The following is a 72089-nucleotide window of genomic DNA, read 5'->3' as shown; positions in this document are numbered from 1 at the left end:
TGCTTTTCTGGATGAAAGCCTGCCTTTTATGTTTTTAGAGTAGTTATATAATGTGGACACTAAATAAGGACTGGCCACAGGTTTTTTTTTTTTTTTTTTTTTTTAATCTTTGTAGATGGAACAACCAAAGGATCTTATATCATCTAAGTGAAAAGGAGAAAGTGCTTTGTGTTGTGTGTGTGTGTGTGTGTGTGTTTGTGTGTGTGTGTGAGAGAGAGAGAGAGAAAGAGAGGGAGAAAAAGGGAAAGAGAAAGAGAGAGAGAGACAGAGAGATTTTTTGTAGATGTTTTAATATTAAGAGACCAAGTGTTAGTCACTCAGTCATTCGTGTCTGACTCTTTGTGACCCCATGGACTGTAGCCCACCAGTCTCCTCTGTCAATGGAATTCTCCAGGCAAAAATACTGGAGTGGGTTGCCATTTCCTTCTCCAGAGGACCTTCCTGTCCCAGGGGTGGAACCCGGCTCTTCCACATTTCAGGCATACTCTTTACTGACTGAGCTACCAGGGAAGCCCTTTAAGTGACCAAAACAAGTCAAATACCTCCACACTGAGAAGTTGCTTCTTCTTTTAGTCAGTTTTGTTAATACAATTCTGGAGATTACTTTTCAGCTCAAATGAGTTTAAAACAGCAAGTTGTATGACAAAATCTGAATTGGTTAGAACCACATGTGTTACTAAGCTGACTTCCAAGCTAGTTGGTCTTGCCTTCTATTTCCTAACTTTCTATGCAGGGAGAATGCAAGTACTGATTAATGCTCTCTGAGATCCTGCATAAACCCCACAGAAAACAAGGAGGAAATGTAAAACAGGGATCAAAATATATTCAATGTCTTTTTATGTACCTTTTTATTTCCTTTCATCTCTGTTTCTTTAAAGTTTTCATTACATGAGTTAGTGTTTATTTTTTGTAGTGGATACAATTGTTTTTCATATGCAATCAAACACCTTGTAGAAAAGAAAAAATGTAGTTCAAGGTCAGTGAAGGATTTTACAGACTAATTAGAGAAACCATAAGGAAAACAAGAACCTAAAGGCATATGGCTGTTTTATCCTAGTTCAGAGGATGAAATTTCTTTTAGTTTCTCCATAAGTTTAGTGTTTGTTCTATTTATAATGTACTAAAATTGATTGGCAAGGCTGGTAGAGAAAGTAAGGTTAAACTCCTTTTTAATTTCCTTATGGGTTCATATTTACTAGAGAGTAAAATGTGTATATTTGTTGGACATAATAGAGAATATTCCATATCTCCAAAATGTGTTATATAAAACTGAGTCATTTTTCACATCCCCTGATATTGTTGGTAGTTGAACATATGAAGTTGAGGGAGCAAAGTCAGTCACATTGAAGTTTCTGAAGCAAATGTCAGTCTCACATTTTGAAGAGTTACTTCATGTATTTTAAACATGTGGTTTAATAAAAGAAATATAAAAAGATCTTGACAGTCTTTCTACATACATTTTGGGTCAAAGTATAGAAATTTCTGGGTGAGCTTTAAATACTCTTAATGACTTTTACCATTCTGTTGCCTTGTAGAAATATGAGCCTATTATTAAGACTCGGTCTGGTTTCCACTAAAGTCTGAAGGCTACCGTCTTTATCCAGAGGTTTTATTTTACAGGGTAAGAATTTAACCTGCCTCCTGCACCATCTCCATCATCTGCTCACCTCTACCTCTCTCCCCTGTGGCCACTACCACCACTGCACCCCACAGCACTCCTTAGAGTCTTCAAGTGCATTTAAGAGAACCATTTGCTTATAGATCAAAAGTCAGCAGTAGGGTACATTATTGAGGAAAGGAGTTTTCTGTAATTTATTTCTCTCTCTTGTTCTGTTTTCTGTAATTTGTCTGTCCTACATCTCTTACTACAGGGCCTCTATTTCTCAGTGGGAGCTCTATTGGCAATTTGGGGGACACAATGCTTTATTTAAGTGCAGAGTATTGCTTCTCAATTTTTGACATTTAGCAACCCTGGCTCGCACTCACTAAATGTTGTAGCACTTCCTAGCCATTGTGAAAAGCAAAATGTTTTCTCACATTTCCAAAACCTTATAGGAAGCTAGTACTAGCCCTTGTTGGGGACCATTGGTAGACTAAAGCTCCACAAGGATATTGGTAGGACATATGTAAGCATTAATGTTTACTCTGGGTAATATTATGACAGATGTGGAAGCATATAAAAGTCAAGACTTGCGAGCAAGACAATCAGTGAACAAACTGGGGCTCCCAGTTTCTTCACACTGTAATAATTCTCACACAAAATAAATATATAGGTTTTGAAATTGTCTGCAGTTGTTCTGGTTTTCCTAAGAACTATAATCTAGTGGGTAACAGAAGGAAATTCAGTTTCATTTTATGATCTCACTGTAATCAACAATGTCCATGACTTTCTATATAACCCAAACTCTTCTTAGATGCCTCAGGAAAAACACTTGGTCTTTTCGGATTTGCTGCATTGCCAGGAAGTGCTGGGGTATAAAGGGAAAAGACGGCTGAAGGCATCCACTTGGCAGCAGAGAAGATGAGCCCTCTAATCATCCTGTTGCTCTTTAGATACTTTCTGTTGGTCTCCTCTCTGATGGATTCCTGATGCACTGCAGCTCACCGTGTTTAGCTGTTTGAATAAACATGATCTTCCAGGTGAAGACCAGGGCTCACCTGAAAGTCTTTGAGCTTGACATCCCCACAAGAGATAGCTTTCTTTTCTCTGGGTCTATGGAGTTTTTTGTATTTTTTTTTTCAACTTTTTTTCCACATATAGGCAAAGACTTCTCTTTTATACATAGGCCATGGAAAGACAGAAGGACTGTTTCATTTTTACCTGTCTACCTGCCTTGCAATATTACCTTAGCTCTGATGCCAAGGCTGGATTGGAAATGTCAGTGTGCAAACTTGTAGAGGTTTATTCTCTCGCCTTGCAACTGCCTGGGTATTCTTGCCCACCTCTGTACTTTCCTTGGAGTTTCTAAATGTTACCCTCCTCCTCCATCTTATCCCAAATTCCTTGGTACTACAAGGGGTAGGAAATAGCTTCCTTAATTTTTCTTTCTATTGCTGTTCAGTTGCTCGGTTGTGTCTCTTTGCGACCCCATGGACTGCAGCATGCCAGGCTTCCCTGTCCTTCCTATCTCCTGGAGTTTTCTCAAACTCGTGTCCATTGAATCCATATGTAAATTGTGAAGTGTGCCAAGCATCTGTTTTAACAATACCAAGATTTCAAACATATATTTTACTGTACTATTTTTTTGAGCAAAAACAGATGAATATTAACAATTTTTTCTACTTCTGTTCCTCTTATTGATATCAGTAAACTAATTGGACAGATGGCTACATTTGGCTATTAGAGGAGAAACTTGTGTTAAGGAAATGTGTATATATGCATATATATATATATCAGTTCATTTAGCTCAGTTACTCAGTTGTGTACAACTCTTGGTGACCCCATGGACTGCAGCACGCCAGACTTTCCTGTCCATCACCAACTCCTGGAGTTTACTCAAACTCATGTCCATTGAGTCAGTGATGCCATCCAACCATCTCATTCTCTGTCCTCCCCATCTCCTCCTGCCTTCAATCTTTCCCAGCATCAGGGTCTTTTCTAATGAGTCAGTTCTTCGCAAAAGGTAGCCAGAGTATTGGAGTTTCATCTTCAGCATTGGTCCTTCCAATGAATATTCAGTACTGATTTTCCTTTAGGATTGACTGGTTTTATCTCCTTGCAGTTCAAGGGACTCTCAAGAGTCTTCTCCAACATTAAGTTCAAAAACATTAATTCATCAGCACAAAGCTTTCTTTATGGTCCAACTCTCACATCCATACTTGACTACTGGAAAAGCCATAGCTTTGACTAGATGGACGTTTGTTGGCAAAGTAATGTCTCTGCTTTTTAATATGCTGTCTAGGTTGATCATAGTTTTCCTTCCAAGGAGCAAGAGTCTTTTTATTTTCTGGCTGCAATCACCATCTGTGGTCATTTTGGAGCCCCAGAAAATAATGTCTCTCACTGTTTCCTAATTTATTTGCCATGAAGAGATGGGACTGGATGACATGATCTTACTTTTCTGAATGTTGAGTTTTAAGCCAACTTTTCCACTCTCCTCTTTCACTTTCATCAAGAGTCTCTTTATTTCTTCATTTTCTGCCATAAGGGTGGTATAATCTGCATATCTGAGGTTATTGATATATCTCCCAGCAATCTTGATTCCAGCTTGTGCTTCATTCAGCCCAACATTTTGCATGATGTACTCTGCATATAAATTAAATAATCTGGGTGACAATATGCAACCTTGATGTACTCCTTTCCCTATTTGGAACCAGTCTGTTGTTCCATGTCCAGTTCTAACTGTTGCTTCTTGACCTGCATACATATTTCTCAGGAGGCAGATAAGGTGGTCTGATATTCCCATCTCTTTCAGAATTTTCCATAGTTTGTTGTGATCCACACACTCAAAGGCTTTGGTGTACTCAATAAAGCAGAAGTAGATGTTTTTCTGGAACTCTCTGCTTTATTGATGATCCATTGGATGTTGGGAATTTGATCTCTGGCTCCTCTGCCTTTTCTAAATCCAGCTTGGACATCTGGAAGTTCATGGTTCACATACTGCTGAAGCCTGACTTAGAGAATTTTGAGCATTACTTTGCTAGCGTGAGAGATGAGTGCAATTGTGTGGTAATTTGAACATTCTTTGGCATTGCCTTTCTTAGGGATTGGAATGAAAGCTGACCTTTTCCAGTCCTGTGGCCACTGCTGACTTCTCCAAATTTACTGGCATACAGAGTGCAGCACTTTCACAGCATCATCTTTTAGGATTTGAAATAGCTTAACTGGAATTCTATCACCTCTACTAGCATTGTTTGTAGTGATGTTTCCTAGGCCCACTTGATTTCACATTCTATGATGTCTGGCTGTAGGTAAGTGATCACACCATCAAGGTTATCTGGTTCATGAAGATCTTTTTTGTATAGTTCTTCTGGGTATTCTTGCTACCTGTTCTTAATATCTTCCGCTTCTGTTAGGTCCATCCGTTTCTGCCCTTTATTGTGCCCCATCTTTGCATGAAATGTTCCCTTCGTATCTCTCATTTTCTTGAAGAGATCTCTAGTCATTCCCATTCTGTTGTTTTCCTCTATTTCTTTGCATTGATCACTGAGGAAGGCTTTGTTGTCTCTCCTTGCTATTCTTTGGAACTCTTCATTCAAATGGGTATATCTTTCCTTTTCTCCTTTGCCTTTCAGTTCTCTTTTCACAGCTGTTTGTAAGGCCTCCTCAGACAACCATTTTGCCTGTTTGCATTTCTTTTTCTTGGGGATGGTCTTGATCACTGCCTCCTGTACAGTGCCACAAACCTCCATCCATAGTTTATCAGGCGCTCTGTCTATCAGATCTAATCCCTTGAATGTATTTGTCACTTCCACTGTGTAATCATAAGAGATTTGATTTAGGTCATACCTGAATGGTCTGGTGGTTTTCCCTACTTTCTTCAGTTTCAATCTGAATTTGGTGATAAGGAGTTTATAATCTGAGCCACAGTCAGCTCTTGGTCTTGTTTTTGCTGACTCTATAGTGCTTCTCCATCTTTGGCTGCAAAGATTTTGTTATTGATCTCTGGTGATGTCCATGTGTAGAGTCGTCTCTTGTGTTGTTGGAAGAGGGTGTTTGTTATGACCAGTGTGTTCTCTTGGCAAAACTCTCTTAGCCTTTGACCTGCTTTGTTTTGTATTCCAAGGTCAAATTTGCCTGGTACTCCAGGTATCTCTTGACTTCCTACTTTTGTAATCCAGCCCCTATAATGAAATGTTTCTATATATACCTTTTATGTATGTATATATAGAAATGTATACAAAGAAAAGCATACTGCTTAATTTTTTTTATTAGCAACATATAACAGCCATGTGTGTTGATAATTATGAATCATTAAGTAGATCAAGTGTTATCTGTGGGTATTATGGATCATGGGAAAGTTTAATCTGATGTATTAGTGTGCTATGGAATCTGATGCATATATGTAAGAAAGTGAAAGTCGCTCAGTCGTGTACAACTTTTTGTGATCCCATGGACTATACAGTCCATGGAATTCTCTAGGCCAGCATACTGGAGTGAGTACCCTTTCCCTTCTCCAGGGGATCTTCCCAACCCAGGGATCGAACCGAGGTCCTGCACTGCAGGTATATTCTTTACCAGCTGAGCCACAAGGAAAGCCCTGTTGGTGTGAATGAAAAGGAGAGAGATGGCACAATTACCACGATTATACTGTACTTTTGTATATCTGAAAACATAATGTAATTTTAAACTGTCTGAAAAGTAACTATATGAAAGGGTATAAAGTCACGAAACTAACCATTATAGAGCTTTTCTAATTCTCTCTCCAAAATACCATAGGAAATACCTACAAACACATAAAAATAAGAAAGACAAGACATAAATCGAAGGAAGACCTTCTGCTCTTTGTAATAGTTATGTTACTGTTGTTAAAAAACACTCTTTTTTACTTACTCAGTGGTTTTGCTGTATGCTAGTGCTTACTAGTGCCTGGAGAATCTCAGGGACGGGGGAGCCTGGTGGGCTGCCGTCTATGGGGTCACACAGAGTCGGACACAATGGAAGCGACTTAGCAGCAGCAGCAGCAGGGCTTACTAGAGGAATATGGTGTCAGTGCCCAAAGGCTTATAAGATTTTTTTTTTTGAGAGAAAATTTAAAATTGGAAAAGAGATTTAGTTCTCCAAATAATTACTTTTCCCTTTGCAAATTGGAAAAAAGGCTATCTTCACTCAGTTTTAAGAACAGAAAGCTTCCCTAAAGATGATAAAATTATTAAGAAAAAATAGTCTCAGTTTTAGGGTTCCTAGGTGGCACTAGTGGTAAAGAACTTGCTCCCAATGCAGGAGACAAAAGAGATGCATGTTCAGTCCCTGGGTCAGGAAGATCCCCTGGAGGAAGAAATGGCAACCCACTCCAGTATTCTTACCTGGAGAATCCTGTGGACAGAGGAGCCTGGTGGGCTATGGTCTATAGGTTTTCAAAGAGTTGAACACGACTGAAGTGACTTAGCATGCAGTCTCAGTTTTTGAGATAAATATATTCTAATCTAGAAGACAGACAAAAGTATAAAAAAATAAAAATAGAGAATGATATTATTATCATAGAAATAGTAGCAAATTCTTGGGGAAATGCCAAGAGATGTACCAATATCTTTTGGGAGCTTATCGCTGAGATGGATCTTGAAAGATGAATAATATTTTGCAAGCCAGTGTTAATCTGGGATATCATCTACTCCATCTTAAGGCTGAATTTTAGTTTGCCATATATTTTAAATCATGTTAAAAAAAAACACAAATAAATAAATAAATTAATTAATTAATAAATAATTTAAAAAAAAAGTGTGTATAACCAAAGTCTAGAGCTATATTGTTTTTCACCTCTTTTGAGCATATTAATTGCTGATGTGACTTAGCAATAAAATGGAATAATTATAAATAAAATAGTTACATAATTAAAAAAAAAGAAAATGTTCATCTATTCCCTTAAAATATGTAAAAACGAAAGAATCATTTTAAATTTTATCAAAATTTTGGTATCTGATTACATAATTAAAGATTATTTCTTATTCTAGTGTCGCAATTCTGGGGTGAACCTCTGTGCAATTTACAAATAATATATTGCTTAATTCTTCTTGTCAGGCTTTTTCCTTTTAAAACACTATTGAGGTATATTTTACAATATGTAAAAGGTATCTATTTTAAGTGTAAATTTTGATCAATCTAAATAGACAGTGATCAATTTTATAAATCTTTTCTAAGAACCAGCTTTAGGTATCACTGATTTTTCTCTATTATTTTCGATATTCTATTACACGGATTTTAGCTTGGACGTTTATTATTTCCTTTCATTTACTTATTAAGTTTCAATTTTGCTCTTCACTTTCTAGCTTCTTAGATAATTTATTTTTGATCTTTCCTTGTAAAAAAACATTTAAAGCCATATATACTCCTCTAAATTCTATGTTAGCTGTATCTCACAGATTTTGATATTTTGTATTTTTATTACCATTCAGTTGATAGCATTTTATAATTTCCCTTATTATTTCCTTGTTAACCATGGTCTATTATCAAATTTATTGTTTAATTTACAAATAGTGGGAATTTTCCAAGTATCTTTTTTCCTCAATATTTATTTTAAAATATCCAGACAGTACAACTCACTCTTTTTGGTGTATGGTTCTATGAGTTTTGACAAATGCTTAAAGCCATGTAAGTATCACCATCAAGCTACAGAACAATTTTATCACCCTTACCAAATTTCATTATGCTTACCCTTTGTATATGATGTCTTTTTGAGAACTCAAGATGAATTTTGGCTTTGGTTCTCTGCTAGTTATTGTCTTTTTACTTTCCTCCAAGACTCAATTACTAAGATGAGAAAACACCTTGACTGCAATTTTGGTATCAGTTTAATACTCTAATGTCCAGCCTTATCTGGTTTACCCCTCATTCTTTCCCCTGTTATCTTCAGTCTGCCAACCATGTGATTTTTTTTTTTTAAGTTATTTTATGTTTCAGTTCCAAAATTTCAATTTGGTTCTTTTTTATACTTTTTATTTCTATGATGATACATTCTGTCTTTCCCTTTATTTCAAGACTGATCATTCTTATTTGTTGGAGTATGGATATAATAGCTGTTTTAAAGTGTTAAGTCTTTGAAAATTCAAACATCTATATATCTTGGAGTTGGTATAAGCTGATTGTCTTTTTCATTGACATACATTGGAATTTCTTGATTTTTTGTATATTGAGTAATTTTGGGTTGTATTCTATACACTTTGAATTTTGTTAAATGAATCTGGATCTTATTTAAATTTTACAGAGAATATAGTTTTAGTTTCTGTTCTTATTTTAACATGCATTTGACCCAGCTAAATTCAGGTTGCAAGTCTATCAGTTCAGTTCAGTTCAGTTGCTCAGTCATGTCCGACTCTTTGCGACCCCATGAATCGCAGCACGGCCAGGCCTCCCTGTCCATCACCAACTCCCAGAGTTTACTCAAACTCATGTCCATCTAGTTGGTGATGCCATCCAGCTATCTCGTCCTTTGTCGTCCCCTTCTCCAAGTCCATACCTTCCTTCTGTAAACTGTTTGTTTAGTGTCAATTTATTTATCAAAACCTTTCAGTAGTACTTGTGTATATTTCATATGTTTGCTATATAGTGGCTAGTCTTGAATCTGGGAAGTACTTTATCCCATAGTTATGTTCTTACAATTTTGATATGCTCCTTAGGGTCAGTTTCACCGAGGATAGCTCAAGGATAGTTTTCTTGAGGATATTTCCTTGAAAGTGAAAGTGAAAGTGAAGTCGCTCAGTTGTGTCCGACTCTTTGCGACCCCGTGGACTGTAGCCTACCAGGCTCCTCCATCCATGGGATTCTCCAGGCAAGAATACTGGAGTAGGTTGCCATTTCCTTCTCCAAGGGATTTTCCCAACCCTGGGATCGAACCCAGGGATTGAACCCAGGGATCAAACCTGGGTGTTCCACATTGGAGGCAGACACTTTAACCTCTGAGCCACCAGGGAAGCCATTAGAGTATCCTAAAGGATATTTCCTTGAGGATATCCTTTCACCAAGGATAGTTTCACCAGGAATTCATCTATAACTTTTCAAAGTCACTCTCTTGAGGTTTTTCTCCATCAAATATCCCCTTCATTTTTTGGCTCCTGGTACTCCTTTTTCTTTTCCTTTGCCTGGAAAGTCAGGGCTTTAATTTATATGCTTTGTCACACACTTCTTGAAGCTATATTTGCATCCAAGGCCATGCTGCTGCTGCTGCTAAGTTGCTTTAGTCGTGTCCAACTCTGTGCAACCCCATAGACAGCAGCCCACCAGGCTCCCCTGTCCCTGGGATTCTCCAGGCAAGAACACTGGAGTGGGTTGCCATTTCCTTCTCCAATGAATGAAAGTGAAAAGTGAAAGTGAAGTATCTCAGTTGTGTCCGACTCTTAGAGACCCCATGGACTGCAGCCCACCAGGCTCCTCTGTCCATGGGATTTTCCAGGCAAGAGTACTGGAGTGGGGTGCCATTGCCTTCTCCACCAAGGCCATGAGGAGAGAAGATATAAAGGGGAACAAACAATGGGATTTTTCAAAGGCTTTTGTGACTGAAATTCAACTGACCTAAGAGAAGGGTTTCCACTCTTTGTGGTGGTTTGTGCTTGCCCAGAAACTATGGCTATTACTCTTAGCATTGCCATGAGATTTCCTGATTGTTGGGCTACAAGAGAAAAGGAGAAACAAAAAATCCAGGGTTTTTTTTCTCTCACTCTTTCTTTCATTATTAGTATCCTTTAAAAATTTTTTTTCCTGTCTTTTGACAAGAAGTGTAGGGCTTCTCTTGAGAGTCTTTCTGTCTTAATCTGGTATGCATTTCTAGCTTTTTGCTGCCTTTGAGTTCAGCCTGAGAGATATTTGAGAAAGAAAAAACTAACTTCTGATTCTGTGGCACTTTGTGTTTTAGTTTCTTTTACTAGTCCACACATGCATGCGGAATCGCTTCTGTTGTGTCCCACTCTTTGTGACCCTATGGACTGTAGATTGCCAAGCTCCTCTGTCCAGGGAGTCTCCAGACAAGAATAATATAGTGGGTTGCCATGCCCTCCTCCAGGTTATCTTCCTGACCAAGGATTGAACCTGCATTGGCAGGGGGGTTCTTTACCACTAGCACCACCTGGGAACCCCTTTACTAGTCTACTTGCTATAATTTACTTTTCAGAATCTTAACATAGGTATTCTGTGAATTGTATTTTGAATTTTAGGTGTATTCAGGGTCATTGTAAGGGTAGAAATTAGTTTATTTTGACTGGAACTGGAGCCTGAAATCTTAAAAAAAAGATGTAGAAAGGCATTTATGAAGAGGAGAGGCAGTAAGCTCATAGATAAAAGATGAAAAGGAAGCTGGGACTGGTAAGAAAATAATGAAGAAAACAATCAGTAGAAAACCACTGATCAGAAGATATTATTCTTTCTATAAATAGGTTAAATTTGGTGTCTTCAAGGAACTAAGGTTGAAAGGACTCAAAAAGGAATTAAAGAACATTGAAAAACTTAAAGCACACTGTGTGGTAGCTGTAGCTTGTATCCTAGTTTGAATTCTCATTATCAGTGATAAGTGGGAGCACCATAAGGAAAAATGGATGTTTTGTGTGGGCAAGTAGAGAGGAGAACTTGTGAAACCAGAATATGTTTTTGGTTTTTTTTTTCCATTTATTTTTATTAGTTGGAGGCTAATTACTTTTCAATATCGTAGTCATTTTTGTCATACATTGACATGAATCAGCCATGGATTTACATGTATTCCCCATCCCAATCCCCCCTCCCACCTCCCTCTCCACCCGATCTCTCTGGGTCTTCCCAGTGCACCAGGCCCGAGCACTTGTCTCATGCATCCAACCTGGGCTGGTAATCTGTTTCACCCTAGATAATATACATGTTTCGATGCTGTTCTCTCGAAACATCCCACCCTCACCTTCTCCCACAGAGTCCAAAAGTCTGTTCTGTACATCTGTGTCTCTTTTTCTGTTTTGCATATAGGGTTATCGTTACCATCTTTCTAAATTCCATGTATATGTGTTAGTATACTGTATTGGTCTTTATTTTTCTGGGTTACTTCACTCTGTATAATGGGCTCCAGTTTCATCCATCTCATTAGAACTGATTCAAATGAATTCTTTTTAATGGCTGAGTAATTTTCCATGGTGTATATGTACCACAGCTTTCTTATCCATTCGTCTGCTGATGGACATCTAGGTTGCTTCCATGTCCTGGCTATTATAAACAGTGCTGCGATGAACATTGGGGTGCACGTGTCTCTTTCAGATCTGGTTTCCTCGGTGTGTATGCCCCGAAGTGGGATTGCTGGGTCATATGGCAGCTCTGTTTCTAGTTTTTTAAGAAATCTCCACACTGTTTTCCATAGTGGCTGTACTAGTTTGCATTCCCACCAACAGTGTAAGAGGGTTCCTTTTTCTCCACACCCTCTCCAGCATTTATTGCTTGTAGACTTTTGGATAGCAGCCATCCTGACTGGTGTGTAATGGTACCTCATTGTGGTTTTGATTTGCATTTCTCTGATAATGAGTGATGTTGAGCATCTTTTCATGTGTTTGTTAGCCATCTGTAGGTCTTCTTTGGAGAAATGTCTATTTAGTTCTTTAAATGACCCAATCAAAAAATTGGCCAAAGAACTAAGCAGAATATGTTTTTATTAAAGTAATTCCATCTTCATCTACTGTCTAGTAAGATCTATGAAAAGTTTGATTATAGGAAGGACATATCAAACTGAATTTTGAAGATAGACTTATTCTATTAATAATGTATTGAGAAATAATAAAAGTAGATTAGAAATGAATGCAGCAATTTAGCTACTGAGTAAATGATTTACAATACCAGAGAATGTTTGTTTAGTCATAGCAGAAGTTACAGTAAGGCATAGTAAATTACTTTAATTCAAATCAGCAAAAATCTTAAAGATATTTGGTTCAGTAAGTACAAATAGAGTTGATACATATTTTTAAAAAGAAATAACATGCAAAAAGAAATCTATAGCTTGATTAGTCTTGGCCATTATTTCTTAATCTTGGGCAGAAGAGAGTATTTATAATCATGCTGAAGAGATGAGACTAACCATCATAAAGACTTTTTTCTTTATAATATTACCAAAGTTAGAATGCAATCTATCAATTATTAATTGTAAACAAAATGAATTCTGATTTGAGTAATCATGGTGCTTCTGTTCTTGGTACTTTACATTTGACTCTAGGATCTTATTCCTATTTTTTATTTTAGACTTTTAAGTCTGAATTTTCCTATTCATTTTGTTTAATTTTTTCCTCTACTGTACTGATTTAGCTAAATCCATATGGTTTCTCTAGTGGCTCAGTGGTAAAGAATCTGACTGCAACGCAGGAATTGTAGATTAGACCCCTGGGTCAGGAATATCCCCTGGAGCAGGAAATGGCAATCCACTTCAGTATTCTTGCCTGGGAAATGCCATGGACAGAGGATCCTATCATGCTGCAGTCCATGTGGTCACAAAAGAGATGTACACAACTTGGCGACTAAAACAACAACAACAAATATAGCTTTAGACAGTCTTCTTTCTCTTTCCAGATGTTTCTTTCTTTTTTCCCTCAGACGTATTTCTTGGTTTTTCAATCCTCTTATTCTTATTGGAATCACTCACTGTAATTTTTACTTCTGCTCCCTACCCTTACCCCATTTTGTTGTTTCTGACAAACTATCTCCTGTTCTTAGAAATAAAAGAGCTTGTAGGGTCATATTAACTATAACATGTTTACTTTTGAATGAATGGCATAATGACATATTTTAAGATTTCAATGCAAAGTCATCTAGTAGTTGTGATGGAATTCATCTTTAGAGAGTTCTCTATGTCTTTGTTTCCATTATTTGTGGAATCTGATCATGTGTGATTTAGCTGTATGAATTTTATCTATATATTATTAAGTACTAAGATATAAACTTGAATTATCATGATATAGAAAAATAGAATGGGTTAATAATAAGATAGAAAGGAGATAAATTGACCAGGAGGTCTAAATGCTTGGCTCCCATCAGAATCAATGATCATTTACCACAGTTAATTCCTTTTTAATTGTTTCTTCTAACATGTTAGTTTGGCATTGCCTTTTATCTTCCACACACAGATTGGAAATGTCCAGCCATCACAATCCCAATAAACTTCAATTTTAATGTTCTTTACTGAGCAATAAAGTCCTAATATGGTATAGGATGAGTCAGCAATTAATAGGAGACAGATGGGGGCATTCCAATATGGCTCTGACTTGGATTTTATTTAGTGCCAAAATAATACTGAACACTGAAAACACATACACAAACATACACACAGAGTTGCTTTTTCCAAGGTTAATGACTTAATTTAGGAACCTAAAGGAAATATTCATACTTGAATGGTCTAGTGGTTTTCCCTGTTTTCTTCAATTTAAGTCTGAATTTGGCAATAAGGAGTTCATGAACTGAGCCACAGTCAGCTCCCTGTCTTGTTTTAGCTGACCATATAGAGTTTCTCCATTTTTGCCTGCAAAGAATATAATCAATCTGATTTCAGTGTTGACCATCTGGTGATGTCCATGTGTAGAGTCTTCTCTTGTGTTGTTGGAAGAGGGTGTTTGCTATGACCAGTGCATTCTCTTGGCAAAACTCTATTAGCCTTTGCCCTGCTTCATTCCATACCCCAAGGCCAAATTTTCCTGTTAACTCCAGGTGTTTCTTGACTTCCCCCTTTTGCATTCCAGTCCCCTATAATGAGAAGGACATCTTTTTTGGGTGTTAGTTCTAGAAGGTTTTGTAGGTCTTCATAAAATAAAATAAAATCCCTTACAATTATACAGTAGAAGTGAGAAGTAAATTTAAGGGACTAGATCTGATAGACAGAGTGCCTGATAAACTATGGATGGAGGTTCATGACATTGTATAGGAGACAGGGATCAAGACCATCCCCAAGAAAAAGAAATGCAAAAAAGCAAAATGGCTGTCTGAGGAGGCCTTACAAATAGCTGTGAAAACAAGAGAAGTGAAAGGCAAGTGAGAGAAGGAAAGATATACCCATTTAAATGCAGATTTCCAAAGATATACCCATTTGAATGCAGATTTCCAAAGAATAGCAAGGAGAGATAACAAAGCCTTCCTCAGTGATCAATGCAAAGAAATAGAGGAAAACAATAGGCTGGGAAAGACTAGAGATCTCTTCAAGAAAATGAGAGATACCAAGGGAACATTTCATGCACAATAAAGGACAGAAATGGCATGGACCTAATCAAAGCAAAAGATTTTAAGAAGAGGTGGCAAGAATACACAGAAGAACTGTACAAAAAAGGTCTTCACGACTCAGATAACCACAATGGTGTGATCACTCACATAGAGTCAGACATCCTGGAATGTGAAGATGGGCACAATAAAGGGCACATAAAGGACACAAGGGAACATTTCATGCACAATAAAGGACAGAAATGGCATGGACCTAATTGAAGCAAAAGATTTTAAGAACAGGTGGCAAGAATACACAGAAGAACTGTACAAAAAAGATCTTCATGACTCAGATAATCACAATGGTGTGTTCACCTAGAGCCAGACATCCTGGAATGTGAAGTCAAGTGGGCCTTAGGAAGGAAGCATCACTATGAACAAAGCTAGTGGAGGTGATGGAATTCCAGTTGAGCTATTTTAAATCCTAAAAGATGATGCTGTGATTGTGCTGCACTCCATATGCGAACAAATTTGGAAAACTCAGCAGTGGCCATAGGACTGGAAAAGGTCAGTTTTCATCCCAGTCCCAAAGAAAGGCAATGCCAAAGAATGCTCAAACTACCACACAATTGCATGCATCTCCCATACTAGCAAAGTAATGTTCAAAATTCTCCAAGCCAGGCTTCAACAGGATGTGAACCATAAACTTCCAGATGTTCACGCTGGTTTTTGAAAAGTCAGAGGAACAAAATTCAACTGCCAACATCTGCTGGGTCATCAAAAAGGCAGGAGAGTTCCAGAAAAAATATCTATTTCTGCTTTGTCAACTATGCCAAAGCCTTTGTGTGGATCATAATAAACTGTGGAAAATTCTGAAAGAGGTTGGAATACCAGACCACCTGACCTGCCTCTTGAGAAATCTATATTCAGTTAAGGAAGCAACAGTTAGAACTGGACATGGAACAACTGACTTTTCCAAATAAGAAAAGGAGTACGTCAAGGCTGTATATTGTCACCCTGCTTATTTAACTTATATGCAGAGTACATCATGAGAAATGCTGGGCTACATGAAGCACAAGCTGGAATCAAGATTGCTGGGAGAAATATCAATAACCTCAGATATGCAGATGGTACCACCCTTATGTCAGAAAGTGAAGAAGAACTAAAGAGACTCTTGATGAAAGTGAAAGAGGAGCATGAAATGTTGGCTTAAAGCTCAACATTCAGAAAACTAAGATCATGGCATCCGGTCCCATCACTTCATGGCAAATAGATGGGGAAATAGTGGAAACAGTGGCTGATTTTATATTTTTGGGCTCCGAAATCACTGCAGATGATGACTGCAGCCATGAAATTGAAAGATGCTTACTCCTTGGAAAGAAAGTTATGACCAACCTAGACAGCATATTAAAAAGCAGAGACTTTACTTTGCCAATGAAGATCTGTCTAGTCACGACAATGGTTTTTCCAGTAGTCATGTATGGATGTGAGAGTTGGACTATAAAGAAAGCTGAGCTCCAAAGAATTGATGCTTTTGAACTATTGTTGGAAAGACTCTTTGAGAGTCCCTTGAACTGCAAGTAGTCAAACCAGTCCATCCTAAAGGAAATCAGTCCTGAATATTCATTGGAAGGACTAATGTTGAAGCTGAAACTCCAATACTTTGGCCACCTGATGTGAAGAGCTGACTCATTTGAAAAGATCCTGATGAGATCATAAGAAACTACTACCAGCAGCTATATGCCAATAAAATGGACAACTTGGAAGAAGTGGACAAATTCGTAGAAAAGTATAATATTTCCAAAACTGAACCAGGAAGAAATAGAAGATATTAACAGACCCAATCACAAGCATGGAAATCGTAACTGTAATCAGAAATCTTCCAGCAAACAAAAGCCCAGGACCAGATGGCTTCACAGCTGAATTCTACCAAAATTTTAGAGAAGAGCTAACACCTATATTACTCAAACTCTTCCAGAAAATTGCAGAGGAAGGGAAACCTCCAAACTCATTCTCTGAGGCCACCATCAACCTAATTCCAAAACCAGACAAAGATGCCACACAAAAAAAGAAAACTACAGTCCAATATCACTGATGAACATAGATGCAGAAATCCTTAACAAAATTCTAGCAAACAGAATCCAACAACATATTAAAAAGATCATACATTATGACCAAGTGGGCTTTATCCCAGGAATGCAAGGATTCTTTAATATCCACAAATCAATCAATGTAATACACCACATTAACAAATTGAAAGATAAAAACCATAAGCTTATCTCAATAGATGCAGAAAAAGCCTTTGACAAAATTCAACATCCATTTATGATAAAAACTCTCCAGAAAGCAGGAATAGGAGGAACATACCTCAACATAATAAAAGCTATATATGACAAACCCACAGCAAACATTATCCTCAATGGTGAAAAGTTGAAAGCACTTCCCTTAAAGTCAGGAATAAGACAAGGGTGCCCATTCTCACTACTACTATTCAACATAGTTTTGGAAGTGTTGGCCACAGCAATCAGAGCAGAAAAAGAAGTAAAAGGAATCCAGATCGGAAAAGAAGAAGTGAAACTCTCAGTTTGCAGACGACATGATCCTCTACATAGAAAACCCTAAAGACTCTACCAGAAAATTACTAGAGGTAATCAATGAATACAGTAATGTTGCATGATATAAAATTAACACACAGAAATCCCTTGCATTCCTATACACTAACAATGAGAAAACAGAAAGAGAAATTAAGGAAACAATTCCATTCACCATTGCAACAAAAAGAATAAAATACTTAGGAATATATCTATCTAAAGAAACAAAAGACCTATACATAGAAAACTATAAAACACTGGTGAAAGAAATCAAAGAGGACACAAATAGATGGAGAAATATACCGTGTTCGTGGATTGGAAGAATCAGTATTGTGAAAATGACTATACTACCCAAAGCAATCTATAGATTCAATGCAATTCCTATCAAGCTACCAATGGTATTTTTCACAGAACTAGAACAAATAATTTCACAATTTGTATGGAAATACAAAAAACCTCGAATAGCCAAAGCAATCTTGAGAGAGAAGAATGGAACTGGAGGAATCAGCCTGCCTGACTTCAGACTCTACTATAAAGCCACAGTCATCAAGACAGTATGGTAATGGCACAAAGACAGAAATATAGATCAATGGAACAGAATAGAAAGCCCAGAGATAAATTCACCTACCTATGGACACCTTATCTTCGACAAAGGAGGCAAGGATATACAATGGAAAAAATACAACCTCTTTAACAAGTGGTGCTGGGAAAACTGGTCAACCACATGTAAAAGAATGAAACTAGTAATCATAATTTAATTTTACAGAGGACAATTTCTCTTGACTTCCACAATAAAATGATCATACACAATGCACCATGAAGGGTGATCCTCCCAGTTCTCCTTTCTTACTTTTCATAGGTGTTGATCTCTTTACATTTCATGCACAGAGTTTCCTTAACAGAACCTTCTGCATCTCATTATAAATATATCTTTGCAGTTAGAGTAAATATATTTTTGCAGTTAGAATATGGCCAATAGACTTTTTTTTTTCAGGTCATCATGAAGAAATGTTAAGCCTCTGAATCAGAGGCAGAATGAGTAACCCAGATCAGTTGTCCTAATATATTTCCTAATGTAAATTTTGCAAATCAATTAAGTCAAATAAATACATTCTCTAACATCAGGGTTATCAATCATTTTAGTTTTTGTAATTCATAATTTGCAGAGCATGACTAGATTTTAAGGAAGGATATTGATGTTATGAAGCAAATGATGGGTACCATAGTTTGCAGAGCATGACTAGATTTTAAAGAAGGATATTGATGTTATAAAGCAAATTGAAGGGATAATGATTTATTATCAGAAGTTTTAGATCATTAGTAAAAATTATTCAATAAATCTTAGGGCAAATGTAATGTTTTAGAGAAAGGTAATCATAAATAGAAGTTTATTATGAAAATGGGGATGTTTTTGAGGAGTAAAGTTGGCATTACTACAATATTTTTGCTAGTATGGGAGGCAACTCAGGATATATACTAGTTATGTGGAATTCCAACTTTATCAAGAAGTATTATATAAAACAATATTTTTATTGATTAATAAAAATGGGAAATACATCAAACTTCAGTTGACTAACTCTAATAAACACCCCTGATGCTTGGTACATGTCACCAATCTAATTTTAGCAAATTACTATTGAAAATGACTTTGAGGTTCAAGTCAAGAGGATTGAGTTTCACCAGCCTGCTCTGTGTCTTTTGCTTGCAAAGGTCCATTAAATTTTCCTTTACATGAAAAAATAAATATTTGCTGATATTTAAGTTCTCTTTGAGTATTGATATAAGTTTACATAGAAGCGGTATTGGGAGATCTTTTGTACTTCTTATAATACTTACTCATACTGTGGTTTTCTATGAGGGTAGTTCCTTTCCCTTGAAAATCTGTTGGGGCAACACTGATTAATCTAATTACTAGAGATCACACTAGCATTTAGTGGGTAGCTCTTGGGATGCCAGATAACTTTAACGCTTAAGAGCCCAAAATGATGAATTGTATTCCTTCCCTCACAACTTCTTCAAGTTGGAGAAGGAAATGGCAACCCACTCCAGTACTCTTGTCTGGAAATTCCCATGGATGGAGGAGCCTGGTAGGCTACCGTCCATGAGGTTGCAAAGAGTCGGACACAACTGAGTGATTTCACTTTCCTCACAATTTCAAAATGTTCCATATATAATTTTGATCTAAGAAAAAAAAACACTTTATAAATAAATGCAAAATAATTTTGCATAGTTTAAATATGTGATTTTCAGAAATTCTACTATTGTGAAAATTGGGGAAAGTTGTGTTTTATTTTGTTCTTTGCCTGAAATTAGTAATCATTTTAAAAAAAGCATGTCACTCTTTGAAGTGCTGCTCGAGATATTACATACACCTAATTCACTGTGCATCTGTAGCTTCCCACTGATTCTACTAATTTCATCATTTATATTGAAATACATAATACATAATATTTTAAAATATATTTTAAATATAAATATTTTTAAAATATTTTAAAATATATTAATTTATTTCATAATTAAATTTCTTTTGAAAAAATGTTATGTGTGTAGGTAGATTGTATTATCTATGAATTTCATTTTACGAGAGTAAAAATATCATATACCAAGGTGTATTGAGTCTGGTAGGCTGAAAATTCAGTCTTAAGGGTGAAAATTACATCCTTAAGAAATAGGAAAAGCTTGTAGCATTTTAGTGATGAGAGGAAATTTAGAATTCAGCCTGCATAGTGGATGAAGCAAGGGAATAAGATTTGAAGGCCTGAGTCCTAATTACAGTTATGACATTAGTCAGATTACTTTTGCAAATTATAGTATTCTTATATGCAAATTTTAAAAGTTGGGATGACTTGAAGTGGAGGCAATAGAATGTTTCTATATTGGTCTTAATCCAAGATACATAGCTAGCAAATACATGGAAATAGAACATTAATTAACATATAGAAAAAATCCTCCAATAATTGGAGCTGTGCAAAAATGAATTTACATACATTTAAGGTATTTCAAGCTTTGTCTGGTTACTCATTTGCTATGACTGGTATGCTTAGAGGAGGACAGATTCAGTAAGTGCTACTCAACCAGAGATGCATGTCAAAATCATCATTGAGGCTTTTATAAATCAGGTACCATGGACCTGGTGGCCTATAGACACTTCTAGAGTTTCATGTATGATTCTGGTACCCACTCCAGAAAGAAAATAAAGGCAATTTATGTGACCTTAGTTTCTTCATCAACAAAATATCAAAGGTCTGAAGTATATCATCTGTCAATGCCTTCCAGATCTAAGGGTCCATCATTTTAGGTATAGGCTCATTGACAGCAGGAAATTTACACTTTTCTCATTGTACTCATTCCAAGCTAGTACAGTACTTTCTGTATCTTAGGACCTTGCATGATAAAAGAATCAAAGTTTTTATTGGTTAGCCAGAGACTTCGATTTGAGTTCCAGCTGTGTTTCCATAGAATCCTGTGACTACAGACAAATTATTCACTTAATCTGTTTACTTGTAAGATAGCTTTACATCTGTGAGGGGGAATGGTTAAGGTACTGACTATATTATTTATATGCCAATATCAGAAGGTATGTCTTGGATTTTTTTTCTTTGTTTAGCCTCTTATTTTGTCAAAGGATATCTCTAGAGGAGATTTACTCAGGTATCAAATCTCCACTATTTATCTTCAGTTAGAAATCTTCTACTGAGTGGGAGAAGAGCATTTGAAATTCTGTGTGTGAATTATGTTTACTTAGAAAGGCTTTGCCTCTTTTCTTTTTCCTTGTTGTTTTCTCCTTGTCTCTCTATGATGCACTCAGGGGGCTTGCATTAAGCTTATGATGCCTGGCATGATTGATTGTGTTTCCAGTGGCTGGACACTTTGCTGGGAGCCGTGGTTACGTCTTGGAAAATCACACTAATCGAATTTGAAGACACCGATGTGCATTCTCAAGTAAGAGCCTGGCTCTTGAGGCTTTCATCTAGGTCAGGCCTTATAAATTAAGTGATGATTTTTTTTCCTTAAGTCAGTAAATAAAATTCATCAGTGGCCTCACATTGCCTTCACACTTCTGCAGCTCAGTCAACCTATGAGTCAAGCAGCATTTTTATTCGCTTTAAAGCTAATGTTTTGTGGTAGTTGGCAATCCATTTATTAAAGGAAGAAGGTGGGAACATGGGGTAATTTGAAAACAATTTCTGAGATCACCAAAACACTAGAGAAAAATGATCTTTAAATATATGTCTCAGAAATTGTTGGAGAACATATGTTTACTATAATTTCTTTTATACAGAAAGTAATGTAGAATTTTCCAAAGGCCTCAGATCAAAAGCAGTTTTAAAATGGGAAAATGTCTTTTTTAATTTTATTTATTTATTCATCCACTTATTCAAAAATATCAAATACCTACTCTGTGTCAGGCATAGGTGCTACATGGTGTAGTAGGAAGCTCATGGGCACTGTAAGGAGGCAAACCTGTATCTGAATTCTGTTTTCCACTTACTGGGTAAGTGATAACACATAAGGAAAATTACCTTTAAAACCTTAGAGTTTTTTTGTTTTTGTTTTGGCCATTTGGGTTGAAAAAAACAGCAGATACTGAGAATCAGCTTACAAGAATGGTAACACTAAAATGATAACACTAAGTATTATGAAATATTAACCAATGGCACCTGGGTCATAATAGATGTTTGTCTATGTTAGTTTCTTTTCACTAGTGAGAGAGGAAGCTGAAAAATGTAGATTGTTCTCAGACCATGGAGGATTTTGAATGCTATAGTACTGTGTGCTGTGTACTAATCCATGGCCTTACTAAGCACTTGTGGGTGCTTAATAATTAGTTTATAATGAATTAACAGAAAATACAAAGTCACTGAAGTTATGATAAATCTGTTGAAGATGCTGTGGGTAGCTTTTGCATTAGATGGGATGTTACTCTTGGTGATCTTTATGGGAAAAATATTTGCAGAACCAGAAGAGAGGGACAGACACCACTGAAGTATGAAGTATGGTTTATTGAGAAAGCAAAGAGTCATCAGGACTCCTAAGCTCTCATCCCATGGAGATGCTTGACTAGAGTATAGTTAGAAACTTAGTGGAAAGTGATGCAGGAGCGGGACCCTATACCCATCCTGATTTCCACTTCTATAGAGAATCTGGGGGAGGGAGCAGAGAGCATTTGATCCACATTGTATAAAGTTTTTTGGTAAATAAAGTTGAGCTTTGAACTTCGGGAATTCATACACTTTTTAACGTTAGTTTGCCTAACCAATATTAATACCTAGTCACCAGTATTAATGAAACTTGCAGAGGGAGAGTGCCTCTAGGCCACCTAAGAAAGTCAAAGGGATTATCTAGTAAATAGAAGTATTGTCTCTTGTTGGTGTTGATGTTGATACCATCATTTGTGCTTTCAAACTGTTGCAGGTCCTAGATGCTGCTATGACCCAAGTAGCTGTATGAAGAAGGAGCCTTGGGTTTGTTTCTCCCTAGTCATTTTGTTAACTATTGTGTGCAAAACATTAACTGTTATGAAGAGCTGTCATTCATGGGGATTTTTTAAATGTAATCTGAGTTTAGATTTAGTTTAGGAAGGAGATTCTTAGAAGTCAAAGTGAGGATGGACAAAAGCAAAGTGAATGTTCAGAAGAAATCTACAGGCCGGATGATAGTTTTAGGGATTCAGGTTATTAAAAATTGATCTCTATGTTAAGATAGAAATAAAGAACAGCCTATTGTTGGTTACCTTGAGGATGGATTGTCTAGAGCTGGGGTACCTACAAATATTTGGAATATGTAGTATCAAGATGGAGGAGAGAGGGTTAGGATTATACATCAGCTTTCTAAGTTTACCTTTTAGGATTAGCTTTCTTGGTTATGTTGTTCTTTCATTAGCTGCTGTAACAAGCTGGGAGAAGAAAATCTAAAACATGGATTGGAACCTCTGAAGTTTGGATTTATCCTTAGCTTGGAAACTACACTCTGAGTGGACGCCCAAGGAAATGAGTGATATTTCTAAATTTCCACATAATAGGTTCAGTATAATCTTGGACATAATTTATTCTCTTCCCTAACTAAAGCTAAGCAAAACCAGAATTTCTCTTTTCAGACACTTTTCTCTTAATTGTAAGCACTTACATGGAAAGTTAATTTGTGTGGGTTTAATTTATTTACATATATTTACATTTGACTCATTAAAATCTTCCTTCCAAGAGTTGTTTTGCAACTGTTTGAGCATTTCAAGTTCTTTTGAAAAATGAAAATATTCTTTTTGCCAACTGAGAATAAATTTAGAAGCCTTAAACTTTGGATTGTGGTGTGACTAACTTCTAAATTTGAGAAAATATTTTGTGCTGTCCACCACTACATAGCCAACAAATAAAAACAGAGCTCCAAAGTAAGCAATCAAATCCTTCTCTCATATGTGTACCTTCCTATTTGCACCCATACCAAATCTTTATGAAATCCATAGTTAAGGTAAAAGTGACATGCCCACATGAAAACTGGCAAGAAAAATGGAAGATGGATATAAATTTCAGCTCCATATTTGTGAATACTCAGTCACTTGTCCAAACATTTATTAAATACCTACTTTGTATAAGACATGATATTAAAACCCAGATTTGTTATGAACTGTGCTCCTTGTTCTCAGAAAACTTATCAACCAAAATTTCAAAGTGTTGCTTATTATGATGATGATATAAATTTATCACCCTTTAACCTTCCTGTATTGTTTTTTATCCCATCATGAGCTAATAGCATTTGTCATTTGATGAACCCTTACTTATCACTATGCTATATGCCTATGTCATATGTATCACTTCATTAAAAGTCATATCGCCACACCTGTGGTACATGGAATAATGCCCGTATGACCATTTAACAGAAGAAATAGACTTTGGGAACTTGAAGTTTTCAAGGCCTGTCTGACTAGAAGGCTAACTCATCATTGTCCTTTTTCAAGTAGTTGAAAGCATTAAGATATCCTTAGGAATAAGGACTAAGTGATAGAGGATTGTAGAGGACAATGTCTCATATCTTATCTAGAGAATAGTGGTCTTTTGTAAGAAAAACATGATAGAACAGCTCCAGTGAAACATATGGATTCTTTAGTTATAGAGCAGAGGCAGTGGGGCTATGAAACTAAATATTTAGAAGGAGGAATAATGGTTAATTGCTTTGTTTGGACTATTTTGATGAACAATCTAATGGCACTGAATGATTTCTGATTGTGTCCAAAGACATTTTATCTGACTAAACTATGTTAATTTTTAAAATTCTGACCACTTAATAATGGCCAGTTAAGAAATCCAAATAATTAAAATAACTTTGCTTTACCTAAACCTTCAAATAAACCACCTAATAGTCTCACTGAAAAGTGAACATTATGATCTAAAGGAAAAAAAAAATCAATCCTGTCAAATTCATTATCTACCCTTTTGCCTGAAACTGGATTGAATGAAAAAAGATACATTGTTGGATTCTGAATCAAGGATGATTTAGGCTTTAAAAGTTAGATCTCCAAACACAGAATTTGAAATATACCCTAGGGAATGAGAAGAAGCTGTCATCTTTCACTAGGATAAGAGAAATAGTGTTAGGAAACATTGTTTTTAAGAGACTCAAATAATTTTGGCTGCCCCAAAGGGTTTTAGTCTTTGTAGTTTCATCTGTTTCCTTCTAGTAATGGTATTTATTGAAATAAATGCATGATCCTAAGTCCTGGGAATACCTAAAATCTGTGGTTATGTTGATCTATCTTTGATTTCACTAGTTTCCCATTATATTTTAAATCTTAAAACATATGTATAATATGAAACATACTTATAATATGTTTAGTATTTTGAAAGTAAAAAATACTACACGTCAGTCTAAGCTTATGGCTGTTCCAAAGGAAATTACTCTAACATTATTGAATCAATCAAAAAAAGTTTCTTTTATAATAAAGCGATCAGATACCTATCTGGTTAACATGGGTTAGTATTTTGTCACTTCATCATTTCACTTTATTTTTTTAAGAAAGAGATGCTCAAGAAAACATTTAGTAAATACAAATTAAGTAAAACTTTTAAAATCTCTTGAGAAATTAATACTTCATTTACACTGGTTTAATTAACTGAACTATCTATTAGCACTAACAAAAAATAATATAATTTTGACATAGTTACAACAAAACAGTTTACTGCAACATATACTAGTATGGAAATGTTGCTTCCTGTATTGGTCAGAATAGGTATATCAATGCTGTGATAATAAGCAATCTTAGTGGCTTAAATAACAAAGGCTAATCTTTTGCTCACACCATCTGTTCACTCTCACACCACCTTCTCCTAAGTGGGACACTCTGTGTTATAATCATTCAGGACTCAGACAGCTGAAGTAGCCACTTATTTGAAAACTGTTTATCTTCATGCCAGAGGCAAAAAGAGAGCTTTAGAAGGTCTTACCCTTCTTATTAAATTCTTGACAATAAGACTGAATTATTGCCACTAGAATATACATTACTTATAACTCATTAGTGAAAACTCATTCTTCTCTGCTTCCCCTTACATACTGTTAAAAAAATTAAGAGGGGTATTATACTTACAGTCTGGAAGTGGTAAGAAATTAGTGGATGTAGAAAATTGTAACAGATGACTAATAATACTTCTACTTACTGCCAACTATTTGATTCACCTTCTTTCTTGCACATGAAATCAATTACTTCCTCTCCAAGAAAAATAACAAAAAAGCATTACTCGTTCCTTCAAGGTCAAAGCTGAGATCATTAGTTTATACATGCTTCTTTCTAAAAGAGGTTTGTATATGGCTTCTCTAGATCCAGGGTCCTATGAATTAGAAAGAAAATTTTATACCCTCAGAAAACTAATATTCAGCTAAAGAATCACAGTAAATATTTTCATTAGTAAAGAGAAAGATTTGGAGGTGCACAGCAATTTTACTGCTCTGCTGAATGTATAAAATCCCACTGATCAAAAATTTTTAAGATTTCTTGTCCTAGGAATGAAGAATGTTGCTTAATGAAATTTTTTAACCAGCTTCCTGGAGCTCTCAAATTACATGTTCTTTATGGCTGTTAGCTCCAGGCTCTGGGGTTTCCTATTTCTCATTATCCTCCTTGGCTGTATTTGAAAGAGCAATGGAGAATAAGCTCTTGTTGGTGACTGAGCAGGTTTCTTTGCCTGCTTCTTTCCTGTAGAAGTTTAAGGCCCTATGGGTCATTTTAGGTTTTAAGCAGTTGTAGTCCCTTTTAATCCAGATTGTAGGGGATTTTTTTCCCCCTCAGAATATCAGACTTAGAAATGTACTTGGTTTTTTATCTCTTTGAATCCAGTAAGAAACATGCACCAATAGCCAATCTATGGTTCTTTTGGTCATACCTATGTATTTTCTTTCTCAACTTAAATGTAGTTATCTTGAGCCTAAGAAACTTTGGGTGGGAGAATGTCATTTTTTAGCATCTTTCCAGGGGGCATTTTGTAGAACTGCTAGAATTTCTTCAATACCACATTAATTCAACCTGTTAATTCATTCAGAGGTATAAAAAATGGCTACTCCTTAACACAGCACCGGTGAGATTTGATTGGCCTTTATCAACATATTTTATAAATTTTTAAATTACTATTTTCTTTTACAGTTGCTTTTTTTCTGGTGCTAGAAATCCCCCTGTTTTGGACCTATCATAATCTTTTACATGCTTGCTTACAAACTGATCATTTTCCCCAATTATTCTTGTATTAGTAATATCCTGTCAAATGCCACCATTAGCAGCCACCACATATATTGACAAGCTGTTTTTCTTGTAAAGTTACAAGTTCTTAGAGTACATTATCTGCATTTCAAGTTGCTACAGTTAACATTTGAACCAAATGCTGTACTTTTTGTATAACATAAACTACCATCTTTCTACCCTTCAATATAATATCACTCTTTCCTGTTTTTTTTTTTTTTTTACCAGCTAGTCAAAACAAGTGCCATGCATTTTAGGCTTTATTACAGCAATACTGTACTTCTAGGGAAACTATTATCAGTAAGGATAACTAAGCTCTGCTGCTGTAAGAATCACTCTCAGTGTTTCAGTGCTTTCAATGAGGAAGAGTTCTTTCTCTCTCTCTCTCTCCCCTCCCTACACTCTTCCTTCCTCCCTCTTTCTCTTTTTCTCTATTTCATGCTACATTCATCATTAGTCAGCTGGGGAACTTTTCTCATTTAGTGAAAGGGCCACCATCTCAAACGCTTTCCACCTCTGTCCTGACAGATAAAACAAGCTGCTCTTGAGGGCCACCAGCAGTTAAATGCTCAACCCAAAAGGGGCTTCCTCTCATTGGTCAGAATTAAGACAAACAAACAAAACACTTGATCACAGAGAAAATGTGCTCCAAAGAATGGAGAAAAGAAGTATATGTGGAACATTCTAATGGCAATCACACTCTCTTCTCTCATATCTTATATTCAAAATATCCAGAATCTATTTTTCATCACCTCTATCATTACAAACCTGGCCCTATATTATTTCAATAGCCTCCTGACCTTCTTTTTTGAAGTATTGTTATATAATTTCCTTGGCTAAGGAATATCCCTTCAATTTAATTGGATAAGCTTTGAGTATTTCTTGGTATAAGGCATTACTCTAGCTATGGGAGAGACTGATCTTAGAGAAAGGAGAGGAGAACACCATATACAAAGATGAAGAAAAAATTCCGTAACCACTAAGAGTTTGTAATATTGAGTAGAAAGTGTATGACTTCAAGAAGACTCAAAAAAAGAAACATTTGGAGTAATTTATTAGGTGTAGAAGGCAAAGTTGTAAATTTCAGAGTTGAAGAGATATTTCTCACTATTTTGTCTCCTTTTATTATTAAGTAAGTGAAGAACTCAAGGTTCAAAACACAAAATTACCATAAAGTAGATGACTTCTACTGTGGGGTATGCTGGGATGCTGTTTGTAGGTCAGTGGAGAAGGAGAAAAAAAGTAAGATCTAGGCCAGTGGAGAAGGAGAAAAAAAAGTAAGATCAAGGAGTGACTTGTATTAGAAGGAATGATACACTTTGGTATAAGAAATACCAGCAGAAAAACAGGGAGTGAAGACAGAATTGTTTTAGGCAAGAGACAATATACAAGGAAATCAATGTGGGAGAAAGGATGTGCCATCAGGAGATGCAGTAATCCATTAATCTTTGCATATTAGTGCTATTATTGTGTTATAGTTGGTCAGTCCGTAGGAGTATCATGCCTAGACGTATAGGCATGTACTTTGGCCTCTCTTATGGGAAACGGCAGGACAGGTTAGGAACTAGGCAGGGATTTAGAACTTTGAGCTGGGTTAAGCAGGATTTCACTGTTAGCAAGGCTTTTGAATCTAGCAGTCTTGGTCATAGTAGAAACCAAGCTTAGGATGGAAAGCCTTCCAGTCCATTGTTTCTGAGGATACTTAAGTAATAGCTGCCTGAGTCATGACCGACTTAAAGTACTCCTAAACTCAAGTCTGCAAGTTACAGCAAAGGAAAGGAACTTTGGGATGGCAATGGCTGACAAAGTGATTTTTTTTTTTCAATTATTGACAGGATTGTTGACAGGATCAAAGGAAGAAAAAGTTTGATTGATTTTACTTTCTCTATTTTCTACTCTACCATACTTTTGAAAAGATGTATAAAAGCAAAGGAAAAGTCAAACTAAAATGGTTAATTTGTTCAACTCTTTTGTGACATTTGCAAATATCTGAAACATGAAGGAATTGAGTTACCAAGGGTTTCGCAATTTTGCTCTAGGCAGGTCACTTCACATAGATGATGATTTGCTAAGGCACAGCTAGAGTCTGACTCTCCAGCTTGCCAAAACAATACATCCACCTACTGTGCTGCCTCTCCCAATTTTAATTAAATGTACATATGTTCTGTTTTGGTTTTGTCCTTTTTCTGTCTGAACTCATCATTTCTGTTTGGACCCTGTCTATTGCTTTGGAATGTCCTTGGATTGGAATTCGATTATGGGATTTGGACTCAAGTACACATTTGAATTCAAACCTACTTGGGCAAAGTGTTTAAAATTTCTAATGCATTTTTCTCAACTAGAGATAACAACGCTGATTCAGGTGTTCTATAAATAGTGCCTATAATTCCTAAATGTGCAATTATATTAATTAAGTACTTGGATTACAAATTAAGGAAACACCTTGAGCTATGTTAACAAAAGTGGAAATATTTTAGAAGGTCCTGGAATATGTCATGGAATTTAAGAAAAAGGTGGGAAGGGATCTCAGGGTAGGGAGATGCCCTTGGAACAATAGCAGAAGGTATAGGTAAACTTTGATTCTAAGTTATGCCATCATGTAATCCACTCTCCCCTCCCAGGCAGTTTAGCAGTGCAGTTTCTCTTTTTTTTTTTGGGGGGGGGGGGGAGTGGGTCTTATTGTGTTGAATCACTTATCTGGCACAAGTTGGTAGAGATGTAGTCACTAGCAGCTCAAAAGTTGTTTCCCATAAGTCTAAAAAGAAAGAGATTATTTGAAAATAACCTGAAGATAATTATGGCAGAAATTATTAATGGATTCTTTATGTTGCTCAATTTGCCTTGTGTGAAGATCCTAATGACAAATTCCTCTTAATGTTTACATTGCAGAAGAACTTTTTTTTTTTCATCAAATGGATTGCTTTTATGACAGACAATAAGACTATGTGTTGTATCTTGTGTATTTCTTTGCCTTTATTTCTACAAAGTTCAGAAATAAGTCATATTCTTTCATTTTTTTTGTAGCACTCTTCAATCAGAAGTTTTGATGTTTCCCTACCATTACTATTTTCTTTTCTTGATGATAAATAATTTTTCTATTATCACCACCATTGAATAAAGTATTTCAAATGTGTTTGGGAGCAGATGTCATTGAAACAAATAGAAATTATTCAAAAAGCAAAATGTTGAGGAATTACATTTTATAGGTATGCTAAATTAATGTTATATTTATTTACCATGATCTCTTTGTAACCTATATAAAGTCATCTAAATTTGAACATCAATCCTACCTTGATAGTAGATTGGTAATAAAATGCTCATATAGTTATATGTCCAAATATTGCTGTTTTTCCTCTGTTCTCTAGTCTTCAATCTAGTCCCTTATATCTTTCTTGATTCTGTTAATTAAGCTGGCTGTTGAATTTAGCATGTTATTCTCCATTTAACTCTGAGTATTGACATACAGCAGGGCTCCCTGGTGGCCCAATGGTAAAGGATCTGCCTGCCAAGCAGGAGATGCTGGTTTGATCCCTGGGTTGAGAAGATCCCCTGGGAAATTCCATGGACAGAGGAGTCTGACAGGCTACAGTCCATGGTGTTGCAAAAGTGTTAGACACCACTTAGTGACTAAACAATAACAACAACAACAAATTGAAATATAATATATTGGTCAAAAGAATGAACTATATAGTTAGCCTGATTTAAATTCTACTCCTGATTTTGATATTTGCTAGCTATGTCACACTGGATGAGTTATCTGAATTTCAATTTAATATATCTGTAAATAATCAAATTGTCATATAGATTAAGGTATTTCACATAAAGCATTTAGCATGACATAATGCAGAATCTAAGTAAATGGTAGCCATTATTATTATTATGGTAGTACATATGTACTTCTGTGTACTATATACTTTTGTAGAGTTTTCAATTTCCAGTTATTTTGGTAATTTCTAAGGCTTTATAGGTTTTGCTTCAATTCATACTGATCCATGTATTTTCTCCACCTGTTATTGTGCTGCTCAGTACTGATTTTGTTTCTTTGTTTTGGTTTTGTTTGCTTTAGTCATACAGCACAGCTTATGGAATCTTAGTTCCCCAACCAGAGATGAACCTATGCCCACTGTGGTGGAAGCATGGAGCAAACTGCTGGATCACAGGGAATTCCTGGTACTGACTTCTTTTTTATTTGCTTAGTATTATTCCTTGCTGTTTGTTCTCATGGCATCCTGTACTTTTCACTGTATTGCATTTTAAAAATATTTATCACATATGTCTATCTTCTCAGATAAGTGTAAACTCCAGGTAGAAAGGGATCATGAAGGCCAAGTTCATAGCATAATGCCTGCAATGCAGTAGGGACTCATCAAATGTTTATTGATTTGAATTACATTTCTGTCAGTTTCTCTGCTTTACACCTTGCACATCCCTTGTCTCACCCAATCATGGCTAGTTTTTATATTTCTTCCTCCTTTAAGACCACTGCTTTGTCAACTCTGTGTGTTATAATTGCATTGCTTTGTTCTGAAATCCTTGGTTATTTTTATGAGTCACTGAACAAGCAGGCTTATAGGAAATCCTGTCATTTGCGTGGGAAAGAACTGACTTTCTGCAGTGCCACTAGAAAGGGAGTTATCCCCGTGAAACAAACAAACCAGCCAAAAACCTATTTATCTCGAGTGCCTGTTTTCTGTCACTTTAAAATTTTTCCAAGCAGCAGCCCAAAAGGGAGAACATTTAAGTCTATAGGCTGAGTCAGGACAGCTGTCTCAGCACTTTCACTTATAACCCTTTATTGCCCACTGTATGAGTTACAGCGGCACATTATCATCTTAACTGCCATTTAATGGTAATGATGATGTCCTACAAATTGAGAAAAAGAGTTTGGTTGTTAATTCCTAGGAGATTATAGGCCCAATAACTGCTGTTATTAGTTCCAGGATGATTGCCAATAATGCAACATCACTTGGGCTCCATTATGTGCAATCTTTAGAGTGCTGAGAATCATCTAAATCCCTATACCATTATGCTTAACTTAAACCAAGACAACTATGATGACAAGAACAACTAGGGTTAAGTCAACAGATATTTACATTGGGGAAATAATTGCCTTTTTAGGAAAATATCCTTCTAGAAAATAAGAAAGAGTTTCAGAAGACTAAGAAATAGTAGGAAAATAAATTTTAATCCTTTTTTCCTGCTAGTTCATAACCCATTTTTTCATAAGCAAGATTCTGGAGCTTCAGGATCCTGTTTAATTGGTGGCCTTAGCATTAAACCTCAGAAATCTCACAGTCACTCATGTATAAAATATAGAGATTTCTGTCTGTTCTGTTGATGCTATCAAGCTCAGTTCATGTAAAGTATCAGTGTAAGCTCCAGTGATGTTCATAATGAAAATCAGCATTTTTGGTTATTCTAATTCTTTTTCCTTCTGTTTGGGCTACATTAGCCCATACATATATGATATGAAGTCAGTTATCCAGAAGGGAAAACATCTGAAAATCAAAAATTCAGATTTTCTAAAGTAGTTTCTAGGATTTCTTGGTATATAAAACTGGAAGTGTGGTACACTGGAAAGTCTGTAGTTTTGAAATTAGATACAGCTACTTTGCCATTATTTTACAGCTGAAGTTTTGGACGAGTCACCTTCTCTGAGGCTAATATTTATTTTGTCATAATATTGATACAACTAAATAAGATAATTTATGAAAAAATCTTCAGAGCTTGGAAATTCAGCATAAGAAGGAAAGACAGAAAGGGAAGAGGAGAATGTATGTATGGGTTAAGACTGACAGTAAGTTTAGTAGAGATTTTGGGAGTCCTGATGCAACAGCAGTATGAAAAAATTCATTAGAAACAAAAAATAAATTTGAAAAAAGTATCACTTTGGTTTTCAAATCTTCTTCATTGTACTAGAAAAATGGAAGTAAAGATTTTAAATTGTTGGAATTACTTTTATTTCCAAACTGTGTTCCTTTGACTGACACTGCCTTGAGGCTAGATTGTTGAGATTGATATAAATGCTTATATGGCTATAAATATGTCTTTCTGCAACTCCACCATTGTTGATTGGGTTTATAAGGTTGCAAAGCAGAGAAAAGTCCATGGTGCATAGGTACTGGTTTGACTTCAAAAGATTGCAGGTACAAGTTCTTGTTCTTTCACTTTCTCATAAACATTAAAGGTGTTCTTTACCCTCTGATTTTCAGTGTTTATTCTATAAATTTGGGAATATAATAACTCAGTTGTTATAGTGATTAAGTCAGTTTATACATAAAAACTTGAAGCATGGAAATGTATTTTATATTATTTGCCAATGTTGATATTATGAAATTGAATCAGTAAAGAAGGTACCACAGGAACAAAGAGCAGCCCTGCTGGTTCTTCAGTGCTGTTGTCTGTGGGAGTTGCTACTCCACAGAACTTGACAGGGACTCCATCTCTTTCTTCCCTGAGTTTTCATTTTATTATTTGTCTCTCTTGTTTTATACAACTTTCTAAAATTATTGTTTTTAATTTTTTTTAGCTTCTGTTTCCAGCCTCCTTTCTCCTTAGGTCATAAGTTATAAAGAATGTACAAGAAATGAAAATAAGAAAGCTACACTTTGACAATTTTGTTCAGATATAGAACAATAATTTCTTCACTTATCCCGAAGGGCTTTACTTAATCTGTATTAATTATGTGGCACATTCTATAAAGTAAGATGCACCATGAGAGAATCGGGACTATTTTCTTAATTAATACATTGTTATGTTCTGTTTATTATAGCACAAGCCTATTCTGAAGGAAAACCTTAAATAGAAACAGCCTTCCAGAATGAAAAATTACAATGTGGTGGTGGTGGTTTAGTCACTAAATCATGTCCAACTCTTGTGACCCCATGGACTATAGCCTGCCAGGCTCCTCTGTCCTTGGGATTCTGCAGGCAAGAATACTGGAGTAGGTTGCTGTTTCCTTCTCCAGGGGATCTTCCCAATCCAGGGATCAAACCCATGGCTCCTGCATTACAGGCTGATTCTTTACTCTTCAGCCACCAGGGAAGCCAATTGCAACTTGGCTCCACCTATTTAAATGTAGTTCTCATCCAAGAAAACCACCTGCACAGGAACATGCAGAATAGTCCCAGCACTTGATGAAATAACTCCCACAGGTTGGCTGGGAGCTATGCCAAGCGACCTCATATGTCTATTAGAGTTATACATACAATGTGTAATTTAATATAACCTATAACATATAAAACGCACTGATCTCATTTTAATCTCTGCCTACATCTATCTACTCCTTGGCAGGAAAGTTATGACCAACCCAGACAGCATATTAAAAAGCAGAGACATTACTTTGTCAACAAAGGTCCATCTAGTCAAGGCTATGGTTTTTCCAGTGGTCATGTATGGATGTGAGAGTTGGACTATAAAGAAAGCTGAGTGCCAAAGAATTGATGCTTTTGAAGTGTGGTGTTGGAGAAGACTCTTGAAAGTCCCTTGGACTGCAAGGAGATCCAACCAGTCCATCCTAAAGGAGATCAGTCTTGGGTGGTCACTGGAAGGACTGATGTTGAAGCTGGAACTCCAATACTTTGGCCACCTCATGTGAAGAGTTAACCCATTGGAAAAGACCCTGATGCTGGGAGGGATTGAGGGCAGGAGGAAAAGGGGACAACAGAGTATTAGATTGTTGGATGACATCACCGACTCAGTGGACATGAGTTTGGGTAGACTCCAGGAGTTGGTGTTCGATAGGTAGGCCTGGTGTGCTGTAGTCTATGGGGTTGCAAAGAGTCGGACACAACTGAGTGACTAAACTGAACTGAATTGAACTGACATCTATCTAATCTATTTATATCTATAATAATCAACTAATCTCATAAAATAAAACAACCAATGTCATATATATATTACTATATTATATTATTATATATATATACATATATATGTGTGTGTATGTATATATATATATATATATATATATATATATAAACATTTATACATGGGTACATGCATGCTAAATTGCTTCAGTCATATCCAACTTTTTGCAACCCTATGAACTGGAGCCTGCCAGGCTCCTTTGTCTAAGGAATTCTCCAGACAACAAAACTGAAGTGGGTTGCCATGCCCTCCTCCAGCACATCTTCCCAACCCAGGGGTTGAAGTCACATCTCCTACATCTCCTGCATTGGCAGGCATATTCTTTATCGCTAGTGCCACCTGGGAAACCCGTCTGAACATTGATATATACACACTAGCTTTATTATATATATTCATATATATATGTATATATATATGTATATAACACTGTGTGTGAGAAATCATATATAATATGATTAAAATTTATTTTTAATTACTTTTCACTAATTATTGATGACATCTCTAGCCAAATATTCTGGCCTGTTTAGGTCTTTTTTTGTTTTGCGTTAGGATTGTGCTATCTCCTAATATTTATGTTTTAAAAAGTATGTCACTGTTTTATATTGAAATGATTTTTCTTTTTTAGTTCAATATTTATTTTTTTAAATTTATTTTTATTAGTTGGAGGCTAATTACTTCACAACATTTCAGTGGGTTTTGTCGTACATTGACATGAATCAGCCATGGAGTTACATGTATTCCCCATCCCAATCACCCCTCCCACCTCCTTCTCCACCTGATTCCTCTGGGTCTTCCCGGTGAACCAGGCCTGAGCACTTGTCTCATGCATCCCACCTGGGCTGGTGATCTGTTTCACCCTAGATAATATACATGCTATTCTTTTGAAACATCCCACCCTCGCCTTCTCCCACAGAGTCCAAAAGTCTGTTCTGTACATCTGTGTCTCTTTTTCTGTTTTGCATACAGGGTTATCATTACCATCTTTCTAAATTCCATATATATGTGTTAGTATGCTGTAATGTTCTTTATCTTTTTAACTTACTTCACTCTGTATAATGGGCTTCAGTTTCATCTGTCTCATTAGAACTGATTCAAATGATTTCTTTTTAACGTCTGAGTAATATTCCATGGTGTATATGTACCACAGCTTCCTTATCCTTTCTTCTGCTGATGGGCATCTAGGTTGCTTCCATGTCCTGGCTATTATAAACAGTGCTGCAATGAACATTGGGGTGCACGTGTCTCTTTCAGATCTGGTTTCCTCAGTGTGTATGCCCAGAAGTGGGATTGCTGGGTCATATGGCAGTTCTATTTCCAGTTTTTTAAGAAATCTCCACACTGTTCTCCATAGCGGCTGTACTAGTTTGCATTCCCACCAACAGTGTAAGAGGGTTCCCTTTTCTCCACACCCTCTCCAGCATTTATTGCTTGTAGACTTTTGGATAGCAGCCATCCTGACTGGCGTATAATGGTACCTCATTGTGGTTTTGATTTGCATTTCTCTGATAATGAGTGATGTTGAGCATCTTTTCATGTGTTTGTTAGCCATCTGTATGTCTTCCTTGGAGAAATGTCTGTTTAGTTCTTTGGCCCATTTTTTGATTGGGTCATTTATTTTTCTGGAGTTGAGCTGGAGGAGTTGCTTGTATATGTTTGAGATTAATCCTTTGTCTGTTGCTTCGTTTGCTATTATTTTCTCCCAATCCGAGGGCTGTCTTTTCACCTTGCTTATAGTTTCCTTTGTTGTGCAAAAGCTTTTAAGTTTCATTAGGTCCCATTTGTTTATTTTTTCTTTTGTTTCTAAAATTCTGGGATGTGGGTCATAGAGGATCCTGCTGTGATTTATGTCGGAGAGTGTTTTTCCTATGTTCTCCTCTAGGAGTTTTATAGTTTCTGGTCTTACATTTAGATCTTTAATCCATTTTGAGTTTATTTTTGTGTATGGTGTTAGAAAGTGTTCTAGTTTCATTCTTTTACAGGTAGTTGACCAGTTTTCCCAGCACCACTTGTTAAAGAGGTTGTCTTTTTTCCATTTTATCTCCTTGCCTCCTTTGTCGAAGATAAGGTGACCATAGGTTCGTGGATTTATCTCTGGCATTTCTATTCTGTTCCATTGATCTATATTTCTGTCTTTGTGCCAGTACCATACTGTCTTGATGACTGTGGCTTTGTAGTAGAGTCTGAAGTCAGGCAGGTTGATTCCTCCAGTTCCATTCTTCTTTCTCAAGATTACTTTGGCTATTCGAGGTTTTTTGTATTTCCATACAAATTGTGAAATTATTTGTTCTAGTTCTGTGAAAAATACCGTTGGTATCTTGATAGGGATTGCATTGAATCTATAGATTACTTTGGGTAGAATAGCCATTTTGACAATATTGATTCTTCCTATCCATGTAGTTCAATATCCATGCCATAGTAAGCTCTGGACTTCAATTGTCAACTTTCAGATTGTAGCCTTAACCAGAGCTGTCCTGAAAGCTGACTTGCATTGGCTTGCAAGAGGAGTCAGTGTGCATCTCTTCCTAACTTTCCTTAGAGATATTATGTTTGTTGGTATCTTGAAATCAGTCTTGGTGGGAGTATTTACAACACAGAAACTGGCAAATGCTACAAAGTGGGGTCTTTTTCTTTTTCCTCTATTGAAGGAAAGAAAGTGAAGTTGTTTAGTTGTGTCCAACTCTTTGTGACTCCATGAACTGTAGCCTACCAGGTTCCTCCATCCATGGGGTTTTTCCAGGCAAGAATACTGGAGTGGGTTGCCATTTCCTTCTCCCATAGAACCAGTTAAATATTTACTAGCACAACTCTGATTTTAACATTTATAAGTGATACAGTCTTAGGCAAGTAACCATTCTGTGTTACCAGGTTTTAAGGTTGAAAATGAAGGAAATTGTAATCTTCCACACAAACTGTGTAAAAAAGAGATGTGAATACCAAATCACTTTATCTGCCTCCCGAGAAACCTGTATGCAAGTCAAGAAGCAACAGTTAGAACCAGGCATGGCACATTGGACTGGTTCCAAATTGGGAAAGGACTACATCAAGGCTGTATATTGTCACCCTGCTTAGTTAACTGATATGCAGAGTGCCTCAAGAGAAATGCCAGGCTGGAGGAAACACAAGCTGGAATCAAGATTGCTGGGAGAAATAGAAATAACCTCAGACATGCAGATGATACCACCCTTAGGGCAGAAAGCGAAGGAAAAAAAATAATTTATTTTAATTGGAGGTTAATTACTTTGTAATATTGTGGTGGTTTTTGCCATATTGACATGAATCAGCCATGGGTGTACATGTTTCCCCCATCCTGAACCCCGCTCCCTCCTCCCTCACCACCCTATCCCTCTGGGTTGTCCCAGAGCACCAGCTTTTGGTACCCTGCTTCATGCATTGAATTTGCACTGGTCATCTATTTTACATATAATATATATGTAATATACATGTTTAAATGTTATTTTTTCATATCTTCTCACCCTTGCCTTCTCCCACATAGTCCAAAAGTTTGTTCTTTACATCTGTGTCTCTTTTAATGTCTTGCATATAGGGTGGTTGTTACTGTCTTTCTAAATTCCATGTATATGCATTAATATATTGTACTGGTGTTTCTCTTTCCAGCTTACTTCACTCTGTATAATAGGCTCCAGTTTCATCCACCTCATTAGAACTCACTCAAATGCATTTTTTTTTTTATGGCTGAGTAATATTCTATTGTGTATATGTACCACAACTTCCTTTTCTATTTGTCTGCTGATGGACATCTAGGTTGTTTTCATGTCCTAGCTATTGTAAACAGTGCTTCAGTGAACATTGGGGTACATATGTCTCTGTGAATTCTGGTTTCCTTGGTGTGTATGCCCAGCAGTGGGATTGCTGGGTTGTATGGCAGTTCTATTTCCAGTTTTTTAAGGAATCTCCACACTGTTCTCCATAGAGGCTGTACTGGTTTGCATTCCTACCAATAGTAAGAGGGTTCCCTTTTCTCCACACCCTCTCCAGCATTTATTGTTTGTAGGCTTTGTGATGGCAGCAATTCTTACCAGTGTAAGATGGCACTTCATTGTGGTTTTGATTTGCATTTCTCTGATAATGAGTGATGCTGAGCATTGTTTCATATGTTTGTTAGCCATCTGTATGTCTTCTTTGGAGAACTGTTCAGTTCTTTGGCCCATTGTTTGAATGCATTGTTTATTTTTATGGTATTGAGCTGCATGAGTTGTTTGTATATTTTGGAGCATGAGTTGCCAGTTTATTTTGGATAAACAGCCTCTTGATTAAAGTGAAAAAGGAGAGTGAAAAAACTGGCTTAGAACTCAACATTCAAAAAACTAAGATCATGGTATCTGGTCCTGTTACTTCATGGTAAATAGATGGACAAACAATGGAAACAGTAACAGACTTTATTTTTGGGGACTCCAAAATGACTGCCAATGGTGACTGCAGCCATGAAATTAAAAGATGCTTGCTCCTTGAAAAAAAAGCTAGGACAAACCTGGACAGCATATTAAAAAGCAGAGTTACTTTGCCGACAAATCATCTAGTCAAAGCTATGGTTTTTCCAGTAGTCAAGTATGGATGTGAGAATTGGGCCATAAAAGAAAGCTGAGCGCTGAAGAATTGATACTTTTGAACTGTGGTAATGAAGACTCTTGAGAGTCCCTGTACTGCAGGGAGATGAAACCACTCAATCCTGAGGAAAATCAGTCCTGAATATTCGTTGGAAGGACTGATGCTGAAACTGAAGCTCCAATACTTTGGCCACCTGATGCAAATAATCGACTTATTTGAAAAGACCCTGATGCTGGGAAAGATTGAAGGCAGGAGGAGAAGGGGACTACAGAGGATGAGATGGTTGGATGGCATCACCAACTCGATGGACATGAAATTGGGCAAGCGCTGGGAGTTGGTGATGGACAGGAAAGCCTGGCATGCTGCAGTCCATGGGGTCACCAAGAGTCAGACATGATCGAGCAACTGAAGTGACTGACTGATTAGTCCTCTTAGAGCTGGGATTGTGGAAGCTCTGGCTAACTTGGTGGAATCTATGGTAGTTTTTTTTTTTTTTTTTAACTATACTTTTAGTAGAAACTAGGTCAATTTTCAGCCTTGAAAATTGTCCTGATAGCCTAAGTAGGGACAACACTGGTACCGAGTGACCAAAGTCCCTGACCACAGCTATTCCAACAAGAGATTACCCTTTGGCTTGCAAGCAGCCAATTAGATTATCTTTCTTAGGAATTTGTGTCTGAGGCACAGTTACTCTGCTCATTGTTTTCAGGGTACTTAAACTATCCAGGATGACACAGTCTGCTGGCTATAAAAAAGTAGATCAGAAATAAAAAAAGCTGGTTTGAAGAGAAAAAGAGAATAAAGTGGAGACATGTAGAGAAAAGCAGAAAATTAAAAAGAGCTTCCAGACCCTGAGAGTTGCTACTTGGTTCCAGCTGACGTCTAATTCCTAGTTCTCTTCTTCCTGTGATTAATTGAGATTTTCTTGCAACATGCCAAACACACCTTGCTTCCCCTCATTTCACTTAGCTGGTGGAACTGTGCTTCTTCTCCAGGTGATTCCTGACTAAGGAAACCTTAGTCATGGGCAGGACCTGAACCGTGCTTGACAGGAGACCGCATTCATGATACTTAAACAAACCGTTACTGCAGCAGGTCCGTTTTGCCCTTGGTATGTGTGGAGAATTATTCCGAGAGAAGTGGGAGAAGGCTAGAGGCTGCTGTGTAGATGGGAGTGGTCACTGTTCCTCTTTCCTCTATTATGCTTAAAGTGCTAATGTTTTGTTTGTTCCTCTAAAGATAAGTGTTCTTATAGTAAAGTCTGTCTTTTAATATTTAAATATTATTTTTACTGTTTTAAAATATTCTTTAGCCTCTTTTATTTATCTTACTTCAATTCAAAAGCTTTAATGAAGAATTCTATAAAAATTCTCATGCAATAATGGTTTAGTAAAATTACCAGTTTCTAGAATTCTTTTAGGCTGTGCTTGACTGTACATATAACTAATGAATATTAACAGAAAAAATATAGGAGGATAAATCCAAGAGTAAATAGTGTATTTTCCTCTCTATGTATTTTCTATGCCTAACCTTCAGGATGTTCACAACACCTTAAGCTTGATCTGTTATAATTTTGTAAGCTGTTTTCTCAGTTCCACAATCATGTGTTTTTAGAAACAAATGAAAGTTATTCTGTCAGATGTAGTGTTTTACTGGTGTCTTGGATATTTAGTAATTAATTATACATATTTCGATAATGTTGGGAACATGATCTTTGGGTACACATACTATTCCGGCTATTTAGGTAAGAAGGGTAAAGTACTAGGCTGTGAGTGAAATAAGACAAGAATAGTACAACCAGCGGGCTTCCCTGGTGGCTCAGTCAGTAAGGAAAACGGCTGCAATGTGGGAGGCCTGGGTTCAATCCCTGGGTTGGCAAGATACCCTGGGGGAGGGCATGGCAACCCACTCCAGTATTCTTGCCTGGAGTATTCCCCTGGACAAAGGATCCTGGCGGGCTACAGTTCATGGGGTGGCCAAGAGTAGAACATGACTGAGTGACAAAGCAGAGCACGCATAGCACACTGCTACCAGTAGCACAGAAATCCATTATTCTGCACTGAATAAGATATTGCATTTTCACTTTAATAAATCATCATTTAGGCAACATGGTGAATTTGTTGTTCAGGTGAAGACTAAGCCAAGCTTTGAGTCATTTCTCGATATCACTTAATGAGAAGAGGAAAATGATTATTCTGTAAAAGTGTTCATGTGAGTTGGACATAGTTGAGGGGAAAAGTTCCTCCATGTGATATATACAACCATTTTCAAAGATATATATGGAAAAATAAACAAGCAAAAAAAATTTTTATATGATTGCATTTCAGGAAAAAGTTAGGCTTTTGTTTATTACCAGCAAATGTATACTGAAGATATGCTGATTAAAGAGCAGTGTGCTGCCCTTCAGTCATAAAGGTGATAGGAATAATTTCATTGATTGCTAACATTGTCTAGTTTCTGGAGGATACACAAAAATGAATAAGACAATTGTCTTAGAAAGTTTATGCTACAATATTATTAGAAAAGTTTTACATTTACAACTGGAATGAGTAATTAGTATAAATACATAGTTAGATTGTTCCACACCAAACCATGCTCATCTCTGAAGTGATTTATTAGAGATGTTTGCAATTTCTTCCTAGTGGGAACCAAAAAATGAGTATAAGAGTATAAAATTATTGGAAATTACATACATGTTACTAATTGCTAATTTCAAGATGCTTGTGTCATAAGAGTGTGGAGGATTTAACAGATCACCAGCCCAGGTGGGATGCATGAGACAAGTGCTCAGGCCTGGTGCACTGGGAAGACCCAGAGGAATCGGGTGGAGAGGGAGGTGGGAGGGGGGATCAGGATGGGGAATACATGTAACTCCATGGCTGATTCATGTCAATGTATGACAAAACCCACTGAAATGTTGTGAAGTAATTAGCCTCTAACTAATAAAAATAAATGAAAAAAAAAAACTTGACATTTTGTATTAGAAATAAAACTGTGCATGTTTATGTATGACTGTGTTGATTCTTTGAATTCAAACTGTGATGTTGCATTTAGGTCCACAACTTCAAAATAAAGTGTTCTTTATTAGCCTAGGCCAAAGCAAACTACTTAGCCTGAAAACCTAGAAGGCTTTCACTCTCTCAGTTCAGTTCAGTTGCTCAGTCGTGTCTGACTTTGCAATGCTATGGACTGCAGCACGCCAGGCTTCCCTGTCCATCACCAACTCCTGGAACTTGCTCAAACTCATGTTCATTGAGTCAGTGATGCCATCCAACAATCGCATCCTCTTCTCCTCCTGCTTTCAGTCTTTCCCAGCATCAGGGTCCCTTCAAATAACTTGATTATTTGCATCAGGTAGCCAAGGCATTGGAGTTTCAGCTTCAGCATAAGCCCTTCCAATGAATATTCAGGACTGATTTTCTTTAGGATTGACTGGCTGGATCTCCTTGCAGTCCAAGGGACTCTCAAGAGTCTTTTCCATCACAACAGTTCAAAAGCATCAGTTCTCTGGTGCTCAGCTTTCTTTACAGTTCAACTCTCACATCCATACATGACAACTGGAAAAACCATAGCTTTAACTAGATGGACCTTTGTTGGCAAAGTAATGTCTCTGCTTTTTAATATGCTGTCTAGATTTTTCATAGCTTTTCTTTCAAGGAGCAAGAGTCTTTTGATTTCATGGCTGCAGTCACCATCTGCAGTCATTTTGGAGTCCCCCAAAATAAAGTCTGTCACTGTTTCCATTGTTTGCCCATCTATTTGCCATGAAGTGATAGGATCAGATGACATGATCTTAGGTTTTTGAATGTTGAGTTTTAAGCCAGCTTTTTCACTCTCATCTTTCACTTTCATCACGTGGCTCTTTAGTTCCTCTTCACTCTCTGCAATAAGGGTGGTGTTATCTGCATATCTGAGGTTTTGATATTTCTCCCAGCAATCTTGATTCCATCTTGTGCTTCTTCCAGCTTGGCATTTTGCATGGGGTATTCTATCTATAATTTAAATAAGCAGGATGACAATATACTGCCTTGATTTACTCCTTTCTCAATTTGGAACCAGTCCATTGTTCTTTTTCTGGTTCTAACTGTTGCTTCTTGACCTGCACACAGATTTCTCAGGAGGCAGGTAAGGTGGTCTGATATTCCCATCTCTTGAAGTATTTTCCACAGTTTGTGATCCACACAGTCTGTGATCCACACAGTCAAAATCTTCAGTGTAGTCAGTAAAGTAGAAGTAGATATTTTTCTGGAACTCTCTTGCTTTTTTGTGGCCCAATGGATGTTGGCAATTTAATCTGTGCTTCCTCTGCCTTTTCTAAATCCAGCTTGAACATCTGGAAGTTCTCAGTTCACATATTGTTAAAGCCTGGCTTGGAGAATTTTGAGCATGCAATTGTGTGGTAGCTTGAAACAAACAAACAAAAAAGATACCCCATATTCAAGGGCAAAGGAGAAGCCCAACAAGACAGTTAAAGTGAAAAGTGAAAGTCACTCAGTTGTGTCCAACTTTGTGATCCCGTGGACTATACAGTCCATTGAATTCTCCAGGCCAGAATACTGGAGTGGGTAGCCCTTCTCTTCTCCAGGGAATCTTTCCAATCCAGGGATCAAACCCATGTCTCCCACATTGCAGGTGGATTCTTTACCAGCTGAGCCACAAAGGAAGCCTAAGAATACTGGAGTGGGTAGCCAATCCCTTCTCTGGGGGATCTTCCTTACTCAGTAATTGAACAGGAGTCTTTTGCATTACAGGCAGATTCTTGACTAACTGAGGTGTCAGGGAAGCAGGAGGGGTGAAATCATGTTTAAAATCAAACCCCATACCTGACAGATACACTCAGAGGGCTCAAACAGAACTTTGTGTGCACCAGGACCCAGAGGCACCACAGAGACTGAGCCAGACATGCCTTTGAGTGTTTGAGTGTCTCCTGCAGAGGCACAGGTCAGCAGTGGCCTGCCGTGGGGATAGGGGCTCTGGCTGCAGTAGACCTTGGTCACACAGCATGTGGCATAAGCCCTCTTGGAGGAGGTTGCCATTAGCTTCACCACAGAGCCACTGAGCAGATGACCCAGAAACTGCAGAATAATTTTACCAAAGAGATTCTTGCACTGTTAAGAAAGTTCTAGGTCCCACAACAGATTTCCCAACTTGGGAGCCCAGCAAAGTGACGGAGAACCCCCAGTGAATCTGATTTTGGAAGTTAGTGAGATTTGATTAGAGAACTTCCATTGGACTGGGGAAACAGACTCTTGCAGGGCACAAACAAAACCTTGTGCACACCAGGAGCAGAGAGAAAGGAGCAGTGTCCCACAAGAGAATGAGTCAGACTTCTCTGTGGGTGTCTAGAAATCTCTGGTGGAGGCTTAGGGAGACGGTTTGGCCTCAGGCCAAACAACAGGGAGGGAACACAGCCCCAGCATCTACAGAAAACTGGATTAAAGATTTACTGAACATGGCTCTGCCAATCAGAATAAGACCCAGTTTCCCCCAGTCAGTCTTTCCCATCAGAAAGCTTCCAAAAGCCTCTTATCCATATTTCACTTCCTGCCTCAGTCCATATCTAGACTTAACCACTGAACAGTCTCAAAGGAAGATGTGAAACAGTAGAGATGATAGTGCCCATGTGAAAAATGAAGATTAATTCTGCTGCTATTTACTGGCTTTTCTATCCACTAGGAGACATACATAAGTCTATTTCTTCGAGTCTGATTATTTCTTCTTCTTAAAGAGGAATTAAAATGGAATTTCAGAAAAGGGTGTGTTTCCTTCCCTAAGGGCCTAAGAGAGAAATCATTATGTAAAGATGTAACTGTGATTTTATCTGAGTTATCAGATTGCAGATAATATTTTTTCTTCTAAAGGGCCAGATAATAAATATTATGGGCTTTGATGGCCCTCTCCTGTCTCTGTTACAACTAAGAAACCCTACGGCTGTAGCAAGAAAACAGACATGGACAATAGGTTTAAAAAAAAGGGGGATCATTGTTTCCTGGTAAAACTTTACTTATAAAAAAAGGCAATGGGTTGAATTTGTCCTATGGGCTATAATTTTCCAATCCATCTTTTAAATAGTTGTCCATATTTTTTCAACTTTCTATAATATGCATGTATTATTTCTGTAAATGTGCACACATACACAATGAAATGTAGAACAAAAAATTTTCTAAATTGAGTTGCTCTGATTGTATCTGTTTTTGTATCTTTAGTACTGTAGAGTGTTTCTTCCTACTCATCCCACAGGAGACTATTGGTGATGTGAATCATCCTTAGCAGAAATCTTGGTAAATTGTTTGTCTTAGTAATTTGTTGTGGCTCTTTGGATAGAGAGAAGAAACCTCTCTTTTCATGATTACTTCTGATAGCTTTTATTTTTGTCTCTGTATTACTCAAAGGAATATGTGAGCAGTGGTTGAAAGAATATCCCAATTATATTGTACTTAGAGCATCTGCACAGTTGGTCCTGGAGGCTTGGGCAAGGGAAATCACAGCTGTGAGGCTTTGCTCCTGCTCCTATCACAGATGCCAAAGCAGATGGAAGGGCAGGGATCATCTGCAGAAAGGCTCCAGATCTCCAATGCGAGTGGAGAGTGAAAGGCATAGCGGACATTGCTGAAATGGCTAGATTGATAGGCTCTATACTCCCAGGAGCAGCAAAGGCGACAAACTCTCCCCACTTCTGTGCCTCAGACAGACATATGATGGATGGTGTACGTGCAGTAGTCTTCGATCCCTTTACAGCTGTGATTCCCTATTTCAACAGACACTCATTTGGTGCCCTGCCTGGAAATTGTTTCGATGCTGTTTGTATTTCAAATGCTTAGGAAAACATTTCTACTAAGATTGCATGCCAAATATAAGGCTATACTCAATACAAGAAGGAAGAAGTAAATTTAGTACTGCTAATCTGCAAAGGAAAATATTAAATACGGTCTCTCTGGAGAGTAGCACTTTGCATGTTGCTGTGCTAAATTTACTGCAGGACTATAAGTGTTAAAACATCAGCTGTGTAAATGGGCTGTGGGGTGGTAAAAGGACAGGATGATTATGCTTGAGGGGCCACTGTTATGTATGTCCTTTGGACAGTAGTTTGGAAGAGCTTCCCAGCGACTCTAATTAATTCTGCCCCAGAGGGAGGGGATGGTAACCAGCAACCCAGTGGGAAGCTGAGCTAGAGGGCTCTGTCTCAGGTCAGAGGACCAGGAAAACACTTCAGGATATATCCAACTTGATCCTCTAGAGAAAAGCTCTTTAATCTTACTTCAGGTTACCAAGTCTTTGGCCTCATGCAAAACGTTTCATCTTGTGCAATTTTCAGCAGTTCTTATCTTTGAATAAACTAACAGGATGAATCAAACAGCTCAAAAGACTAGTAGTACCTCATTCTTTTAAAATGCTGATAATAGTTTAGGAATATTATTTCTCAGACTCTCGCAATTACCAAATCTCTTTCTTATATACAGTCCTTAATTGTATCTCATACAACTCTAATCATAGGCCTCATTGGATTTTTTTTCTGCCTGAAATTCCTAAACAGGGATAGACCTGGTAGTGGGAAAAAAATTTGTGAGAAATAGTGCCATCCACAAGCCAAAATGACCACATAGCACTTAGAAATAGGAAACAGGGTAGCTTTTCAATGGGTGAAGGGTTTTGGGGGTTGAAATTTCTATTCTAGGTTTTTTTTTCTTTTTCGTTTTATTGTTTCAGGTATAATTAGTTAAGGAATATGTAGTTTTCTTATAACACATTGAAGATAGGCAATATTTATTAGGTGTTTGTTTTGTACAGGCATTGTATAAATCCTCTGTATCAACTATCTGTTTATTTTTTCTTAACTTTTAGGAATACGTAGGTTAAAGTTAGGTTAGGTTAAAGTTATGAAACTTATGCAAGAAATATTTATGTAATTGAGACTGCATATTGTAGTATGTTGTGAAGTATTCTGAAAAAAATTTAGTTTGGATATGGCTGGGATATAACAATAGTAATGCACTTACTTGATACTGTGATTGTGTTTGTTAATTGTTAGTGCTCCAGTATTTTTCTCTCACCTGTTTATTATGTCTTTGAGGCAGTGAGGTGATAGGTGGGAATAAGGAGAGAAAAGAGTAAATGGATGGAGAGAGTAAGGAAGAGAGGGAAAAAGAATTGAGTATCAAATTAGTGACACAGAAAGAATTTCAGACAAATGAGTGAATATGTATCTGAAAGAACATAATAATATGTAGATAAAGATTAACACAAGAATAGGACAAGTGATTTTATAAGTTTGGAGTGTAATACATTTTAAAATAAAAATTTAAATATACAAATGAATTTTTATTATGTGCCCTTTGATTAATAATATCTTTATTCATTTGAAAAATGTTGAAAGTCTTTATTTGAAATTTAACTAATCTGACTAAAATTATTAATTTATCTATCTTTCCATACATAGATAGCTGTTTTAGAGTGAGGATTGTTTGATGAATGAAATTTTGGTGTGATAACTGGCATTGTACTAATTTGGTCTCTCTATGAATTTGACCTTACCATTTAAGCATATTATGACAAAATATTCTCTCTGTGAATTAGGGTATTTAATACCTATTTTCCTTTAACTTCTTTCACAGTGACATGGTCAGGATAAAAAAGAAGCTTCCAGAAAATTATTTCATTTTCACAACAGTATCAGAATTTATGAAGTATAGTTTATTTTATCTATATGATAAATAAAATTTTTGAAGACTGGAAAGTGATTATAACATTAAAAAAATAAGATCAGACTACAACTGTAATAAACAGTTGCCTTCTAAGCATTGAGCTGCTATTCTCTTTTCCAGAGCACTCAGCCTTATTTGGGAATCTAGGTTAATGCTGGAGCATGTGATCTTGTTGTTAGCTGTTCTGTCACTAAGTCGTGTCTGACTCTTTGCAACCCCATGGACTGCAGCATGCCAGGCTTCCCTGTTCTTCCCTATCTCCTGGAGTTTGCTCAAACTCATGTATATTGAGTCAGTGATGCCATCCAACCCTCTCATTCTCTGTCACCACCTTCTCCTGCCCTCAATCTTTCTCAGCATCAGGGTCTTTTCCAATAAGTTGGCTCTTTGCATCAGGCACCCAAAGTATTGAAACTGTAGCTTCAGCATTAGTCATTCCAATGAAAATACTTAGGGTTGATCTCCTTTAGGATTGATTGGCTTGATTTCCTTGTTGTCTAAGGGACTCTCAAGAGTCTTCTCCAGCATCACAATTTGAAAGCACCAATTCTGAAGGTGCTCAGCCTTCTTTATGGCCCAACTTTCACATCCATACTTGACTACTGGAAGAACCAGTAGCTTTGGTTCTGGTCAAAACAACAGATTTGACCAGATAGACCTTTGTTTGCAAAGTTATGTCTCTACTGTTTGATATGCTGTCTAGGTTTGTCACAGTTTGTATTCCAAGGAGCAAGCGTCATGGCTGCAGTCATTGTCTTCAATGATTTTGGAGCCCACGAAAGTAAAATCTATCAGTATTTCCACTTTTTCCCCATATATTTGCCATGAAGTGATGGGACCAGATGCCATGACCTTAATTTCTTGAATGTTGAGTTTTAAGAGGAGAGTGCTCCTCTTTCACCCTCAGCGAGAAACTCTAATTTCTCTTCATTCTGCCATTAGAGTGGTATCATCTGCATATCTGAGGTTTTGATATTTCTCCCAGCAATCTTGATTCCAGCTTGTGATTCATCCAGCCTGGCAGTTTGCATGATGTACTCTGCATGTAAGTTAAATAAGCACGGTTACAGTATACAACCTTGATGTACTCCTTTCCCAGTTTTGAACCAGTCAGTTGTTCCATGTCTGGTTCTAACCACTGTTTCTTGACCTGTATCCAGGTGGAAATTCTTTTATACAAATAACTTTTCTCTTTCTAGTATGTTGTGGTATACAAAAGTGAAACTTACAAATGGTGCAGTCTTATTGTCCCAATAAAGGAAGTCAACTAGGAAGTGACACTGACACATAGAAGAATGGGACAAAGACAATCACACAGCCAGAAGTCTGGTCAAACTTGACTTAAGCTTATCCTTCCTCTGTGCTCAGTCTCCCAGGCATGTCTAACTCTTTGTAACTCCATGGACTGTAGCCCTCCAGGCTACACTGTCCATGGGATTTTCCCAACAGGAATACTGGAGTGGGTTGCCATTTCCTCCTCTAGGGCCTCTTCCTGACCCAGGGATCTAACCCAGGTCTCCTGCAATGCAGGCTGGTTCTCTACCACTGAGCCACCGGGGAGCCCTCGGCCTTTTTAATTACATGGAATTAACTTGTTTTGAAATAAGATATGGCTTCCTTCATAGCTCAGTCCAATAACTAATCCACCTGCAATGCAGGAGTCTGCCTACAATTTAGGAGTCCGGGGTTTGATTCCTGGGCCCGGAAGATCCCCTGGTAAAGGAAATGGCAACCCATTCCAGTATTCTTGCCTGGAGAATTCCATGGACAGAGGAGCCTCAAGGGATCCAGTCCATGGGGTCAAAATAGTTGGACACGACTTAGCGACTAAACCATCATCATATCTGAAAGTGAAAAGAGAAGAAAATGTAGCATTTCTAAGAGTGATTTTTTCAGTCTGCAGTCTGAAATCCATATTGACTGAGAGGTTGTTGATTTGGAGCTTGAAGATTTGGAAAAGACAAATTTTCTAACTGACATTAATATCAGCACTAACAGTTGTAGGGAGATTGATGATCAAGTAGAATGTAAGATTGGGACTTGTGTAAAATCACCTTTGAAGTATTTTCTTTTAAATCTTCTTTGCTTGAAAAAGGTAACAATTAGTCTCATTCTGGAGGTTAAGTTGGAATTCAATTTTGAAGTGCGAAGAAATCAAGCAATCTATCCAATGGTTTAAATTGCTTTTAGGTGGACTTCTGCTCTGAAATAATGGACCCTGAAATAATGGACACTAGTCTAGGCTTCCTGACATAAACTCCTATATAAACCTGGAAAAAACTATAGGAAGCTTGAGTTTCAGGCTTTTTACAATAGGAAGTGGAGGACTATAGTTCCTAAGAAAAGGGTAGCACACATAATTGCACACGATTTCACCCTGGATGTACCTTTTGGACTACAGCGCAGGGGAATGCATTTTGGTGATCTCACTGAACTGAGAAATTAGAAATATGGATTTGTTGCTGCTAAAGAAGTTCACTTTGGCATGGTTAGAGTCCCAGAAAAGTCAGAGGTACACAGATATAGATCTCTCCCAAATTATCATTGTTGTTTAGTTGCTAAGTCATGTCCAGCTCTTTTGAAACTGGCTAGACTGTAGCCCACCAGGCACCCCTGTCCATAGGGTTATCCAGGCAAGAATATTAGAGTGGATTGTCATTTACTTTTCTAGGGATCCTCCCACTCTGGAATTGTACTCACATCTCCTGCATTGGCAGGTGAATTCTTTACCACTGAGCTACCAGAGAGGTCCCAAATTGTCATGGCAGTAGCATTAATCCTTTGGATGAACACTAGGGTCATAAATACAAGCAGAATTTTTATAAAGCATGGTGGAGAAAAGCTAGTGGAATCATTAGTTAAACAGAAATTCCAGTGCTACTACAGTACTGGAAAATGTAGGTCTGATAAGACAGCAAAGAGAGACCTTGACGTTTGGTTGAGACCTCCAAAAAGACATGTATTATGAATAGAGTTACTCTAGCCCTGAACTGTGTGTCACACTAAAACCTCTTCAAAAAGTGAAAAAAAAAAAAAGGCATGTTGATCTGATCATAAATTAACTGCCCTCAAAAACAAAACTCAAAACTTAAAAAGAGAAAACAACAAAACTCCACACTCATCAATGTATCATTCACAGTGTCTAGAACACAATAAAAATTGTTAGACATGTGTAAAATGTTACTTAAGAATTATCCAAGTCAAGAAAAATAAGTAAATAAAATACAATAACAGAAATGTTAATGTTAGCAGACATGGACTTTAAAGCACTTATTTTAAATACTTAAATGATATAAAGGGAAAATAAGGATAATAAATGAACAGATAATTTCAGAGAGCAATAAAAATGAAAAAGGAATTAAAATTCTAGAAGTGGAAAAACAGCTTGTGAAAATGAACTATGCCTCAGTGATTTGTTAAAAAAAAAAATCAGTCAGTCCAATATGTATACATTTGAAATCTGAGAAGTAGAGGGGAAATAGGGGAAGGAAATTTTTGAAGAAATAATGGCTGAAAAATATTTCAAATTTCATGATAAATGTTAACCTGTCAGGCTAAGAAGCTCAGGGAATACTGAATAAAAAAACACAAAAAAACTCACATCTAGACACACTGTAGTGGAAAAGTCAAAAAGAAAATATTTTAAAAATAATCTTAAAAAGAGACAGGAAAAAAAGACATCAATCAATAGAACACTGATCAGTAATTACATTGGTTTATCATAAAAGCAATGGAAAGTATAAGACAATGGGAAGGCCTTCTTTAAAATGCCAAGATAATATGTAAGATTTGTCAACCTAGACAATGCATTCAAATAGGAAGGCAAAGTGTGAGAAATGGTAACTGCAGGTGAATATGTTTATCATATTTATTGTTTTTTAATTAGTTTTTAATTTTTAAAAGATAATTTTGTGTCTTAAATAAACACAAAGAATTATGGAATTTGTAGCATGCGAGAAAATAAACAACAACATTACCAAAAGTGGGAATTGACAAACAATTAGCCAGACTTATCAAGAAAGAAAGGGATAAAAATCAAATCAACAAAATTAGAAATGAAAATGGAGAGATCACAACAGACAACACAGAAATACAAAGGATCATAAGAGACTATTATCAGCAACTATATGCAAATAAAATGGACAACTTGGAAGAAATGGACAAATTCTTAGAAAAGTACAACTTTCCAAAACTGAACCAGGAAGAAATAGAAAATCTTAACAGACCCATCACAAGCACGGAAATTGAAACTATAATCAGAAATCTTCTAACAAACAAAAGCCCAACTCCAGGCGGCTTCACAGCTGAATTCTACCAAAAATTTAGAGAAGAACTAACACCTATTCTACTCAAACTCTTCCAGAAAATTGCAGAGGAAGGTAAACTTCCAAACTCATTCTATGAGGCCACCATCACCCTAATACCAAAACCATAGACAAAGATGCCACAAAAACGAAAGCTATAGGCCAATATCACTGATGAACATAGAAGCAAAAATCCTTAACAAAAATTCTAGCAAACAGAATCCAACAACATATTAAAAAGAGCATACATCATGACCAAGGGGGCTTTATCCCAGGGATGCATGGATTCTTCAATATCCACAAATCGATCAATGTAATACACCACATTAACAAATTGAAAAATAAAAACCATATGATTATCTCAATAGATGCAGAGAAAGTCTTTGACAAAATTCAACATCCATTTATGATAAAAACCCTCCAGAAAGCAGGAATAGAAGGAACATACCTCAACATAATAAAAGCTATATATGACAAACCCTCAGCAAACATTATCCTCAATGGTGAAAAATTGAAAGCATTTCCCCTAAAGTCAGGAACAAGAGAAGGGTGCCCACTCTCACCACTACTATTCAACATAGTTTTGGAAGTTTTGGCCACAGCAATCAGAGCAGAAAAGGAAGGAAAAGGAATCCAGATTGGAAAAGAAGAATTGAAACTCTCACTGTTTGCAGATGACATGATCCTCTAGATAGAAAACCCTAACGACTCCACCAGAAAATTACTAGAGCTAATCAATGAATATAGTAAAGTTGTAGGATACAAAATTAACACACATAAATCCCTTGCATTCCTTTACACTAACAATGAGAAAACAAGGAAAAATTAAGGAAACAATTCCATTCACCATTGCAACAACAATAAATAAAATACTTAGGAATATATCTACCTAAAGAAAAAAAGACCTATATATAGAAAACTATAAAACACTGGTGAAAGAAATCAAAAAGGACACAAATAGATGGAGAAATATACCGTGTTCACGGATCAGAAGAATCAATATAGTGAAAATGAGTATACTACCCCAAAGCAATCTATAGATTCAATGCAATCCCCATCAAGCTACCAACAGCATTTTTCAGAGAACTAGAACAAGTAATTTCATAATTTGTATGGAAATACAAAAACCTTGAATAGCCAAAGCATCTTGAGAAAGAAGAGTGGAACTGGAGGAATCAACCTGCCTGACTTCAGGCTCTACTACAAAGCCACAGTCATCAAGACAATATGGTACTGGCACAAAGACAGGAATATAGATCAATGGAACAGAATAGAAAGACCAGAGGTAAATCCACGCACCTACGGACACCTTATCTTTGAAAAAGGAGGCAAGAATATACAATGGAGAAAAGACAATCTCTTTAACACGTGGTGCTGGGAAAACTGGTCAACCACTTATAAAAGAATTAAACTAGAACACTTTCTAACACCATACACAAAAATAAACTCAAAATGGATTAAAGATCTAAATGTAAGACCAGAAACTATAAAACTCCTAGAGGAAAACATAGGCAAAACACTCTCTGACATAAACCACAGCAGGATCCTCTATGACCCACCTCCCAGAATATTGGAAATAAAAGCAAAAATAAACACATGGGGCCTAATTAAAATTAAAAGCTTCTGTACAACAAAGGAAACTATAAGCAAGGTGAAAAGACAGCCCTCAGATTGGGAGAAAATAATAGCAAATGAAGCAACAGACAAATAATTAATCTCAAAAATATGCAAGCAACTCCTGAAGCTCAATTCCAGAAAAATAAAAGACCCAATCAAAAAGTGGGCCAAAGAACGAAAAGGACATTTCTCTAAAGAAGACATACAGATGGCTAACAAACACATGAAAAGATGCTCAACATCACTCGTTATCCGAGAAATGCACATCAAACCCACAATGAGGTACCACTTCATGCCAGTCAGGATGGCTGCTATCCAAAGTCTACAAGCAATAAATGCTGGAGAGGGAGAAAAGGGAACCCTCTCATACTATTGGTGGGAATGCAAACTAGTACAGCCACTATGGAGAACAGTGTGGAGATTTCTTAAAAAACTGGAAATAGAACTGCCATATGACCCAGCAATCCCACTGCTGGGCATACACACTGAGGAAACCAGAATAGAAAGAGACACGTGTACCCCAATGTTCATTGCAGCACTGTTTATAATAGCAAGGACATGGAAGCAACCTAGATGTCCATTGGCAGATGAATGGATAAGAAAGCTGTGGTACATATACACAATGGAATATTACTCAGCCATTAAAAAGAATTCATTTGAATCAGTTCTAATGAGATGGATGAAATTGGAGCCTATTATACAGCATGAAGTGAGCCAGAAAGAAAAACACCAATAGAGTATACTAATGCATATATATGGAATTTAGAAAGATGGTAATGATAGCCCTTTATGCGAGACAGCAAAAGAGACATAGATGTATTGAACAGTTTTTGGACTCTGTGGGAGAAGGTGAGGGTCGGATGATATGGGAGAATGGCATTGAAACGTGTAAGTTATCATATGTGAAACGAATTGCTAGTCCAGGTTCGATGCATGAGACAAGGTGCTCAGGGCTGGTGCACTGGGATGACCCAGAGGGATGGGATGGGGAGGGATGTAGGAGGGGGGTTCAGGATGGGGAACACATGAACACCCATGGTGGATTCAAGTCAATGTATGGCAAAACCAATACAATATTGTAAAGTAAAATAATTTATAAATTAATTAAAACAATAAAAATAAAAATATTTTTTCTCCCTGAGTTTCTGGGTCTATATCTTCTTAATTTTCATATAATTTAGCAAATTTTATACATTATTTCCTCAAATATTTTCTTCTATTCTTTCTCTTTACTATCCTTTTGTGCCTACATTTATATTATCTATTTTACAACTTGATACTTACCCACATGTCATTAATATTTTGTTCATTTTGTCCAGTATTTTAAGCTTTCCTCTGAATTATAAATTTTGGATCATTTCTTTTAATATACCTGCATATTCACAATTTCCTTTGTCTAAATTCCATGATTTGTAAATATTGTCCAGTATATTTTCTTTGTAGTTATTGCCTTTTTCATCTTTAGAAGGTCTCTTTGGGACTCTTAGATCTTCAGTTTTTCTTTTCCTCATGTTAATATTTTCATCTGTCATCTTGAATATTTAAAATTTATTTATAATATATGTTTTAATAACTGTTTCCATTATTTTACCTTATGTGAAATTCTTGGGACTGTTTAAATTATTTGACCTTCCCCATGATTTGAATTTATTTTCCCACTCATTCATATTCTAGATAATATGAACTACACATTATTGGCTATTGAGATATTCCTTTAAATACTGTTGAATTTGTTTTGGATTGTAGCTAATTGCATGGAATTAGTTTGATCCTTTTGTGTCTTGGTTTTTGCATTGTTGGGGCAAATCCATAGGAGCCTTTATTTTAAGGTTAATTTGGACTCTTTTTAATGCCATTATGTTTTGAGGACTCTACCAAATGTCCCCTGTATTAGGAAGCCTTTCCACTTTGACTGATGTAAACACTAAATATTATCAGGCCTGTGTGAGTCCAAAAGATTATTCTGCTTATTTTCCTTTGTTCTATTCCTAACACTTTGGTGTAGATTAGTGCTTAGCTTAGTGGTCATTTATAATCTAATTAGAACTCAAGAATTCTTCTCTGCCTCAGTCTGGAGCTCCTTTTCTCTTTACTTCTACATCTCTTTTAGAATAATTAGGCAAAAAAAGTTACAAGATACATAAAGTTTGGGAATGAAGAAGTAAAGCTCTCTTTATTAAAAATGATATGATTATCCAGGATGGCACACAGCCTGGATAGGAGTGGGGTTTGGGGGAGAATGGATACATGTATATGTATGGTTGAGTCCCTTTGCTGTTCACCTGGAACTACCACAACATTGTTAATTGCCTCACCCCAATACAAAATAAAAAAGCTTAAAGTTAAAAAAGAAAACATGATTATCAATTTATAAAATCTTAAGGATTTTAGAGAAAAGGTACTAAAACCAATAAATGAGTTTGGTATGTTTGTAGAATACAAGTTCTACAAATAAAAACTATGTCTACATACTAGCTACAAACAAGTGGAAATTTAAAATTAAACAAATAATACAATTTATAATAGCATTTGTTTAGTCACTCAACTGTGTCCAACTCTGCAACCCCATACACTATAGGCTGTCAGGTTCCTCTGTCCATGGTATTTTGCAGGCAAGAATACAGGAATGGGTTGCCATTTTCTTCTCCAGGATATATTCCTGACCAAGGGATTGAACCCATCACCTGCATTGGCAGACAGATTTTTTACCACTGAGCCATCAGTGAAGCCCTATTCTAAGAATAGATAGATAGGTAGATAGATTTAGATATTGTAAGATAACCACTTTGTGTATGTGCATATATATATATATATATATATACACTTTCTGTATATACCTATATATGTACATATATACTATATGTATATTTATATACTTTCTATATATACTTATGTATATACATATATACTATGCATATATATATGTAATATATATTATATTCTTATGATTATGTGTGTGATGTGTGTGTGTAATCACAGAAATGTGAGCTTTTTATTCTCTTATGGTAAAATGTTGTGAGTTGTGATAGCTATTGTGAACAATTGAGTAAGAACTATTTTTCTTATACTCCCCTTCATCACACACTCTTTCAAAGTTAGACTCTTAATGTCCTGCTTAAAATTATAGCAGATTTCATGGACTGGCTTGGGGTGGTCAGAAATTTGCATTAACTGAATCTTTTTTCAGTGAGTTTTTACTTCTCTGATATTACCATTTGATCTGAAATTCAGAGGCTATCAATAATTTGACATTCTATATGGCATGTCTTAAAAATAGTAGAAAAAAATTTGAACTGCCAAAAATAAAAATAAAAAAGATCCTGGGAATCTTGTAGAATCCAAACATAGCTCTCTATCTGGAATCTGGGTCACTTTGTTCTGTTCCTATCCACCAGCCTCTGAATCTCACTGAGTATCAACTTTGTTCTCCGTCAATTTGATTCCAATATTTCATGTATGCAGATATCCTGCATTTGTTAAGTTTCTCCTCTACTTATGAGTCCAGCCAAGACTGGAATTTTCTTCCTCAGTTGCAACCACAAGATTTATAAGAGAGTCAGTCAGTCCAGTTCAGTTCACTCACTCAGTTGTGTCCGACTCTTTGCAAACCCATGAATCACAGCTTGCCAGGCCTCCCTGTCCATCACAAACTCCCCGAATTTACTCAAACTCATGCCCATCGAATCAGTGATGCTATACAGTCATCTCATCCTCTATTGTGCCCTTCTCCTCCTGCCCCCAATCCCTCCCACCATCAGGGTCTTTTCCAATGAGTCAACTCTTCGCATGAGGTGGCCAAAATATTGGAGTTTCGGCTTCAACATCAGCCCTTCCAATGATCACCCAGGACTTATCTTCTTTAGGATGGACTGGTTGGATCTCCTTGCAGTCAGAGGACTCTCAAGAGTCTTCTCCAACACCATAGTTCAGAAGCATCAATTTTTTGGAGCCAGCTTTCTTCACAGTCCAACTCTCACATCCATAAATGACCACTGGAAAAACCATAGCCTTGACTAGATCGACCTTTGTTGGCAAAGTAATGTCTCTGCTTTTTAATATGCTATCTAGGTTGGTCATAACTTTCCTTCCAAGGAGTAAGCATCTTTTAATTTCATGGCTGCAGTCACCATCTGCAGTGATTTTGGAGCCCCCAAAAATAAAGTCTGACACTGCTTCCACTGTCTCCCCATCTATTTCCCATGAGGTGATGGGACCAGATGCCATGATCTTAGTTTTCTGAATGTTAAGGTTTAAGCCAACTTTTTTACTCTCCTCTTTCACTTTTATCAAGAGGCTTTTTAGTTCATCTTCACCTTCTGCCATAAGGGTGGTGTCGTCTGCATATCTGAGTTATTGATATTTCTCCTGGCAATTTTGATTCCAGCTTGTGCTTCTTCCAGCCCAGCGTTTCTCATGATGTACTCTGCATATAAGTTAAATAAGCAGGGTGACAATATACAACCTTGACGTACTACTTTTCCTATCTGGAGCCAGTCTGTTTTTCTATGTCCAGTTCTAACTGTTGCTTCCTGACCTGCATACAGGTTTCTCAAGAGGCAGGTCAGGTGGTCTGGTATTCCCATCTCTTTCAGAATTTTCTACAGTTTATTGTGGTCCACACAGTGGAAGGCTTTGGCGTAGTCAATAAAGCAGAAAAAGATGTTTTTCTGGAACTCTCTTGCTTTTTTGATAATCCAGCGGATATTGGAAATTTGATCTCTGGTTCCTCTGCCTTTTCTAAAACCAGCTTGAACATCTGGAAGTTCACGGTTCACATATTGCTGAAGCCTGGCTTGGAGAATTTTGAGCATTACTTTACTAGCGTGTGAGATGAGTGCAATTGTGCAGTAGTTTGAACATTCTTTGGCATTGCCTTTCTTAGGGATTGGAATGAAAACTGACCTTTTCCAGTCCTGTGGCCACTGCTGAGTTTTCCAAATTTGCTGGCATATTGAGTGCAGCACTTCCACAGCATCATCCTTTAGGATTTGAAATAGCTCAACTGGAATTCCATCACCTCCAATAGCTTTGTTATGTAGTGATGATTCCTAAGGCCCACTTGACTTCACATTCCAGATGTCTGGCTCTAGGTGAGTGATCCCACCATTGTGATTATCTGGGTCATGAAGATCTTTTTTGTACAGTTCTTCTGTGTATTCTTGCCACCTCTTCTTAATATCTTCTGCTTCTGTTAGGTCCATATCATTTCTGTCCTTTATTGAGCCCATTTTTGCATGAAATGTTCCCTTGGTATCTCTAATTTTCTTGAAGAGATCTCTAGTCTTTCCCATTCTATTGTTTTCCTCTATTTCTTTGCACTGATCACTGAGGAAGGCTTTCTTATCTCTCCTTGCTATTCTTTGGAACTCTGCATACAAATGGGAATATCTTTCCTTTTCACATTTGCTTTTCGCTTCTCTTTGTTTCACAGCTATTTGTAAGGCCTCCTCAGACAGCCATTTTGCTTCTTTGCATTTCTTTTCCATGGGGATGGTCTTGATCCCTGTCTCCTGTACTATGTCACGAACCTCCGTCCATAGTTCATCAGGCTCTCTGTCTTTCAGATCTAGTCCCTTAAATCTATTTCTCACTTCCACTGTATACAGTAGTTTGGCTAAATTTAGGTTCGATTTGCTCCATGGGCTCAATCACATATGAGGGCACACCTATAAGAGAAAGAGGTCACTGTGTGCCAGACAGGCCACCCTAAAGGAGTTTTCAACTGCAGCCCAAACCAAAAAAAAAACACTGAGCCATAGTCCTATAACTTAAATACAAGCTTTCAAAACAAAGCAATATGTGGCTATGCTATACTATGCTGCTGCTGCTGCTAAGTCGCTACAGTCGTGTCTGACTCTGTGCGACCCTGTAGACTGCATCCCACCAGGCTCCGCCGTCGCTGGGATTCTCCAGTCAAGAACACTGGAGTGGGTTGCCATTTCCTTCTCCAGTGCATGAAAGTGAAAAGTCAAAGTGAAGTCGCTCAGTCGTGTCTGATTCTTAGCTACCCCAAGGACTGCAGCCCACTAGGCTCCTCCGTCCATGGGATTTTCCAGGCAAGAGTACTGGAGTTGGGTGCCATTGCCTTCTCTGAGGCTATACTACACATGGTGGTAATTCTTTTACTTAGAGTTCAATATATTCCACTCTAATTTTTTTTAGTATAAATTTTATGTAAATGGTAAATTTAGTCATACACATTAGATTCAATGACAAATGGAGCACCAAAATCAAATAGTATTTCACTGAACAATCCTTTGGGACTGAGAATAGCAATCACTGTGCATGAAAACGAAATTCAGGACCTTGAAAATTGCATTCCTGTAGCAAAAATGAGTAGAGAGAAGTAAATCCACTAGACATAAGAATGTGAAAGAATCAAAAGGCCTGAGAAATGTGTCACTCCTAACATCAGTCACCTGTGTTTTTTAAGGTTTAAATCCTGATGCTCAACTGACAGAGATTCTCTGACTATGTTTGATATATATGTATTAATATTTCCTGGTTACTGAAAAAATCTTTGGGGAATGTGGCTGAATAAATGTTTTGGGGATGCCATGATTTTCAAATAAATTAGCACACAATTCTTACTTCAAAATGGAACACTAGTAATAACGTGATGTGAATTTTTTTCATTTATGTGGATCCTGTTTGCAAATGACCCCTGGGAGCAAAGCCCATATGTCTAACAAAAAGAAGTTAGATACTACTGTGAGCACATAGATTGACTACTGAGCATTTATATTGAATTGTCTAGTGAAGAAAGAGGAGTTTTAAGAAATTTGATCAGTAAGCCTATGAATTTGGGATTCATAGGCACAAATTGAAAAAAAAATGCTGAAACTGTTACTAAAAGCTTTTTATCAGGGAAGCACTAAATTTCCCTCAGTCCATGTGACATTGATACATTTCAGAATTTCCTATAGAAACTTCTCTCTCAGATGAATGAAGAATGTACTGTGAGTAAAATTACTGAGACATAAAAATGAGGTTAATAAGTAAAAGGATAGGGTCTCATAATTGGCCTATGAAGTGGAGGATCATAGACCAACCAACTGCTATATGCAACTGGGCATATTTCCATGTAATTCAGTATAAATTTATTTATGTTATCACATAAACCTTAAAAAAATGTGTTATTCATTAGACTATAAAGTTCTTTGACTTACTATTTAAGACACAGTGGACAATGTTATAGAATTTTTCTTGGTAGTTGTTCAGTTGCTCAGTCAAGTCTGACTCTTTGTGACCCCATGGACTGCAGCACACCAGGGTTCCCTGTCCTTTCCCATCTTCTGGAGCTTGCTCAAAATAATGTCCATTGAGTCAGTGATGCCATCCAACTATCTAGCCCTTTGTCAACATTTTCTCCTACCTTTTATCTTTCTTATCATCAAGGTCTTTTCCAGTGAGTCAGCTCTTTGCATCAGGTTGCCAAAGTATTAGAGCTTCAGCTTCAGGATCAGTCCTTCCAATGAATATTCAGGATTAATTTCCTTTAGGATTGACTGGTTTGATCTTCTTAGTAGAAGACATATCTCATGTATATTTTTAAAAACTGAAAACAATGTCTATTTTTAAAAGCACTTTAATTTTGAAAACATCACAAACTTAAAAGATAAATTGGAAGTACAGTGAAAATTACTTTTTTCTTCAGAACCATTTGAGATTAAGTTGCCAACTGGATGCTCTAATCACTCCTGACTCTCTACTATAAATAAGAAGTTCTCCTATAAAATCACAATATAGACAAAAATCAGATAATCAGAACTGATGCATTACTATCATCTGATTACCAGATTCCACTCAAGTTTTTCTGATTTTCCCAATAGTGTTTTTATAGCAAAGTGGCCCGGTCCAGAATTTTGTGCTGTATGAAATTGTCATGTCATCTTAGTGTTCATTTGGAAGAGTTTCTCCATCTTTCCTTGATTTTATAACCTGGATACTTTGGGGCTTGACTGATGTTTTCTCATGATTAGATGCAGAATATGGAACATTTACAGGAATATCACAGAAAAGATGTCACATGTTCAAGCATCCTACCAGGTTGTACATACTTTAATTAATCAGTTCAGTTCAGTCACTCAGTCGTGTCCAACTCTTCACGATCCCATGAATCGCAGCATGCCAGGCCTCCCTGTCCATCACCAACTCCTGGAGTTTACTCAAACTCATGTCCATCGAGTCGGTGATGCCATCCAGCCATCTCATCCTCTGTCGTCCCCTTCTCCTCCTGCCCCCAATCTCTCCCAGTATCAGGGTCTTTTCCAGTGGGTCAACTCTCCGCATGAGGTGGCCAAAGTATTGGAGTTTCAGCTTCAGCATCAGCCCTTCCAATGAACACCCAGGACTGATTTCCTTTAGGATCGACTGGTTGGATTTCCGTGCAGTCCAAGGGACTCTCAAGAGTCTTCTCCAACACCACAGTTCAAAAGCATCAATTTTTCGGCGCTCAGCTTTCTTCACAGTCCAACTCTCACATCCATAAATGACCATAGGAAAAACCATAGCCTTGACCAGACAGACCTTTGTTGGCAAAGTAATGTCTCTGCTTTTTAATATGCTATCTAGGTTGGTCATAACTTTCCTTCCAAGGAGTAAGCATCTTTTAATTTCATGGCTGCAGTCACCATCTGCAGTGATTTTGGAGCCCAAAAAATAACGTCTGACACTGCTTCCCTGTTTCCTCATCTATTTCCCATGAAGTGATGGGACCAGATGCCATGATCTTAGTTTTCAGAATGTTGAGCTTTAAGCCAACTTTTTTACTCTCCTCTTTCACTTTCATCAAGAGGCTTTTTAGTTCATCTTCACCTTCTGCCATAAGGGTGGTGTCATCTGCATATCTAGTATAAAGTCTCTAGTAGAGACTAAGAACATATCTTATTTTTCATCAAGCTTTCAATTAATTAATTTAATTATATTTGTGTGGATTTGTGGGTTTCTGTTTTAATTAATAAGTTACAATGTGTTGTTATTATTATTTACAATTAATTCTTATTATCTGTGGTAATTCTATGCTCCATAATGTCACAGTGAACCCTGAGTTGTGACTATTTAAGCCTTATTCCTAGGGGAAATATAAAGTCAGGTTTCTGTGAGCCTGTGACTACAACATTTTAATCAACTGATCATCAATAATCTTTTTTTTTAAAGTTACCTATTTTAACATATTTTGTAGATTCATTAATATTGAACTCACACCCAACATTACTATAACTCATGTCTGATGAAAAATTATCTCCTGCATTATCTTCTTAAGGCATTTCACCTTCTTATTGCACCTAGAAACATTAGACTGCATACCAGCACTGTACTTGGAGTCTTTTTAAAGAGTAAACTGAACAAAAAAAAGCACTAATTATGAAAAACATGGCACTGAGTAGACTGTGAAAAGGACACTTTTTTATAGTGTGAGAGCTAAAGCAAGTAGATGGTGTGTCATCAAGTTTGAGCTCAGTTGGGAATGTATATATCAGACAAGTCAAATTTTTTGTGTGTTTCTTTGTTTTTCTGTGAATGACTGAAATTGTCATTAGTATTGATTTTGGCGTTACAAGGAAATTTTAGCACATAGGCAGATTTACAAATATGGGATCTGTGGATCATGAATATTGAATATATTTGTATACCCCAAGGACTATTTAACAGTGGGAAACTCTTTGAAGTTGGCTTCAATCATTTTGACATGCCTGCATCATTCTTTGGGGTTTCCCTTGTGGCTCAGATGGTAAAGAATCTGCCTGCAATGTAGGAGACCCAGATTTGATCCCTGATCAGGAAGATACTCTGGAGGAGGGCATGGCAACCCACTCCAGTATTTTTGCTTGGAGAATTCCATGGACAGAGGAGCCTGGTGGACTATAGCCCATAGGTTCTCATTGAGTTGGACATGACTGAAGTGACTTAGCTTGCAAGCATGCACATCATTCTTTGAGCACTTTTTTGCTTCCTGGTACAAGATATTACAGGTGTATATTATCTAATTCAGCCTTGAAATTTGTCATTTATCAGAAGATAATCATGAGTCTTTGTGGGAAATAGTATTAGGAAACCAAGATCAAAGAGTTAGTTGTGCTAATTGCTTATGCTTATTGCTATTCTCAGGCCTTCTCATAAGACAGTTCTAGGGAAGATAGATAGGCAGAAAGTGTTTGAGTATAGTGTACATAATAGTGTTGTACCAAGGAGAGCAAGTGTAGGAACACTGAATTTATATGTAGTGATGGTGAGAGAGTGGAGAGAAATTATGTGGGCCAGATGCCATGTCCTTAGTAAACATAAGAAACTAATTAGGAGCCTAATTAGCATTGAGGACTTGTAAGTTTTAAACCCTGATTTCATGAACCCCAAAAGAGGTTAGATTGGTTAGAATTTGATTCAGTATGAGAATCAGAAATCTGAAATTACAAAATTTTGATTATTGTTATTGCAAGAATATACAAGATTGTTTATTTCACTTTTAGGTAACATTTTAGAGGTAATAATAATAGACTGCCCTACTTTCTAGGGTAATCAGACTGCATACATATTACTGCTCCTTCAATAAGGAGCCTCTCCTCCCAAGTTCACTTCATGATCCAAGACATGGATTCAGCTCTACTTCATAGCTATCAAGACGGAGGAAAGTGAAGGGGCATACTCTTCCCATTAAGAAAAACTTCTGTAAATTGTACATACACTATTTACATTCCATAAGCCAAGTTTGATTCACATTGAAATTTAGCCTCTACTCCAGGTAACCACGTGCCAAAACAAAATATCAAGATGTCTCTTTCTGTAGAAGGTAAAACAGATTCTGAGAGGTAATTGGCAGCATCTGTCACAAAAAGGGGATCATGTGAGATGAAGGAAAATGAGTAGCTTAAATACACAATGGGGAACTAGAAGCATGTGCAATAACTCTTGGACCTGTATAAGGCAGAATGAATATTATTCTCCCATGAAGAATTATACTTCTTTCATTTCTTTTGTATTCATTACACTTTGCTGCTTTTCTTTTAGTTTATTTACATCTATGATTTGCTATTTTCATGAATGTTTTGGCCTGCCTCTGTATGTCTGTATCTATCTTTTTCATTTAAAATGAACTTGTAGTCAGAGAATACGAATTAGTGGTTGCTTTTTCTTTCTTTTTTTTTTTTTTTTTTAAGAAAAACCATATTAGAGTAGCAATAGCAATTCAGAAACCAGATCCTTGAGAGAAATTGTTCTATGTTCAAATCCTGGTTCTGTCACCTCTCAGCTCTATTACTTAGGCAAGTTACTTAACCTTTTTAAAGAGTAACTTCTTTACCTGTGATTATGCATGAAAAGTTCTTAGTATGTGGCCTGTAAGATAATATCTTGAATTAATATTTGTTTTTACCTTTGGTATCCACCACTAAAGTATACACAGTAAATACCTTTTTGATCAAATGGAAATTATTTGATTGAATGGAAATCTTCACTGTTGTTTTCAGATGAAACAGAGCCTGAATAAGTGATAACTCTGTTGCCATTTGATTAGAAATGTTATTAAAAAATTAACTTCACGGCTCAGGAACCCAGAGTCACTATCAACAGATTTCACATCATCTTTACTGCTTAGCTGCAGATCTCCAGGTGCTTGATTATTATTAGATTCTCTTTTCCAGTTAAGTTATTTCACACTATGAGGAAGCAGTGGGCAGAAGTGTAATGCATAATTTCCAGAGAATTTAAAATGAGAAAAGGGGACATCATGTTCATATTATAGACTAGTTGTCAGACTCTTATTTACAAACCTGTGCCAAAGCACACAGTCATCTTCTAATCTGTTAGATCTTCCACCCCAAGTTATGCAGTAAATATAATCAGTGTGCATGGAATTCACAGGGATAACTGCATTCATCAGCAGTTGAGGTGAGGTGGAACATGGCTGCAGTTTTTCTACTTCCTTTGGGAAAGTTTGAATCTCACACAGCAATTTAGAGCAAATGAGAATGACTCAGGTCTCTCATTCATAGCAGGAAAGGTCAGATCACAAATAGCTTGTCTTTACCCATTTCCTTTAGCATTAGGTACTTTTTTTGCTGACTACTGGCCTATTTGGCATAGACAGAAAACCAGACACATCTGAGGGAATTTACAAGGAAATCTGTAAATGTCAAATGCGAAAACAAGAGTAAACACTCCAGGCAGGGAAATGGTAACAAAAATTCCAAAAGTAAAACTATAAACCAGATAAGGAAACTGTGGTAAGGAAGACTGACCCCCAGAATATTAAGTGTTAAGTGAGTTATAATATTAGATTCTGGGTCACTGGTATTCCAAGGAAAGATTTGAAGGGCTTGCTCAAAAAATAGCAGTTGAATGGATGAATTAAATTTGTAGAATCTAGACTACATGTCACTTGAAACCATCTCTTTCTTGCTCCCTCTCTTTTTCTGAACATAAACTGCCCTGCTTCATTATGTTTTTAGTTTTAAATGCAAGATTATTGAGAATTTATCACAGGTTTGGCAAATTACAAATCTACTTTTGAGATTAAATTGCACTTTAATCTCAGTTATTTTTTCCTCATTTGAGTTATAGTCCATGGTTGTTGAGAAAGAAGGTTAAATGGGATGACTTACGTAAGGCACATGCACAGGATTTGGCACATGGTGCATGCGAGCATGCTAAGTCACTTCATTCATGTCTGACTCCGCGATACTTTGGACTGCAGTCCACCAGGCTCCTCTGTCCATGGGATTCTCCAGGCAAAATTACTGAAATGGGTTGCCATGCCCACCACCAGAGGATCTTCCCAACCGAGGGATCGAACCCATGTCTCTTACTGGTCCTGCATTAGCAGATGGGTTGTTTACTACTAGTGCCACCCTGGAAACCTTGGTACATGGTAGATCCACAGAAAATGTTTGGTTATTATTAATAGATTATGTAGGTTTTACCCATGGAATTGTTAATGTGTGAACTTCACTTAAAGTGGAAGGAAAGGTTTTTTTTGTTGTTTGTTTGTTTTTAGAGTGAATGAAATGATCTCACTAAGGCCAACATGTTAAATTAAAAAAAGGACTATATAGTTTCTATAATCATCTGGTAACCAGGGAGTATACGCTTCAAATATATCTAATCTTCCTATCATATTAGGGTATTTGCCTAACCCAAAAATCTGCCATGTAAAGTAAACAACTCACCTTCCGGATAGCCTTCTCAGATAATCCTGTTAAGACTGATATGTTGAAAGGTGCATATGATTCCAATTTTAGTAATTATAGAGCTTTTAATAGAAAACTGAAAATGCTGCTATTAAAATTCAGAATGTGAATACTATTATAATTAGGGTTTCAAACAGAAGTAGGACATAAAGTGAGACAAGAGACTGTACTTAGATAGAGGCAACTAGAATCCTCTCCATCCCTGGCACCCAAAATTAACTTCTCTGTACCTGGAGTCATTTCTACACCTCCCAGGGAGTCTTAATACTGTGCTGAGTAGAGTTCAGGATCTGAAATACAACTTTTCAGTAGCCTTTCCTATAAAGAAACAGAAAGCACAACATAGTTTGGTAAAAATAAAGGACTGTTTGTAGTGAATAGGGAACCCAAGGCTCTGTATCAAGCACTTTTTTGTCTTTTTATCTTCTTAGGAAAGTTATTGTAGATATCTTTCATATCCTGCATCATAGGGAAAGAGCCCTTCTCCCCTCAGAATTCTCATAAAGAGTATAGAAAGACAAGGTACTTAGATCTAGTAAGGTACTTAGTACTCTTTGGAAAGCACCTATGAAATGAATTCATGTCAGTCTTCTATATAATAAAACTTTGAAACATCACAAGATTTTCAAAATATTTCTAACAAAATCAAAGTCATAAATTTTTACAGTATGCTAAAGTGGGACTTGAGTACCTGAGAATAATTTTTCAAGCCATTACCTTACTACTCTGATTAGAATAACTGTACCAAACCCATGGTAAGGGCATAGCTTTGAGATTCAGGCCTGATTCCAATCCTACCCTCTTAGCTCCAGGTTTCAGGCAAATTAGTCAGTCTCAGTGTCATTGTTCCTCCTTTGTTCCTAATTTGCTGAATGGGGCAACTTTAATTATAATCCCATGATTTGGGGAAATTTAAGTGAATTATTTATGTAAGGCACATTGTAAGGTATCTGGTATATAGTAGATCCACAACAAATATTTGGTTATTAAAAGTTAAATTCTTCACTGACCTGTCAGTATTCCAAATAGCTAATGGAAGCAGAGAAAAGTACAGAGTGTTTGTAATTTGCTCTTCTATAAGGTAAATATTAAAAGTTCCAATACCCAATTATTTTGATTTTAAATTGCTTTAATTTTTAACCTTTTAACAATTATGTACATATTTGGGTTTCTCTGGTGACTCAGTGGGTAAAGAATCTGCCTGCAATGCAGGAGACCTGGCTTTGATCCCTGGGTTGGGAAGATACCCTGGAGGAGGGCATGGCAACCCACTCCAGTATTCTTGCCTGGAGAATCCCCATGGACAGAGGAGCCTGGAGGGCTAGAGTCTATGGGGTCACAAAGAGTCAGACACGACTGAGTGACTAAGCACAGCATGATATAAACATACATTTACATTAATGTATGTTTATATTAAATATAAATCTATCTGTCTTCTTAAACTGGGATGCTATTGCCCATTCCAGTGATTAAACAAAATTTTCACATTTCAACCTTCAGCACTTATTGCTGATAAAGCTTTCTAACAATTTTGTTTCAGGAAAATAGTATTTAATTTACCACTACTAACTTGTGACCTCATCTTAAACAGTTTATACCTTAAAATAATGTTTATAAGCATCAGGAATAAAAACTCCAGCTAAGTCATTTGAATTCATTTTTCAAATTGCTTCCTTCTCAAGCTTTCTAAAAGACTGTGATTGCGGTATTAGTTCTGTAGGCTGCTGGGCTTGTAGTTATTTCTTCTGTCTGCCCTCTGGTGGATGAGAATAAGAGGCCTGTGCAAGTTTCCTAATGGGAGGGACTGACTGTAGAGAAAACTGGGTCATGCTCTAGTGGGTAGGGCCATGCTCAGTAAAACTTCAATTCAATTGTCTGCTGATGGGTGGGGCTGCATTCTCTCCCTGTTAGTTTGGCCTGAGGCAACCCAGGCCTGGAGTCTCCAGGCTCTGTGGTAAGGCTGCTGGGGACCTCCTACAGGACTTACTCCGAGATTCATCTCCCAGGACTTCTGCTACCAGCGCCCCTTTCCCCATGGCAGGCCACTGCTGACCCGTGCCTCGGAAGGAGACCCTCAGACACTCACAGGTAGATCTGGCCCAGTCTCTTGTGGGGCTACTGTTTCTTTTACCTGGGTCTTGATGCGCACAAAATTTTGTTTGTACCCTCGAATAGTGGGGTCTCTTTTTCCCAAGTCCTGTGGAGGTCCGTTTTGTTGCAGCTTCTCCTTTGTCCTTGCGTGTGGGGCATCTTTTTTTGGTGGGTTCCAGTGTATTCCTTTCAATGGTTGTTCAACAAGTAGTTGCAGTTTTAGTGCTCTGGTGGGAGATGAGCACAGGTCCTTCTACTCCACCATCTTGAACCAATCTCTCCTCCAAAAAAATACTAATAAATGCTAAGTATCTCCCTTTGCTAGCCAAATATTCCAATTACAGAACTCTGGGAATGTATTCATTAACATTCCAGGTAGTATGTTCTCTTTCTCAGTAAAAATGATAAAATCATTATTTTTCATTTAGTTTGCACTGGAAAACTATCAATTTTGTTCCAGTGAAAACATAAAGCATAAACTACTTATTGAACTATTATAAGCCTATGAGCCTACCACTGAAAAATTTATACATATTATCTCATTAAACTTCAGATTCACTACTGTTTTTACACTTTTCAGATAATGATACTGAAATGTGGTGAAATTGGCTCACTGTAACATGTCTATGCTATTGTGGACCTTGCAGTTGAAACTGAAGGTTCTAACCATAGCATCTCTGCTTTTAAATACATTCCAGAGAAGCAAGAAATCTATATTGACTCCAGTGAGATCTCAGAATGTCTTCTTTGACCATATAGTCTTAACATTAATATTTCTTCAGAATTATTATAACAACTGGATTCCTCTCACTCATTCATCTTTACCTCCCACACTCAATTTCAGTTTTATTTTTTACTATCTTTCACTTGCATAGTTTCTTCTCCTTTATGCAGAAATCATGGTGTGTCTTAGTAACAATAAGCAGTGTCTTATAAGAGGAATGGTATAAAGCATTATTGATATTTGTTGTTGAGTAAATTAAAATAACTCAGATATAAAATATCTGACCTTTAATATTTTTAAAGGGCTATTGTGTGAAAAATAGGTAGCAGAACCAGAACCTATGGAAAGAAAATAAAAGGATGAAGATTTTGGTTTAATACGAGGAATAATTTTTTGAAAAGAAATGTAATGGTATTATCTAAACTAGAAATGAACAGTCTTGGGAAGCAATGAGCTCTCTGTGGATCAACTCATATTCTGGAAAGCAATAAGGCAATGATGTTACAGAAAGATGATCCAGCCACAGATTAGACTGGAAAAGATGTCAAAGAAGAGCCTATAGTTATACAGTTATGTCAGTTTCCTCCTGAAAGTTAAGGATTGGTGAAAGGCTAGAGCAGAAGTCAGAGGACATCCAGATTCCCAGATGAAAGGACATTGCAGAATGGAAAAAGAAAAAAAACAGAATAGAGATTATGAAACCAAACTTTGATTACTTGACAAATATACTTGACAGTAGACCTTTTTCATTTTCCTACTCATACATTGACAGAATCTGGAATTACATCTGTCATATCTTTCTACCCTTGAACAGCTTTCCAGAGAGGCATCATCAGTGAGCCTGTGATAGGGGCAACCCTTCTTTGCCTTATTTACAAAGCTTTCCCTTAGTGTCTTTTTCATTGGTATGAAAAAGAATTTTCCTTCCTAACAAGTTATATAAAGCCCAATTGTTGAAGGCTTTATCAGCAGATAGTTGCTACTAATTTTCTCTTCTAAAAACACTTAATAATGAAAGGTCACAAAATTTATCCCTTGAGAAATTTCTCAACTTTTTTAGCCACTAAATTTATTTTACTCCTTCAGTTCAGTTGCTCAGTTGTGTCCGACTCTTTGTGACCCCATGGACTGCAGCATGCCAGGCTTCTCTGTCCTTCACCATCTCCCAGAGCTTGCTCAAACTCATGCCCATCGAATTGGTGATGTCATCTCCCATCTCACCCTCTGTCGTCTCCTTCTCCTCCTGCCTTAAATCTTTCCCAGCATCAGGGTCTTTTCCAATGAGTCAGTTTTTTGCATCAGGTGGCCAAAGTAATGGAGCGTCAGCTTCATCATCAGTCCTTTCAATGAATATTTAGAGTTGATTTCCTTTAGGATTGATTGAATTGATCTCCTTGCAGTCCAAGGGACTCTCAAGAGTCTTCACCAACACCACAGTTCAAAAGCATCAATTCTTCGGCACTTCAGGTTTCTTTACCCCTTAGCAGTAGTATTTTAAATTTGAAGATATTTGTCATATTATTCTATGAAGCTTTTTAGTTGGTTATATCATTAAACTCAAAGCTAAGAATAGATTTTATATTGACATGTAGTGATATGACATGCTGAAAAGTTTATAGGTATAGCAACCAAAGGAATAAGAAGTTTCTAATAAAAAACCTGAAACTAGAAAAAAGTGTTTTGTAAATATAACTTAGCATTGTACAGTATTTCCCAAAAGCTGTCATTACAAAAACCCATAGGCCTAATTACAGTCTAAATTTTGCAATATAAAATTGCTAATATCATTTGATCTTCAATAGTTTTTTCTGATAGTTTCATATTGTACCACTGGCTCCAGCTGCATGCATTGACCTAATAATTTAAAGCCAGTGGAAAGAATAATTATATAAAAACCTTAATTTCTACCAAGCATAAGTTAATAGAGAATAAGAAGCACACAGATAGGCACCA

This window comes from Odocoileus virginianus, chromosome 18 (genome assembly GCF_023699985.2).
Source record: "Odocoileus virginianus isolate 20LAN1187 ecotype Illinois chromosome 18, Ovbor_1.2, whole genome shotgun sequence".
Lineage (NCBI taxonomy): Eukaryota > Metazoa > Chordata > Mammalia > Artiodactyla > Cervidae > Odocoileus > Odocoileus virginianus.
The sequence above is the reverse complement of the archived record's forward strand: the minus strand, read 5'-3'. Positions refer to the sequence as shown.